A 64,178-nucleotide genomic window follows, 5' to 3' on the forward strand; every position below is an offset into this window, starting at 1 on the left:
TACCCTTCATGAAGATAATGCCCAGGAGCACCATGAGGAAACCAGACTTGGGAAGACCCCCCCTCATCACTCAGACCTTCATCGCCCCTGAGGTTGAGCTTGTTGATGAGGGTGTAGATGTTCCTGCTATGGTCAACTTCCGTCAGCTCAAGGCCAAATACCAGCTCCATGTGCTTAGAAGCTCTCGTGAGGATCTCAGGGATGTGCTGCCTATACTTGCTGCCAGTGACCTTCAGCAGGGCGTGCTGCGAGATGGGCTCCTTTCTTGGTGTACTTCTCCAGCAGGAACTCCAGCAGCATGCTGGCCTTCCTGGTCAGAGGATCTATGCAAGGGCTCTGAGTGGCAGGGGCTGCCTGGGAGGCACCTGCACTTTCCTCTTCTGGGCCCTGGGCACCTTCATCAGATCCTGCACAGGAAGGCCATGCATCAGGAGAGCTAGGGGCCATGGCTCCCTGAAGCTCCTGGTGATCTCCAGTAGCAGGGGAGCTCGGGGCAGAACCCTGAGGGACAGAAGAGGGGGAGGAGGGGCACTCCTCTTTGGGGGCTACAGCAGCACTGAACTGGGCCTCCTGGGGACAATGAGTGTCCCCCTGGACCGGTGGCATTTCACATGGGCATGGTACTTGTTCCTGTGCCTCTGAGGCATGGTGACACAGGTTATGGATCACAGACGCAGCAGGGTGGCAGGCAAGGAGGGCACCTAGAGGAAGGACAAGCAGATGTTGTGAGCAACTGCAGTGAGGAGATTCCTGGCCGGCTTGAACCAAAGCCACCTCTGAGGGGTCCTTGAAGCCAGTGCTCTAGGACCCACAAGTCTTGTGTTTTCCTGGTGAGCTCCTTTGAGACGACTGAGTAGGAAGTGAGAGTGATCGCTGGGGCACAGTCAGACAAACTGCCTGGGCTTTAGAGGGAGGCCTGTGGGGGCTGGCAGGGGAGGCAGATCCTTTCAGTTCACATTTCAGAGTCATGATGAAAACTGGGGAAAGACTCCCTCATATCCCCTGCCCCCAAACCCACCCAACCTGTTCCCTCTCTTGCTTTGAAGTTGACGCTGCCACCTTCCCTGTCACCCCAGACGATGAGGAGGGAATGTTCAGGACTCCAATGAAGGGAGCAGGACCCACCTTCTGCTGTCTCGAGGCTGCCCCTTCACAACCAAGCTGCAACCTCCCCTGACAGACCACCGCCCCATCCCGTGTTTGGCTGGGAGGAAGTGCTGGCCACAGGGGAGGGTCCTGAGTCGGCCATGTGATGGGAAGGATGGTCATTACCCTGACTCCTCCCGAGCCCTGACATCCTCCCTCTGCTGACCTGCTGCCAGCCCTTCGGAACGAGGTCCCCTCTTCCCCGAGTGTCCCGTGTCAGTGATGGCAGTCAGGGAGCCCCTCAGCCTTTAGAACTGCCCAGATGCTGACCAGTTGCTTTTCTGGCCAAGTCACGCTGGGTAAGGGGTTAGGCGTGGCCACCAATCTGGGGTGTGGAGACACTCAGTCCTCCCGCAGGTTCCTCCTTTACTCCACAGAATCCGGACTTCCCCTACTGAACAGAGCCAGGGTCCAGCAACCCCGCACCCAGATCCACCACCCCTGCACCCAGGTTATGTCCCGAGAATCCACGTGCGTAGCCGATGGACATGGGACCTAAGAGCCAGGTCTGAGCCTCTGGCGTAGAGTAGGTGCAGGGTTGCGGGGGGCTGTGAAGTCCCCTCTTTTCGAATGGAAAAGGTGTTGGGAGTGCCAGGGCATATCTTTGTACCTATCCAGTGCACTTGTAACTCATGTCACCTCCGACTTGGACCCCTGATGAGACCTCAGACTCTTCCCTCTGGTCACAGCTACAGCAGCTCTCAAAGATAGCAGCCCTCTCAAAGATGGCATGGCACCCCAGCATGGATAGGGGGCTGTCACTTCCTATCATGTGCATCTGGGCTCCAGGGACAGCAGGGGCGGGGCCTGGGGGCGGGGTTCTGGGGGAGTTTCCAGCAAGAGGGGGATGTGGTCCCTTTCGACTCATAGTGGGTCCTGGGATGTCCCTGCTGATCTCAGTCAACTGGCCTCACTCCTTGCCTCTCACTTCTCTCAGTAAACCAAGCAGGAAGAATTTGGGCCCGAGCCTGACAGCCTTCCTGGAGCTGCTGAGGCAGACAGTGAGGGCACTCTGGGGCTCCTTCTTGTGTGCTGAGTGATCCTCTCTGTCCTCTATCCTGCCTTCCTCTGACCGTAATGCTGCTTTATGTCCCGTCTGCTGACCTGAGGGCAAGACCTCACCTGGAAGATGTCAAATCCACAGACGCCTGGTGAGAAGTGCACCGGCATCTCATCTGGACGATTCTGCCTAAGGCTTCCTGGAAATGGCTGCTGCAGGTAAGATAAGCGAGAGGGAAGGATGGGTGAATGCTGTCTGTGGTGTGAAATCCCTCACATCTCACTCAGGATCTTCATATTGACTGCAGGCGGAGCCTGGAAACCTTCCCTTTCTGGTATAAAACGACCCCTGTCCCCAACCATGCCCCACACAATCCCAGCAGAGAAAGTGAAGGGGCTCCTTAGCCTGACGGTTCTCACTGCGGGCTCTTAGTCGACTGCAGGGGCATTGCTTGAAAGTTCTGAGATGAATTTCGGTCCTTTTGTACAATTACTGTGATACAGGCTTTTCTCTTTTAGTGCACGTGTGACAGTCTCTTAAGCTCATCATTTACAAGGGCCAGTTGTCGTCCACTAACAAAGTTTGTGCTGGTTATTGCATGACCTCTGGGCCATACTGCCATGTCCATCCCAAACGTTGGTGCCCCATGATCCTGGCATGGGGCTCTGAGATGCTGCCTCAGGTTCCTTCAGTGAAGCAGTGAAGGTTCATGGTCCCACGGCCCAGTGGAAGAATCAACCGCTCCAGTTTAAAGCCTTTTCCATCTGATCCTGTTGTCTGTTTCCTTTGTGGCCTGCACACCTGTGTCAGCTTCAGAGTACTCCCCGACCTGGGCACTCGTTGGGTCAAGTTCAAAGGAGACTTATTGTTCCTCAGGGATTATTTAGTTTTGTGTTCTTGCTTTTGTTAGTAGTTGTCTTTATTCCTTGTATAATTTTCCATGGTTTGTTCTGGGTACAGGAAACAGCTGCCCACGTGTGACTCAGCTACTCTGGATGTGGTACTAAATCTGTAAAGGATTTAAGGAAATCAACAGTCTTACAATATGTCCTCAGGAATACACAAAAGATACTCTTCTGTTTGAGACTTCTTTTTCCTGAGGCACTCAGGAAATTCTTCTTGTTGCCTTCGTGTAGACTGCATACATTTTTCTAAGGTTTCTTTGTAACTACATTTTTCGTATTGTTGCTTTCACTTATGGTGTGTTTTCTATTAATATGGTTTGAGTATTGTCGATTCTTCCAGACCATTCTCTTGATTTTGCTGTGTTGGTCATTTTATGCCAGATTTCTGAAGTTAGTTATATGTGTCAATGTTTTCTGTGCCTGTTTCCTAAGAATTTAATTTGAGGATCACATTCTTACTGTGATACTTTGTTTTTCATTATTGCTGACTTTTATTCATTTTGCATTGGTGCATGTAACTCCGTACTGGCTATGTGTTCTTATCCATATTTTTTCTAGTTTTAAATTAGTGGACTTTAAAAGTTGTTTTAATCGACAGATCCTTGCTTTATAATGTTGTGTTGTTTCTGCTATACAACAGGATGAATCAGCTCTCCTATACATATTCCTCCTGCCTGATGAGACTTCCTCCCACCCCCTCATCTCACCCCTCTAGGCTGTCACACAGCACCAGGCTGAGCTCCCTGTACTATATAGCAATTTCCCGCCAGCTATCTTTTGTACACATGGGACTCTATATTTGTCAGTGGCAGGCTCTCAATTCGTCCTACACACGCCTTCCCTTGCTGTGTCCACAGGTCCATTCTCCACATCTGTGTCACTATTCCTGCCTTCAAATAGGTTCGTGAGTACCATTCCTACTTTCCATGTATATGCGTTAATGTACGTTACTTTTCTGTTTCTAAATTACTTCGCTCTGTAAACAGGGTCTAGGTGCATCCAACTCACTACAAGTGACGTAAATTAGTTCCTTTTTATGGCTAATATTCCATTGTATGTGGCTACCACAACTTCGTTATCCAGTCATCGGTCAGTTGAAGTCTGCTTTGCTTCCACGTCCTGTCTATTGTAAGCAGTGCTGCAGTGAACACTGGATACAGGTGTCTTTTCAACTCTTCTTTTCTCAGTGTATATGCCCAGTATTTCTATTGCTGGGTCATATGGTAGTTTTAATTCTAGTTTTAAAGGAATCTCCCCAGTGTTCGCCACAGTGGCTATATCAATTTCCATTCCCACCTTTTCTCTAAACTCTCCCCAGCATTTACTGCTTGTACAATTTTTTGATGATGGCTATTCTGACCTGTATGAGGTGACACCTCATTGTAATTTTGATGTGCATTTCTCTCATGATGAGTGATGTAGCTCCTCTTTTCATGTGTTTATGAGTTTGTTGCCCCTCTGTATTTCTTTTTAAAATAACAGATTTAGGACTGGAGAAATTCACCAGATAGAACAGAGAGGTCCCATACAGCCACTCTCTTCCTCCACTTGGTATCTTCTATTATTAACATCTTGTATTGGTTCAATGGATACAAGTTCATTTTTTACAGTTGATCAACTAATGTCAATATGTTTATTAACTATTGTCCATTGTTTACAATACATTTTACTTTTTTTGTTTTACAGTTCTTTAGTGTTTGACAGATGCATGATAGTATCAACTCAGCTCTTTGTGAATGCCCTGTGGATCTCCCATGCTCCATCTGTTCATCCCTCAAAACCTCACTTGGAACCCCTGACAACTACTGAACGTTTTACTCTTTCTAAAGATTTGCATTTTCCAGACTGTAACACTGATGGACTCATACAGTATGTCGGCTTTTTGTACTGGCTCCTTCTACTAATCAATATACTTTGATTTTCTCTATAACTTGTTACGGTTTGAAATGTTTTCTTCCAGGACTGAATAGCATTCCATGTACCTTACGTTTTGTTTACCCACTCGTGTACTGAAGGTCATCTTTGGTGATTTCAGTTTTTGGCAGCTATGACTTATTCTGCTATTAAAATTTGGTTGAAGGTTTTGGATGGGCTTAAGGTTTTGGCTCTTTTGAGTAAATACCTTAACGCTCATTTGCTAGATCATATGATAAGACTATATTTAGCTTAAAGAACTTGTCAGACAGTTTTGAAAGTATCAGTATCACTGCATTCCCTTTAGCAATGAATTCATTTTCAGGTAGTTTGCCTGTTTCCTCTTCATTTATTTGGACTTCTGTGTTTCTGGTTTGTTCCTTCATTTGTGTAGTATTTCTTTTCCTTTTTCATTATTATTATTATTATTATTTTAATTATCATGATTGAGGTCTCCTTTTCCCAGGCTTCAAGGTTGAATTCTTTCTTCCTTTTGTTTTCTGCCCTCTAAGGTTGTTCCAGTGGTTTGTGTAAGCTTCTTATAGAATGAGATTTGCGCTGAGTTTTTTGTTTGTTTGTTTGCTTTTTCCTCTGATGGGCAAGGCTGAGTAAGGTGGTATTTCTGTCTGCCGATGATCGGGTTTGTATTTTTGTTGTCTTTGTGGTTTAGATGAGGCGTCCTGCACAGGGTGCTATCAGTGGTTTGGTGATGCCGGGTCTTGTATTCCTGTGGTTTCCTTTGTGTCAGTTCTCACTATTTGATATCCTAGGGTTAGTTCTCTGCTAGTCTAGGATCTTGGAGCCAGTGGATCCACTCTAAAGGCTCAGGGCTTGACCTTGAGTTTTGCGTGGGTCTATACATTCTTTTCTGCTGGTCATGTACTCCTGTCCACTCTCAGCTGGTACTCTGCATGCACTTCTGTGTCTGAAGGTGTATTCCTGATGTATCCGTGGAGAGAGATGTATTCCACATCCACCAACTCCTCTTGCCATTTTGTTCCTCCTGGGGAAGATTCGTGAGAGTCCTTGGACTTCAAGGAGATCTAACCAGTCAATTCTAAAGCATATCACTCCTGAATATTCATTGGAAGGACTGATGCTGAAGCTGAAACGCCAGTATTTTGGCGACCTGATTGAAGAACTGACTCATTGGAAAAGACACCGATGCTGGGAAAGATGAAGGCAGGAAGAGAAGGGGGTGACAGAGGATGAAATGGTTGGCATCACCTACTCAATGGACATGAGTTTGAGCAAGCTCTGGGAATAGGTGATGCACAGGGAAGCCTGGCGTGCTGCAGACCATGGGGTTGCAAAGAGTCAGACACGACCGAGAGACTGAACAGAACAGATGAATCATCAAAATATTCTTGTCATTCCTATATTTTCTGGATGAGTTGAAGCCTTCCCTTGCTGCAAGGCTGATTCCCTTATGGTGGCAAAGAAGTGTGAGAAAATGTGTTCTCTGCTTGGTTTATCAAGTGTGATCCAGGACACATTTCCCTGGGCAAATTATACAAGCTTTAACAAAACCTTGCAGGCTTCTTGAAATTATCATTGTCCCTATGAGCCACAAACTTCAGGGAGGATTGACAGAAACAATACAAAAACTGGACTCTGGCAATATAAGAATTAGGAACATAGGGCTTAATGAATTACAAATATGATGATTTTTCCTGATTTTTTTGAAAGATTACTGTCTTTTAAAAATCTTTCATTTTCTAGATATAAGGAAATTTTTTAACACAGCAATTTGATAAATTGTACCTTTGTCATTAGAATTGAAACATTAATTTTTCTCTCCTACCATATCACTCCAGAAATTAGAAATTCTCAGTGTTCTTCTTTTCTTAGGAAAATTGTTATTTTTCAAAAGTTCAGTGAGAATCTGTTCTTGTAGCGGGACACAAGTGGAAACATTGATTACACTGCCGAGACTTTGACTGGAATGTCATATTTGACAGACACAGGTAGACTTGGATATGACCAGATAACTTGAGGAAACTAAGGTTAACCATAGGGAGCCATAAAAACCCTTTGGAAAAACAGCCTGGGACCTTGCTGACAGAATTCCCATCAGCCTTACCAGGTGAGTAATGAAGATCACTTCTGGCAGGCACAGGAACTTTAGGATGTATTGGGGACTTCAGGAAGAGGAATTCATCCAGATCTCTAGGTTTGACAACAAGTCTTTGCTGTGGCTTCCTAGCCTCAAGAGGCTATTAAAATTTCTTCTGGAGACTCCTTATGAACTGTTCCAGCAAAGCAGATTTAAAAGCGCCTATTGGCAAATTGTTATTCTTACTGTACTTAGATAAATAATCAGGCCAAGTTTATTGAATTTAGACTTCCTTTGCAAACAAATTAGGTCTTAGTTTTCCTGTCTTCAGTAGAAATGAGGGAGATGATAGACAGAAAATTGGTTCGATAGAAAGTGTACTACACATGTGTGGGTATTAGGTTCTAGTGGTATTACATTTCCTTGAAGTTTTATTATTTACCTGCAAACTGGGTTGGATCCTGAATTTTTCTAGTGTCCACCCGTATCTAGCTGCAAGTTCTTACTAAAATTCCCAATTTCTCCCATCCTTTTGATGTGTCTGTGGGAAGACGGTAAGCTCAAGCGATACACCTCTGCCATCTTGATCCACTCACTCTCCATTCTTTTGACTTGAATCACTGAGAACTAACATTGCCATTTTCCTGAAGTCCTGCAACGTGAAGCTAGATGACTTGATGCAAAGATCAGAGAAATTGTCACAACACCTTATGTTCAAATAGACTTCATGCCTGTTGCTGTACGAGCCACTCAGAAAGTTAACCTGATCACCCAGAGATATTGCTAACTGTGATAGAGACATTTCAAACTGCAATAGTTGCTTTGATCCTGACACCTAGAAAACTTCTTGACGGACTACTCCCTGGGCTCAGAAACTGGTTTATAACCAGCTCCAATCATTACTGTCTGCTTTTCTTTTGTTTCCTTAGAAATGCCTCTTATTAATAACTACCTGATACCGCTTGCACCCTAGCCCTAGCTTTGGGAGCCACCTGCATCACCACCTATTGAAATGAGATACCACTCTTTAAATGAACTGACCTGTTCTCAGAATTATGCAACTGCTGCCATGAAATGGAGGACTCCACTAATCCATTCTCTCTCTCCACAGTGACCAGATCAGCTTTTACCATGTGAGACTTGCAGGCAAGTTTCAGAAGAGGGACCTGCCAAGGCTTAGGGCACTCTGCCCCCAAGTATACCACAGTGGCATATTGATTATTTTGAACTCAAGTTACTTAAGAAACATCCAAGGAGGGACATTCCACCGCCCCTGATATCTGCCTCCCTGAGAGCAGGAAATACATCTCATATGAAGGATGTACTGCCTGCATCTGGAGGCAGAGGGAAACCCTTCTAACAGAAATAGGCAGTTCAAGCAGAGAAGCCTGTATACACAAACCTTGTTAAGTCTTTCATTTACTACCCTGGTACAGATTTTAGATTCCTTTAGAACTAAAACCTAAGTTGATTTGTCCTGTCGATTCCTCACAAATTGTTTGTTTGTCCACAAAATAAAGAAAGCTGCCTGCTTTGCCCACTTCTTAGGTCCCGTTTCTATGACACTCTTGTGCACATGAATTGCAGTTTGTCTCTTTTCTCCTGTTACCCTGTCTTGTGTCAAGTTTACTAGTAGTCTAACCACAAGAATTCAAAAGGGGTAAAGGGAGAATGTCCTTCTTCCCTAAACACCTCAAGGGAGCCCCATCCCGTGTTTGGCTGGGAGGAAGTGCTGGCCACAGGGAGGGTCCTGAGTCGGCCATGTTGTGCAGGATGGTCATTACCCTGACTCCTCCGAGCCTGACATCCTCTGCTCTGCTGAGGGCCAAATTCGTGGTCCCCTCTTCCCCGAGTGTCCCGTGTCAGTGATGGCAGTCAGGGAGCCCTCAGCCTTTAGAACTGCCCAGATGCTGACCAGTTGCTTTCTGGCCAAGTCACGCTGGGTAAGGGGTTAGGCGTGGCCACCCATGTGTGGAGACACTCAGTCCCCGCAGGCCCTCCTTTACTCCACAGAATCCCGGACTTCCCTCTACTGAACAGAGGGGTCCAGCAACCCGGCACCCAGATCCACCACCCCTGCACCCAGGTTATGTCCCGAGCCCGTCATAGCCGATGGACATGGGACCTAAGAGCCAGGTCTGAGCCTCTGAGAAGATAGGTTTGCCGGGGGCTGTGAGTCACCCTCTTTCTGTGGAAAAGGTGTTGGGAGTGCCAGGGCTATCTTTGACCTATCAGTGCACTTTAACTCATGTACCTCCGACTTGGACCCCTGATAGACCTCAGACTTTCCCTGGTCACAGCTACAGGCTCTCAAAGATAGCAGCTCTCATGTGGCATGGCACCTCCATTAGGGGGCTGTCACTTCCTATCAGTGCATCTGGGCTCCAGGGGACAGCAGGGGCGGGGCCTGGGTGGGCGGGGATGGGGGAGTTTCCAGCAAGAGGGGGATGTGGTCCCTTCTTCGACTCATAGTGGGTCCTGGGATGTCCCTGCTGATCTCAGTCAACTGGCCTCACTCCTTGCCTCTCACTTCTCTCAGTAAACCAAGCAGGAAGAATTTGGGAGCCCGAGCCTGACAGCCTTCCTGGAGCTGCTGAGGCAGACAGTGAGGGCACTCTGGGGCTCCTTCTTGTGTGCTGAGTGATCCTCTCTGTCCTCTATCCCTGCCTTCCTCTGACCGTAATGCTGCTTTATGTCCCGTCTGCTGACCTGAGGGCAAGACCTCACCTGGAAGATGTCAAATCCACAGACGCCTGGTGAGAAGTGCACCGGCATCTCATCTGGACGATTCTGCCTAAGGCTTCCTGGAAATGGCTGCTGCAGGTAAGATAAGCGAGAGGGAAGGATGGGTGAATGCTGTCTGTGGTGTGAAATCCCTCACATCTCACTCAGGATCTTCATATTGACTGCAGGCGGAGCCTGGAAACCCTTCCCTTTCTGGTATAAAACGACCCCTGTCCCCAACCATGCCCCACACAATCCCAGCAGAGAAAGTGAAGGGGCTCCTTAGCCTGACGGTTCTCACTGCGGGCTCTTAGTCGACTGCAGGGGCATTGCTTGAAAGTTCTGAGATGAATTTCGGTCCTTTTGTACAATTACTGTGATACAGGCTTTTCTCTTTTAGTGCACGTGTGACAGTCTCTTAAGCTCATCATTTACAAGGGCCAGTTGTCGTCCACTAACAAAGTTTGTGCTGGTTATTGCATGACCTCTGGGCCATACTGCCATTGTCCAGTTACCCAACGTTGGTGACCCCTGAGCCTGGCATGGCGGCTCTGAGATGCTGCCTCAGGTTCCTTCAGTGAAGCAGTGAAGGTTCATGGTCCCACGGCCCAGTGGAAGAATCAACCGCTCCAGTTTAAAGCCTTTTCCATCTGATCTGTTGTCTGTTTCCTTTGTGGCCTGCACACCTGTGTCAGCTTCAGAGTACTCCCCGACCTGGGCACTCGTTGGTCAAGTTCAAAGGAGACTTATGTTCCTCAGGGATTATTTAGTTTGTGTTCTTGCTTTTGTTAGTAGTTGTCTTTATCCTTGTATAATTTTCCATGTTTGTTCTGGGTACAGGAAACAGCTGCCCACGTGTGACTCAGCTACTCTGGATGTGGTACTAATCTGTAAAGGATTTAAGGAAATCAATAGTCTTAAAATATGTCCCTCAGGAATACACAAAAGATACTCTTCTGTTTGAGACTTCTTTTTCCTGAGGCACTCAGGAAATTCTTCTGTTGCCTTCGTGTAGACTGCATACATTTTTCTAAGGTTTCTTGTAATACATTTTTCGTATTGTTGCTTTCACTTATGGTGTGTTTTCTATTATATGGTTTGAGTATTGTCGATTCTTCCAGACCATTCTCTTGATTTTGCTGTGTTGGTCATTTTATGCCAGATTTCTGAAGTTAGTTATATGTGTCAATGTTTTCTGTGCCTGTTTCCTAAGAATTTAATTTGAGGATCACATTCTTACTGTGATACTTTGTTTTCCATTATTGCTGACTTTTATTCATTTGCATTGGCGCATGTAACTCCGTACTGGCTAGTGTTTCTATCCATATTTTTCTAGTTTTTAAATTAGTGGACTTTAAAAGTGTTTTAATCGACAGATCCTTGCTTTATAATGTTGTTGTTTCTGCTATACAACAGGATGAATCAGCTCTCCTATACATATTCTCCGGCCTGATGAGACTTCCTCCCACCCCCTCATCTCACCCCTCTAGGCTGTCACACAGCACCAGGCTGAGCTCCCTGTACTATATAGCAATTTCCCGCCAGCTATCTTTGTACACATGGGACTCTATATTTGTCAGTGGCAGGCTCTCAATTCGTCCTACACACGCCTTCCCTTGCTGTGTCCACAGGTCCATTCTCCACATCTGTGTCACTATTCCTGCCCTTAAATAGGTTCGTGAGTACCATCCTACTTCCATGTATATGCGTTAATGTACGTTACTTTCTGTTTCTAAATTACTTCGCTCTGTAAACAGGGTCTAGGTGCATCAACTCACTACAAGTGACGTAAATTAGTTCCTTTTTATGGCTAATATTCCATTGTATGTGGCTACCACAACTTCGTTATCCAGTCATCGGTCAGTGAAGTCTGCTTGCTTCCACGCCTGTCTATTGTAAGCAGTGCTGCAGTGAACACTGGATACAGGTGTCTTTTCAACTCTTCTTTTCTCAGTGTATATGCCCAGTATTTCTATTGCTGGGTCATATGGTAGTTTTAATTCTAGTTTTAAAGGAATCTCCCCAGTGTTCGCCACAGTGGCCTATATCAATTTCCATTCCCACCTTTTCTCTAAACTCTCCCCAGCATTTACTGCTTGTACAATTTTGATGATGGCTATTCTGACCTGTATGAGGTGACACCTCATTGTAATTTTGATGTGCATTTCTCTCATGATGAGTGATGTAGCTCCTCTTTTCATGTGTTTATGAGTTTGTTGCCCCTCTGTATTTCTTTTTTAAAATAACAGATTTAGGACTGGAGGAAATTCACCAGATAGAACAGAGAGGTCCCATACAGCCACTCTCTTCCTCCACTTGGTATCTTCTATTATTAACATCTTGTATTGGTTCAATGGATACAAGTTCATTTTTTACAGTTGATCAACTAATGTCAATATGTTATTATTAACTATTGTCCATTGTTTACAATACATTTTACTTTTTTTGTTTTACAGTTCTTTAGTGTTTGACAGATGCATGATAGTATCAACTCAGCTCTTTGTGAATGCCCTGTGGATCTCCCATGCTCCATCTGTTCATCCCTCAAACCTCACTTGGAACCCCTGACAACTACTGAACGTTTTACTCTTTCTAAGATTTGCATTTTCCAGACTGTACACTGATGGACTCATACAGTATGTCGGCTTTTTGTACTGGCTCCTTCTACTAATCAATATACTTTGAATTTCTCTATAACTGTTACGGTTTGAAATGTTTCTTCCAGGACTGAATAGCATTCCATGTACCTTACCGTAGTTTGTTACCCACTCGTGTACTGAAGGTCATCTTTGGTGATTTCAGTTTTTGGCAGCTATGACTTATTCTGCTATTAAAATTTGGTTGAAGGTTTTTGGATGGGCTTAAGGTTTTTGGCTCTTTTGAGTAAATACCTTAACGCTCATTTGCTAGATCATATGATAAGACTATATTTAGCTTCAAAGAACTTGTCAGACAGTTTTGAAAGTATCAGTATCACTGCATTCCCTTTAGCAATGAATTCATTTTCAGGTAGTTTGCCTGTTTCCTCTTCATTTATTTGGACTTCTGTGTTTCTGGTTTGTTCCTTCATTTGTGTAGTATTTCTTTTCCTTTTCATTATTATTATTATTATTATTTTAATTATCATGATTGAGGTCTCCTTTTCCCAGGCTTCAAGGTTGAATTCTTTCTTCCTTTTTGTTTCTGCCCTCTAAGGTTGTTCCAGTGGTTTGTGTAAGCTTCTTATAGAATGAGATTTGCGCTGAGTTTTTGTTTGTTTGTTTGCTTTTTCCTCTGATGGGCAAGGCTGAGTAAGGTGGTATTTCTGTCTGCCGATGATCGGGTTTGTATTTTTGTTGTCTTTGTGGTTTAGATGAGGCGTCCTGCACAGGGTGCTATCAGTGGTTTGGTGATGCCGGGTCTTGTATTCCTGTGGTTTCCTTTGTGTCAGTTCTCACTATTTGATATCCTAGGGTTAGTTCTCTGCTAGTCTAGGATCTTGGAGCCAGTGGATCCACTCTAAAGGCTCAGGGCTTGACCTTGAGTTTTGCGTGGGTCTATACATTCTTTTCTGCTGGTCCATGTACTCCTGTCCACTCTCAGCTGGTACTCTGCATGCACTTCTGTGTCTGAAGGTGTATTCCTGATGTATCCGTGGAGAGAGATGTATTCCACATCCACCAACTCCTCTTGCCATTTTGTTCCTCCTGGGGAAGATTCGTGAGAGTCCCTTGGACTTCAAGGAGATCTAACCAGTCAATTCTAAAGCATATCACTCCTGAATATTCATTGGAAGGACTGATGCTGAAGCTGAAACGCCAGTATTTTGGCGACCTGATGTGATGAACTGACTCATTGGAAAAGACACCGATGCTGGGAAAGATGGAAGGCAGGAAGAGAAGGGGGTGACAGAGGATGAATGGTTGGCATCACCTACTCAATGGACATGAGTTTGAGCAAGCTCTGGGAATAGGTGATGCACAGGGAAGCCTGGCGTGCTGCAGACCATGGGGTTGCAAAGAGTCAGACACGACCGAGAGACTGAACAGAACAGATGAATCATCAAAATATTCTTGTCATTCCTATATTTTCTGGATGAGTTGAAGCCTTCCCTTGCTGCAAGGCTGATTCCCTTATGGTGGCAAAGAAGTGTGAGAAAATGTGTTCTCTGCTTGGTTTATCAAGTGTGATCCAGGAACACATTTCCCTGGGCAAATTATACAAGCTTTAACCAAAACCTTGCAGGCTTCTTGAAATTATCATTGTCCCTATGAGCCACAAACTTCAGGGAGGATTGACAGAAACAATACAAAAACTGGACTCTGGCAATATAAGAATTAGGAACATAGGGCTTAATGAATTACAAATATGATGATAATTTTCCTGATTTTTTTTAAAGATTACTGTCTTTTAAAAATCTTTCATTTTCTAGATATAAGGAAATTTTTTAACACAGCAATTTGATAAATTGTACCTTTGTCATTAGAATTGAAACATTAATTTTTCTCTCCCTACCATATCACTCCAGAAATTAGAAATTCTCAGTGTTCTTCTTTTCTTAGGAAAATTGTTATTTTCAAAAGTTCAGTGAGAATCTGTTCTTGTAGCGGGACACAAGTGGAAACATTGATTACACTGCCGAGACTTTGACTGGAATGTCATATTTGACAGACACAGGTAGACTTGGATATGACCAGATAACTTGAAACTAAGGTTAACCATAGGGAGCCATAAAAACCCTTTGGAAAAACAGCCTGGAACCTTGCTGACAGAATTCCCATCAGCCTTACCAGGTGAGTAATGAAGATCACTTCTGGCAGGCACAGGAACTTTAGGATGTATTGGGGACTTCAGGAAGAGAGGAATTCATCCAGATCTCTAGGTTTGACAACAAGTCTTTGCTGTGGCTTCCTAGCCTCAAGAGGCTATTAAAATTTCCTTCTGGAGACTCCTTATGAACTGTTCCAGCAAAGCAGATTTAAAAGCGCCTATTGGCAAATTGTTATTCTTACTGTACTTAGATAAATAATCAGGCCAAGTTTATTGAATTTAGACTTCCTTTGCAAACAAATTAGGTCTTAGTTTTCCTGTCTTCAGTAGAAATGAGGGAGATGATAGACAGAAAAAATTGGTTCGATAGAAAGTGTACTACACATGTGTGGGTATTAGGTTCTAGTGATATTACATTTCCTTGAAGTTTTATTATTTACCTGCAAACTGGGTTGGATCCTGAATTTTTCTAGTGTCCACCCGTATCTAGCTGCAAGTTTTCTTACTAAAATTCCCAATTTCTCCCATCCTTTTGATGTGTCTGTGGGAAGACGGTAAGCTCCAAGCGATACACCTCTGCCATCTTGATCCACTCACTCTCCCATTCTTTTGACTTGAATCACTGAGAACTAACATTGCCATTTTCCTGAAGTCCTGCAACGTGAAGCTAGATGACTTGATGCAAAGATCAGAGAAATTGTCACAACACCTTATGTTCAAATAGACTTCATGCCTGTTGCTGTATGAGCCACTCAGAAAGTTAACCTGATCACCCAGAGATATTGCTAACTGTGATAGAGACATTTCAAACTGCAATAGTTGCTTTGATCCTGACACCTAGAAAACTTCTTGACGGACTACCCCCTGGGCTCAGAAACTGGTTTATAACCAGCTCCAATCATTACTGTCTGCTTTTCTTTTGTTTCCTTAGAAATGCCTCTTATTAATAACTACCTGATACCGCTTGCACCCTAGCCCTAGCTTTGGGAGCCCACCTGCATCACCACCTATTGAAATGAGATACCACTCTTTAAATGAACTGACCTGTTCTCAGAATTATGCAACTGCTGCCATGAAATGGAGGACTCCACTAATCCATTCTCTCTCTCCACAGTGACCAGATCAGCTTTTACCATGTGAGACTTGCAGGCAAGTTTCAGAAGAGGGACCTGCCAAGGCTTAGGGCACTCTGCCCCCAAGTATACCACAGTAGCATATTGATTATTTTGAACTCAAGTTACTTAAGAAACATCCAAGGAGGGACATTCCACCGCCCCCTGATATCTGCCTCCCTGAGAGCAGGAAATACATCTCATATGAAGGATGTACTGCCTGCATCTGGAGACAGAGGGAAACCCTTCTAACCAGAAATAGGCAGTTCAAGCAGAGAAGCCTGTATACACAAACCTTGTTAAGTCTTTCATTTACTACCCTGGGTAAGATTCAGTTTAGAACTAAAACCTAAGTTGATTTGTCCTGTCGATTCCTCACAAATTGTTTTGTTGTCTATAAAACAAAGAAGCTGCCTGCTTTGCCCACTTCTTAGGTCCCGTTTCTATGACACTTCTTGTGCACATGAATTGCAGTTTGTCTCTTTTTCTCCTGTTACCCTGTCTTGTGTCAAGTTTACTAGTAGTCTAACCACAAGAATTCAAAAGGGGTAAAGGGAGGAATGTCCTTCTTCCCTAAACACCTCAAGGGAGTTCACCCTTACATCTCAGAAACTCCCTGGAGACAATGTGTGTAGAATACCAGTCTGTGCACTGGAATCTCCTACATTGAGATTTCTGTCTGTTAGGGGCCAAATTGTGTCCCCTCCACAAATGCATATTGAGGGCATAACTCAGAGTACTTCAGAATGCAACTGTAGTTAGAAATAAGGTCTTCAAAGCGACGGTTGAGTTAAAATGAAGTCATTAGGATGGGCCATAACCCAGTGTGACTATAAGAAGAAATTGAGACACAAAAGGAGGCACCAGGGATATATGCACTGAAAAGGAATGCCAAGTGAAGAGGGTGGCCACCCGGCAGCCAAGGGGAGAGGCCTCAGGGTAAACCAGCCCTCATCTTGGACTTGCAGCCTCTAGAACTCTGAGAAAATAAATTTCCGTTATTTCAGCCACCCATTCTGTGGGGTTTTGTTGTGGAAAGCCTAACGAATCAGTACGTTACCCCAGGTAGAGATTTCTTCCTGGATAGTCTTTTTACTTTCCTGTCATTCCTAAAGGCTATCTCAAGATCTTGCTTATGTGATTGCAGCTCCTTGTTTCTAAAGTTGATGGGCATAGGGGAGGTCCTGATCTTAGCCTCACCAGAACTAGCACAGAGCCTTTCAAAGAGCAGATGCTCAAACAATAAATGAAGACAGTAAGAGGTCTAACTTGTTAAGATTTAATACCTCCTGCATCTTTCAAGAAGCATATCGAGGTATAAATTATTTAATTTTACAAAACAGAAGACAGAAAAGATGGAGAACAATCAAGGTTGATCATGTTTTGAAATTTTTTTCATTTTATTTTTTCATTCCATTGTCCCAGCAGTATTATTGTGGATTGCTTCCCATTTCAGCAAAAGTCCCTATTTTGATGTCAAATTTTCTTATCTGGATGATTTTTTAAAAGTCTTGGTCTTCAGTAGGGTGGGAGAAGCTGCTGGACGTGGCCGTGGAACATGCCTGGTGGTGCCAGGCCTGGCTGGAACTGTGACTCGAGCTCTCTCCTCCTCATCTCGCAAAGCTTCTTCATATTGTGATGAGAAGGCGCTGGGGGACCGTATCATTGACTTTTGCCAAAAATTCCAAGACTTTCATTTTGCTGGTTTCAGCATGGGCTCGTGGGCCCCACAGGAACACGTAACGTGGAGGATCACTGTTGGCAACCTGGCGGTACTCCAGGTACTTCATCGTCACAAAGTCTTTGGTGATGAGCTTCCTGGGCTCTCCGTAGATGAAGTGTTTTCTCCCAGCATATACTTGCATCATATTCAAGAATTTCCAGATATCTTCCTCAGAGGCACAGTTGCCCTTCACGAAGATCACAGCCAGAACTGTCATCAAGAGACCGGTCTTAGGTAAGCCCCTACCATCCCACACTCTCCCATTGTTGGGCAGGTTCAGTTTGCTGATAAGGTCATAGGAGTGGATGGTTGAATCAACTTCCTTCAAGTCAACTGCAAAGACAGCCTCAATGTGTTCAGAGGCTCTCTTGAGAATCTCGGCAAATCGGTTATGGTATCTTGGGTGGATAATCTTCAGCATGTTTTCCTTAATTATGGGCTGTTTCATTTTATATTTATGCAGAAGGAACTGTTCCAACAAACTTGTCATGCTGTTCAGAGTATCACTGTAGGTGTTCTCGGTAGAAGATGAGACATCGGAGGAACCTGAATCTTCCTCATCTTGACTGGTATCTTCTTCATCAGATTTTGTGTCAGAAGTAGTTGAAAAAGTGCTGGTAGTAGATGGGGCTTCCGAAGACCCCTGGGAAGTGCTATTTGACCCAGTAGCTGATGAGCTCTGTGAATTATCTTCTAAAAGAGAAGAGGTAGAGAGAAGCTCTTCCATTACTGCAGCAGGCTGAACTCCCTTTTGACTCTGGGGCTCATATCGGGCCTGGTGGCGTTTCTCACAGATGCAGAGCTTATGATTCTGACCCCGAGGCATGATGACTGCGCTGGGGGACAATGATTAGAAGTGTGAGTAGGAGGGCAGGTGATAAGGGCACACAGGAAGACGAAGGTTGAGTGTGCAGCCGCAGCAGGGAAATACCACCTTGGTTATCAGGAAGGCTACATTTGTGGTTTTCTTGAGGGCACTGTTCTGAAAACCCCCAGGGTTCCTATTCTCCTAATCAGCTGTCCTTTGGGAAACATATTGAAGGAAATTAGAGTGATCTTTAGGCTTCATCCTGCTACCCCTGCCTCAGGCACGCTGGGGTGAGAGAAGGAGCTGGTAGCCTCCTACACAGAGGCATCTGTTATTTCACATTCAAGACCACCACCCAACTAGTGGCCAGTCATAGGACCCGTTCCCTCTGCTATTCTCTAGTTGGCATCACAAAGCTCCCTGGGATTTCTGAGAAATGAAGAGGTCCTCAGCTTATCACCCCAGTCAGTAGTTATCACCCAGTACTGAGTGCTCAGGGGGAAGTTTTCTATCCTGGCCTCTGGAGTCCTCAACATGAATTAAGAGTGCTTCCTTTGGTTCCCCATAGGGCCTGGTGTCCCCACCCCTTTCTTGGAATAGTATCTGCACCTTCATAATAAGGGTTTCATTTCCTACACATCTGATATAAATAAATGTTGGTGGAACTTCAGCTTGATAGCTCTGCCCTGGTTCTTCAAGGGCTACAAGGAACAGGGCTGGATTCATGATCACTTCTTTTATTGGTAGATGATCCCTCAGTCCTTGCTTTGACCTCTGTTGTGGCCTGAAAGTCTACCCTCCCTTCCCCTTGGGTCCACCCTGTCTACTACTATACTTTCTTATAGTAGGGCAAGCATCTCCGTGAGACCCCTAGGAAAAAGTAAGATTCTCCTCATCCGTCCATACCTGTCCTTGGTCTTCTGAGGCACAGAGGATGAGATGAATCATATGGTTATGGGGTGTGTGGTTCCCTTCGTCTTCAGGGTATTCAGTTGGTTTCTGGAAAACCTGGAAATAATCTCACTGCTGGCCCTAGGCTATACCCCTTGGACCATGTCCCAACCCCACTTGTGACTTCATAGAAGGAAATGGGCATGTCATGTCAACAATGAGCAGGTATCCCAGGGATGCCAGGAAGGGCAGGGTTCTGTGCAGTTTCCTCAGAGTTCTGAGGTCAGAGGGTTTTGTAAGTCAAAAGCTTGACTCCTGGCAAGGTGTGGGGCTCCTTTCTCTGTTTATGTAAGGGAGCTCTCTCAGACTAAGGTCCTCACTCCCTGTGGTGCCAGAGAGGGAAAGTCTGGGAATGCCACACGAGGCTACTCCTACCTGTGCCTTCAGGGACGACATCAGGATTCAGGCTTCTTGGGGCCCTCTGTGTTCAGTGTATGGGTATGCCCTCACTCAGGTGCCTCACCTTGACTACTCGGGGACTCTGGATTTCCTCTTTCTTTCAACCTAAGGTGACCCATGTAGACCAAAGACCATGTCCTTGCAAGCCCTGAAAAGAAGTGAGGGAATGCGCAGCCTGGCAGCCCTGTCTTGGCCTTCTGAGAGCAGACACAGGCCAGTCTCTCTGTGACTTCAGTTCCTCATTCATCTGTCTTTACCTTGACTCCTGTGTCTTCTATGAAAGACTTCTTGGGAAATGCCACGTCCTTGAAAAGTCTTAGTCTGCCTGCAACAAATCTCACAGAGAATGGGTAGAGTCCCAGGAGTGATGGGGAAGCTGCAGTCCGGGAGGGGCCCCAGCATAGGTGGTGTGCTATCAGAGAAAACACGCTGATCTCTTCCTTCTCTTCACTGGCCAGACACAGCCTCTTGTAGAACCTTCACTCTAACAGATTTACTCTCTGAAAGGAAGGGGCTGAATTAAATGATTTTCTGCATCCCTGATCTATTGCGGTTTACTGACATTTCCTTTGTAGATAAATTGTCACTGAATGTTGTCTCCTTCCTTATACATACTTCACTTTAATTTTCATTTTTTGTTACTTACTTCTGGGGCCTTTTATTCCAAAACCGTGTTTGGGGTATGAAATTCTACTATTTAACATGTGAGATACCTTTTGGACTAATGTTCAGAAAGAGGAAGTGACCCAAGATTGGCCTCATCCTGGAGGAGTGGCACAGTATGGGCTCTGGAGGAATTCAGTGCTGGGGTTCAGTCCAGCTCCTATCATTTATGAGCTTTGAATTTGAGCTTCTTTATTCTAGCTTCTTTATCTGCAAATTGTGTTTGAAAGAGTCTATAGTGTAGGACCACAGACATGTGTGATGTATGTAAATCACCTGGCACAGTATGAGACAAGCTTTGGTACTTTGAATGAATGGCAGTTATTACAAAGGTGATTTTGACCCTGAATGATAACAAACTTCCATCACATAATTTTATTTCCAGGCTAGAGAATATTCAACTCCAAACAATAATCAAATCCACATCAGCACTAATGCTCCCAAGCAAGTAAAACTAAGCAGTATTTCCCTATTTGAGCACCTGTTTTAATATGTGTTTGGGGTTATCTTCTCCACATGGATGTAAGGACAAGTTCATTTGTCTCAAGGACCAGCAACTTCCCTCTCAGGTGCTTGTTTTTGTCCAAACCATCCCTAATTTAATCCCACTCACAGTAAAAATTGAGCCCTCCCTTAAAGTTTGCCAAATTACACTAAACATAACCTAATTAAACTGCCCATTTAACAGAGCAAGTTCTGGTGCTCCCATTCCAGAAAAAGAGAGACAGTCCAGTGACGTCTTGGTTTTTGCTTCAGTGGGTATCACCCTTATTTCTCAGAAACTCTCTGGACAGCTTTTGATGAAAATGTGTATTTTGAGTGTTCACTTGCCCTGGCTCAAGTGCACAGGGCCCCTTCCATTCCCTATGGTTTTCGGATATCCCCAAATTATGGTGAACATGTGGTTTAGATATATTCCAGGTTTACAGACTCACCTCTGAGAACCATCATATGAGTGTCTGGCATCACTCCCACAGCTTCATCTAGCCCATCATGCATTTGGACTGAAAATGACCTCCCACCGAGGAACTAGACCTTTCCCAAGACCCAATGCCGCCTTAATCAGGTAACTTCGACTTGCTTGCTCTCATCTGGAACCTCCTCTTCCACACCTCCCCCATTTAAATTTATGATTTGTTTATTCCTTAGAGTTAGCTCACCACCTTCCTTATATGGTACCTGCTGCTAGACTCAAAATTCCATAGGCAGTGTCTTGGGCTTCATTTTCTTACCAACCCAGTACTATAAGACAGCCTTCTAAACAGAAGATGGTCAATTAATTTGGGAGAAAAGGAAATAATGAGTAAAGACTCTGTTTTATTATGATTTAAGTGTCATACAGTTTGAATAAACTAAACAAATCTAGGTCCATGTTATTAACTTTTATAAGGAAAGAGGACAGATAAGAAGACAAACAAAGAATAAACCAGTGCTTACTCTGAAAGCTTTGTGATCCCAAAAACTTATCTCTAGGATTCTTACACATTTCCAAGTAAAATTATATTTCAATGTTATGTTACCTTGTTCTGGACCATAAGGAAAATATTTAAGTCTTTTCAACTTGTTTACAAATAATGAACTCCTAGTCTTAAACCTAACAGCAATAAACATGACATCCATGACATTAATAAACCTAGATTCTGAAGCAAAATAAACCTTATGAAGGTTTATTTAAACATTTAAAAATACAAAACACCTCTACCTCCCTAACTAAATCATCTATTTTTGAGAGATATTATTCATATGAATAAAAGGAAATCATGCATATTTTGTTAAAACTGTACCTAAACTCCCATACTACTTAAAACTGTGACGAACATATGGGTTTTGTTCCCCCCACCCCTACTACCCCGCGCTATTTAAGAGCTGGACTGTTCTCTTCCAACACAAAGGGAACAAAGTGCGCCGACCCCTCCCTAGATGTGGGAGGAGCTGTAGGACTTGGCCCTGGAAGGGGCACTGGCCTCAGCCATAGCTGGAGAAATGGGAATGCCTCTCAGCCTTGCTCTCTCCAGCGGATCTCTCAGAGCCTCGTCATAGAGGTCTGGGGAGCAACTTGGGACCGTATCCTGGATCTTGGCCAGAACTTCCAACACCTTCATCTTATTGGTCTCAGCATAAGCTCTTGGGCCCCACAGGAACTCGTAGCCCGGAGGATCACTATTGGGCACCTGGCGGTAGTTGAGGTACCCCTTCTGCACCAGATCTTGGGTGATGAGCTTTCTGGGCTCCCCAAAGATGGAGTCCTCCAACACACTCTCGTGCCCGCACCCAGAGCACACAGCACACACACACACGCCTGTGGTTTCTTCACTGGAAACTCTGATTATTCTGCTACCAATGTCCTATACTCTGGGAAGAGTTCTGGATCCCCGAGGCACATTCACTGGATTTCTATCACTTTGTACAGCTTATTTTAGAGGTATTATCTTGCTATAATGGTGTTACTTCTATTCACATTTTCTCTTTCATTAGGTCCTGCCTTTTCTGGGGCAGGGAATATACGGTGGCACTTGGTACACAGACACTCCATTTTGCTGAAGGAATTAATATTCTTCCAGCTATGGATATTGCATGGCAAACCTACTACACAAACATTCAAAGCTTGCATTTTATGAAAGAATTATTTCGTTAGCAACCGCCTCCAAATCCTGTCATATTGTCCCAAATCATAGAAACACGGTTTTTAAAGAATGTACTGATACATGCATTGTGGGTCAAGTGGAATGAAGCCATGATGCAACTTAGGAGACAAGAGGCTTCCTTCCCTTGCTACCATGGAAAGTCACATCACAGAGGGGCTGACAGCTATGCTGACCAAACCATTAAGACTCAGACTTTGCCTTAACTCTCAGATGTCAAATCAAGTAAATTTGGAACCATCATTATTTTGAAACAGTGGTTAAACAAGAAATTTGGTGCTGGCTTATTGTTCTTTTTGCATTCTTGATATAATTAACAAGTAAGTGTTGGATTGACCAAAATTATTTTTCAGGGATCACTTTCATGTACATCAAGTTTCTCCTGCAATACAAATGGCACTCGACAAATCAAAGAGGTGGGTGAACACTTGGATTCATTTGGTCAAGAATTAGCCTTGACATAAATCTGATTTTACTGAAGAGCACTAAACCCTATGAATTGAATTAAATATTTGCATGCTCTCAAAGAGCAGAACCAAAATTTTAATTTATACAGACTTCTATTAAAGTGGTTAACTGATTTAGGATCTATTTGAGTGAGATTTCTAAATGTGGTTTATCAAGTTATGTATCAATACATTTATGGTAAATAAACACCAACCACCTCAACTGAAAAATATTTCTATTGTAGTTCAGAAGTTAGAATATCAAATCATAGTGCTATTTGCTTGCTTCCATCAAAAAAGATTAAGAACTCTTTCAACATTCTGTTTGGTTTGACATCCCATATGAATGCTATGTGTTAACTTGGTCATAATATTATCTATCTTTAGTGCAATATAGTTAAATACACTAAGAGTATATACAACTTGGTAGTTGAAGTAAAAAGTGCAGGGTAAATTTACAAAAATAAAATTACTTGTATCTTTTTCCATTATGGCATGAGGCAACCCAACAAATTATAGAAAAGTGTTTCCTCTAGCACAGCAAAGTGCATCTAGAACATTCATGCTATAAATGTTGTCATGGAAATGGACATAAATCTGTCATTTCAGGAACTTTTGATGTCTAGTCAACAAGTAGGTTGTGACGGATGAAAAAGCAGGAATGGAGTAAAGGGAGAATTCAGGGGAAGAGGTAGCCCAGATACTCTACTTAGACAAGCTCTTCCACTGGGGGCCAAGTGGAGGCCCGGAGATGGACACAGACAGCGTGGCCCCTCTTCCGTGTCTTTACAGCTGTACTGGCAGTTGGTCATGGCACACGTCCTAGAGTCTGTGAAAAGAGGCACAGGCGAGCCTTTTCCCCAGGAGATGATAAACAATGCTCACTAAAGAACGATCCCTGAGACATGAAATGTAACACGTGGAATGGTATCAGAGGATAAGCTTCATCATCTGAGTCCCAGACGGAGATCCAAATGGAATCTGTGCAGGGGTGGTGTCTTGTTGGCCCCCTGGTTGATTCTGTTGGCCAATGCATTGCACCTGATTGTCTAGGCAGAGCATGCACCCCTCAGTCACCAAAGACAGCATCTCTCTCTCTTCCTATATAAGATTCTTTACATCACCTGGCTGGTCTCTACTATTGGCTGAAATGCAACCTCTGATAGAGATGATTCATTTGAATAAATAGGGTAAAAAAATGCCAATTCTACCCATCTCTCCATTCATATCTAGCCTCCTTGAGAGTCACTCAAATCACTAAACCTTGTCTTTTAGGTGCATGTATTAAAACACGCAGCAGATAAGGCTGATCAGCTACCCAAAAGCCATTCCCATTACTGAGGCTGAAAAGCCAGTTACACATCTTTTTCCTAGCTTCCTGTGCAGCAACAAGGGAGTGGCCATATGATTCGGTTATAGCCAAAGAGATATTAAGATAAGTCTGCTGGAGTTTCTGGAAAAGATCCTGCTGCATGACAAAACAGATGGACACAAAAGAGGCGTTTGTTTCCTAGCATCTCTCCTTTTCCCTTTGTCTTGCCTACCTTTGATGTGTGTGTGATATCTGGAGCTAGGGCAGCCATATTGTGACCACAAGGCCACAAGCATGAGGATGAAATCAATACCCTGAAGATGGCAGAGGTGGAGTCCTTGCTGACCTGTTCTGGAACTGCTTGCCTCCAGCTTTTAAAAGTAAAGATAATTTAGTTCGATTTTTCTGTCACTCATTGCTAAATAGACCATATCTCACAAAACACATATCCCGAGTAGGGTTCCAGTATATATGGATCAAAAGTGCCTATAACAGGGGAGCACAGTGAATATCCTCTCTTTATACACCTGCATCTATAACATGCCAGTCAACCAGCTGGACGAAAGAGATTGCAAAGGGCTGGGTAAGTAAAATCAGCATCCGAGAGAGACATTCAGGGCCACCTGGCCACTGGAAGCTATAAACAGGGAGGCAGAGGCAACCCTCACATGTATAGTAATAGACAAAGAGGGCACCAGGACAGACACCCAGGCCACAGTAATGTAGCAAACACTGACCAATGGTTATATTTCTAGTTTATTCCTTTTCTCTTTAGTTGTCTCCTTTCAAAATTAATCTTCAAAATTTACCTCATTTCATTCTTCCATTTGGAGAAAGATATCTTTTTTGGCACTAAAAAGGCTTTCGTGGAACATTTCAGAAACATCCATTAGCATATATCTTTTTAAAAATGTTACGTGATGACTAGAAAACCCTGGACAGTTGTTCCCAAGGGGCTGGGGGGTGAAAGGGGTAGTTCTGGCAAAGTTCTATTTGGTACTGGTTACATGGATGCTGGCTTTATAAGAATTCATTAAGCTATGTATTTGTTTCTTGGGGGTTTCTGTTTAATGTATAATAAATATTTTTTTTAAATACTCAAAAAAATTTTTAAAAAAGGCTCTCTGAATTCCTGCTTTATCTCTTAAACATGCTTGCTAATGGAGACTCTAGTGGTGTTGGGGCATTTTGCCAAGTGGAGCCAGCAGCTCAAGGGTGAGGCAGGGGTGGGGGAAGTGAGCTATGCAGGAGCCTGGATTTTACAACCAGTGGAGGGAGAGCCCAGGATAGGCTGGGGAGTCAGAGGACCCTGCAACCATGGGAAGCTGGGAGATGGCACAAGCTGCAGGCTTGTTGGGGATGGCAGGGCAGATGGATTTGCTTTTCAGCTGTAACATAAATCCTGAAAAGCCTTCCTTCTCAATAAATGAACGGATATAGACATTTAGGCCCCACAGGACATGGGTTCTCTTTATCAGAGAAGGGCTTTTCTTTCCAGGAATGTGAACTGGAATGGACTTCCAACAAGAGTCACTAATCTTTGAGCATGGGGCAAGGGGCGTGAGAAAGATAGCTGGTGGGAAGAATTGATATCCTGAGATGGAACTGAGATTTATCACCTTCCTTAAACAATATGCTTATATTTTCAGTATGCTTATTTTTTCATGAAGAATTCTAATTCATCTGTGAATATATAAGAGACTCAATGTATCTTACCCCTCAGTTAGTCTTTTTATTTAAAAACAACGAGGCCAGAACAGGCAAATCCAGAGAGATAGAATGCAGGGCTGGGGTGGAGGAGAAGATGAGTGGAGAGTGACTGCTAATGTGGTCAGGGTTTCCTATTGGGGTGATGGAGATATTCTGGAGAGCAGTGACAGTTTGCACAACATTGTGAATGTATAAATGAAATTAAAAGACCTTTACTCCTTGGAAGGAAAGCTATGACCAACCTAGATAGCATATTCAAAAGCAGAGACATTACTTTGCCCAGCAAAGGTTCATCTAGTCAAGGCTATGGTTTTTCTCTTGGTCATGTATGGATGTGAGAGTTGGACTGTGAAGAAGGCTGAGTGCACCGAAGAATTGATGCTTTTGAACTGTGGTGTTGGAGAAGACTCTTGAGAGTCCCTTGGACTGCAAGGAGATCCAACCAGTCCATTCTGAAGGAGATCAGCCCTGGGATTTCTTTGGAAGGAATGATGCTAAAGCTGAAACTCCAGTACTTTGGCCACCTCATGCGAAGAGTTGACTCATTGCAAAAGACTCTGATGCTGGGAGGGATTGGGGGCAAGGAGGAGAAGGGGACGACAGAGGATGAGATGGCTGGATGGCATCACCGACTCGATGGACGTGAGTCTGGGTGAACTCTGGAGTTGGTTTGGACAGGGAGGCCTGGCATGGTGCGATTCATGGGGTCGCAAAGAGTCGGACATGACTGAGCGACTGATCTGATCTGATCTGTGAATGTATAAAATGCCTGAAGTACACTTAAAATTGTCAAAATGGTGAATTGCACAATATACGTATTTTACTACAATTAAAAATAAGTCCTAGAGGGAGGGAACATATATATATATATATATATATATATGGCTGATTCATGTTGATGTTTGGCAGAAATCAATACAATTCTGTAAAGCAATTATCCTTCAATTAAAAAATAAATAAATTGAAAAAAATAAGTGTGCAAAGATGTTTTAGTCTAGGGTGATGTGAGAGTCTTTGGGTGGATGTTTCCCCTCCAATAACTTAATTTAAGTTTGCCCCAAGCATTAAATGGCAAAGGTCAAGCCTCTGGATTGACTGAGAGCAGGCCAGCTGCTGAAACTTACTGGAACATGTTGCATTCAGCAGGAGCATGTGGCTGCTGAGGCAAAAGCACTTGTAGCTACCGTGTGTATTCACACATCTGTGTTGGCACGGCCAGGGTTTGAATCCACACTCATTCACATCTGCAGGGGGCAGTCAGGAAATGGAGAAAGGTGAACTGAAGGAGGAAACACCCAGATGTGGAATGGGATTGGCCTCCCTGGATGCCAGCTGTGGAGGTAGGTACAAAGGGTGTGACTCGCCTCTTCTCTGACCATCATTAAAGTGTTGGTGAGATGTGGACCAAACTGAATCATCTAACACTGCTGAAGGGAATGCAAATATAGGCACAACCACTCTGGAAAACTGTGTGGCAGCTAGATACAGACACTCGTGAGCCAGCCATTCCACTCCTGGGCAAATGTCCAACAGAAACATGGGTACATGCCCACCAGACTTCCCTGGTGGCTCAGTCAGTAAAGAATCCGCCTGCAATGCAGGAGACCCGGGTTCGATCCCTGGGTCAGGAAGATCTCCTGGAGAAGGAATGGCAGCCCACTCTAGTATTCTTGCCTGGAGAATCCCATGGACAGAGGAGCCTGGCAGGGCTATCGCAAAGAGTTGGACACGACTGAGCAACTAAACCACCATAAAGTCTCATGCTAAAATGATCACAGTAGCACTATTCTGAATTGCCTCAAACTGAGGAAGAATCCAAATCTCTCCTCTGAAAAGCATGGATAAATGACTTGTACACTCACGCAATAGAAAACTGTACAGCAGTGAGGCTGAGCAAACCACAAGTACAAATAACTGTGGATGAAACTCACAAACATGATCCTGACTGGGAGAAGCTGGACACAAATGCGCACACTGAAAACCAGGCATGAGTGAAAGAATCAAAACAATCCAGGCACAGTGACTCTGTGGTGTGAGAGACAAGGTACAGTCCCTTGTTGGGGGCTGGGGGCAAGTGATGGAGGGGAGCATGAGGGGTCTTCAGGGAGGCTAAGTTTCCATTTCTTGATCTGAATGCCAGCTCCATGGGTGTTCTTGAGCATTCATGCAGTTGTACATTGTTGACAGGTGTACAATTTTGTGTTTCCTACTTGAATAAAAAGTTAAAACATAATCTAGATACTGCTGCCTTTAAAGCTCTTCCAGGTAGTCTGTGACAGATGCCAACAGCACAGTCTCCTTTCAGTTATTATTTTGAGCGGCCTCATGATGGACAAATGGCCTTGTCTCACACCTTTCCTGAGGGAGCCCTGCTAGGCGGCTATTACTGGTGGTCAGGTCACAGGACACTATTTAATCCCATATCAAGGTGCTCAGAGGACGCTGATACACAAAAAGGTTACAAAAATATGTATATAGATACCACATTTTTAAAATAAGCATAGGAAAAATTGCCTAGGGAAATTCCCTGGCATTCCAGTGATTAAAACTCAGCATTTTCACAGCTGGGGTCTGCATTCTATCCCTGGTTGGGCAACTAAGATCCTGCAAGCAATGTGGCACAGGCAGGGAAAAAAAAAACCTTGGGAGACCAGGCTCTACACGTTTATAATGGTTACCTCCTGGGAAGATTGAGAGGGGCTTTCTTCTCTGAGCTTTTCAGGGTTTAAAACATGAAACATTAAGAATGAAGTAGCTTTTATTAAAATAAAAAATGATACATAAGGAAAAAAACTTGTAAAGCCATCATGGGTTTCGTCTTTGGGCACGTGGTGATGTGGGTGCCACATGTCATAACTCTCCCAAGGCAGATATAGAAAGGAGAAAAGAACCAAATTCCATGTAAGACCAAAATTCCGCACAGTAACAGGCAAAGGCCATTCTGGAAAATAAGTAAGTGGCTGCTTTCACCTCTGAAAAGAACCTTACATGGAGATTTTTCTAGCACATTAGATGGACACTTAAACCCCTTTCTCCACTGCCAGTCCCCTGTACACTACCATCTCCTGTATGGATCCTAACTGCTTCAAATGCATGAATCAAATAATGCTGGTTGGACATAACACGAAAGCCAGGGATAGTCCATCACTTGGCACTTAGTCAGAGGCGTCTCTTGCAAGAAGCATTTTGGGGAAAGACATCAGTTGGGTTGAGGCCTGTGGCCATCAGTGGATATACACGGACTTTGATCAGGCGGCCCTGGGGCAGGGAGGCTGTGGGGGAAAGCCAGACAGCCCCACATCTGAGCCACTGGACACTCCCTCAAAGTGAATACTTTGCCAGGACTTGAAAAGCAGCATGAAAAAACACCTTTTCCATTCCAACTCTCTTGAGAAGGTATCTTGGTACAGAATCCAAGACATATGGAAAACCAGGTCTTCTGGTGGGAAAAGCTCTGCTAAGGGACATGGTTGAATTATTACTTCTGAGAGCATGGCTCCTGCTGCACTTCCCTCAAGCCTTCTGGACACGGTTCTAAGGAGCCCCTTGGCGGTGCTGGCCCCCGTCCTGGGGTCGGGACAGGAGAGCTAGAGTCTCCTCCCTGAGCCTGCAGGTCTGCCAGCACAGAGAAAGGCTATGTGAGCATGTGGCCTTGGCAGTGAGCTGGGGGTGGGGTCACAGAGTGGGGCAGACCCCTGGTTTCCTCTGGAATTCCATTCTCCCTTCTAGAACCCTGGAAGGGCTCTTTCCTAAGGGCAGCTGAACTGGATTTTCTGCTCTTTGCTTAACTGTGTTATAGAACTGGGGACCCTTTCTTAATTAGCGCAGGTTTCTTGGTGCCTGGGCTCCTCCACACTGTGGACATCTGGGGCCACATCACCCTTAGCAGGGGGCTGCCCTGTACACTATAGATGTTCAGCTGGACTCTACCCACTAGATGCCAGTAGTAACCCCTCCGAATATCTCCAGGCACCGCCAGATGACCTCGGGGGTAAGACTTCCAGATTTATCAAATAAAAATACAAAATGCTTGGGTAAATGTGAATTTTGGAAAAATGACTAATATTTGTTCAGTGTACATATGTCCCATACAATATTTGCAACCTACATACACTATAAAATTATTTGTTTTTTATGTGAAATTGCATTTTAAAATAAAATTTAAATCTAACTAGGGATATGTATTGTATCTGGCAAGTCTTCCTAGGGGACAAACCTGGCCACCTTAAGAACCACTGTTCTTAATATTATAACTGGTTTAATATCTTCAGATAAACAGCCTATGACAAAAGTCATAAATTGCCTTTTAAAATATATAAATTACAATAAAAATATGAATGTCATTCAACCCAACAATTCCATTTTTAGATATTTACCCTATGTGAAGTGAGTGAAAGTCGCTCAGTCGTGTCTTACTCTGCAACTCCATGGACTGTAGCCTACCAGGCCCCTCCCTCCATGGGATTCTCCAGGCAAGAGTACTGGAGTGGGTTGCCGTTTCCTTCTCCAGGGGATCTTCCTGACCCAGGGATCGAACCTGGGTCTCCTGCATTACAGGCAGACACTAACCTCTGAGCCACCAGGGAAGCCCATTTACCCTATAAAAATACTCAAAGATGCAAGGATATGCATAGGATAATGACTGATATAGCGCTATTTGTAGTGGCAAAACGTTGGGGACAACTTCTATAATAGTGGTTAAAGTATTTTTACGTAAATGACACAAGCATTTGATCTAGAGACTAGGATACAGCCTTAAAAATTATGAGACAGCTCTCTGTGTGCTGACATGCAAAAATGCCAATGAGAAATATCCATATTTGTAAGTATAACAGAAAAGAAACTGCAGAGATGGAGGTCAAACTCTTAGCTATGGGTGGAGGATGGACTGTGGGTGTTCACATTCACTTTTTCATTTCTATCCTTTTGTTTTGTTGGATTTTCTTAAATAAAATATATGCATTGCTTCCTCAGCTTAAAAAAGACAATAAACATTATTGTTCAGAGGGAAAATAATGTTTTTCATCTGGCATCCTAACAAAAGCATCAGAATGACTTTGACGTTTTTCTAGAAGAGATTGATTGAAAAATCTCATTCTGAAACCACTTTCATTTGAAGATCGGTGTTACAAACTACAGAATCCTGAGTGCTATACTATGCTGTGTCCCAAACACCACTGCACTGCCTGAGTTGATTCTGAAAGCCCTGGGGTAGGTCTCTATTACCACCGTGGTCTATAGTACTGACCTTGACTGCAGGGTTTCCTGGTGTATCTTGGAAAGCATCTACATTTGTTTAGTCCCACACACTCACCAAACTTGCATCCAGGTTCACACATAGCTGTTGAAAGAAAAGGTATTTTGACAATTAAAGAATAGGAGCCAATAGGTATATGAGAAGATGTTCAACATGGCTAATAATCAGAGAAAGGCAAATCAAAACTACAATGAGGTATCATCTCACACCAGGCGGAATGGCCGTCATCAAAAGTCTACACATAATAAATGCTGGAAAGAGTATATAGGAAGGGGAACCCTCCTACACTGTGGGTGGGAATGTAAATTGGTGCAGCCACTAGAGAGAACAGTATGGAAGTTCCTCAAAAAAGCTAAAATAGAGTTGCAATCCCACTATTGGGCATTTATCTGAACAAAAGTTTAATTTGGAAGGATACATACAGGCACTATCAACAATGGCCAAGACATGGAAATAACCAAAATATCCACTGAAAGGTAAAAGGTGAAAAAGACATGATAGATATATACAATGGACTATTACTCAGCCATGAAAAAGAATACAATAATACCATTTGTAGCAACATGGATGGACCTAGAGAGATTATCATACTAATTAAAGTAAGTCAGGAAGAGAAAGACAAACACCTTATGATACCACTTACATGTGGAATCTGAGATATGAGACATATAAACTTATCTGCAAAACAGAAATGGACTCACACACATAGACAACAGACTTGTGGTTGCCAACAGGAAGGGAGGATGAGAGAGGGCAGGACTGGGCCTTTGGGAGTAGCAGCTGCAAGCTAGTATATATAGGATGAATAAACAATAAGGTCCTACAGTAGAGCACAGGGAACTATATTCAATATTCTGTGATAAACCATAATAGAAAAGAATATTAAAAAGGAATACAAATATATATATAACTGAATCACTTTGCTGTGGAGCAGAAATCAACACAACATTGTAAGTCAACTATATTTCAATAAACAAATTAAAAAGAACAGTCAGCCCAGTGAAATGCACACGTGTTGAACTTAGCCGCCTTCTGTGTGGCAGAGAAATCCCTGGTGACATACAATACAGAGGGTGATCTGCTTCCTCTCCAGTTTGTTTTCACCTTGAAAATACTGAGTAGTGCTTCGCTTCTGAATGACATCACCAGCCCCAATCTCCTCACCCCCTTCACCCCATAAGTACAAGTTGACCATAACTTTGCCTAGCACTGCCACACCTCCAGTGGCATTCAAAGAAAAAAAAAAAAAAAACCTCCTACATTGCAATTAGCCAGTTTTGTATGTAAACACAAAAGATTTAACAAAAGGACTATGATTTGTGAGCTGGAAGAAACTCCATAGTTATACTGGGCCAAGGTCCTTTGCCCTCTTTCTACTTTTTTTTTTTTCTCTTCTGTATTATTTCCCTGTTTCTCTTTTGAATGATCAAAATTTTTACATTCTGTGTGTTATCAGCCAAAATGAACAAAGCACAGGTTGGAGGCAGGGAGACACTGCCTCCGGTCCTGAGGATGGGAACCACAAGCATGATGGTGATGGCGATACTGGTGGTCATGGAGGCATGCCAAAGGCAGGATTTGGTTTTCTGTTTTATCCGCTTCTGTATCCAGATATCTGACACATACTAGGAACTCAATAAATATTTGTTGGATGACTGAAGTGGCAGGAGAAACAAGGATGGGATGGGTAACAGATTGCATTAGGCAAGAAAGCATAGTCAAAGATGGTGGAAAGTTTGAGTCTGGCTCATAAGGAGGAGACAGGGAGAAAACGCTGTGGATAGGAAGAAAGGAAAATGGGAGAGCCCAAAGACATGAATGGGAATGAGAGAAAAAGCAATGAATGAGAGAGAAACTAGGCAGGTAGGGAATCATGGACTCTCACATTTTCTGAATCTACTAGGAGTCCCAGAAACAGCCAGCATATGAAAGGATGACTCAGCAATTGCCAGAAATGCTTGCTTACTTCTCTGCACATTGATTCTCTGGCTCATAGAAGGTCCAGCCCTAGGCAAGCCTGTTCCTAAAGACTCCGGCATGTTCCCATTTGACACACCCCTACCTTTGCTAACATCACCATTCATCTCCCAGCTACCTGGACTCAAAATCTCAGCTGTCTCTATTTATTCTTGTTCCCAACAATCACCCAGAGTATCCTACCCCTCTATCCCTGTTTCTACCACCAATTTCCTTGAGTAAGTATTGGGTTGGCCCAAAAAGTCTCTTTGGGTTCTCTACAGTCACTTATAGAAAAACCCAAATGAACTTTTTGGCCAAGCCAATATTTATCCAGCTGCTGGGAACCACTTTGCCCATAAATGTCTGGGAGATTTGTAGCATGCCTCTCTCTCTTCGCTTTCCTCACCTCAGTCTGTGACCAGGGCTTGGCTGACGCACGGGTCTAACAGCCTAGCCCCTGGCTTCTGGGCAGGACAAATGCTGCAGTGCAGTTAACACTCCAGAGCTCACTGTGGGATCAGGATGAAGCCAAACTTCTCTTGAAGCCACATCTTTGCCTTGCTTCTTCCCCAGCTCCCTCACTCCCTTACAGATTTCTCCCAAGTGCCTCTCCACAGGATATTTGTGTAAGAATCACATTCACAGGTACTGCTCCTAGGATATCGATGTCCAGTGTGACATTAAAGGGATATTCCGGAAGTATAGCTCTGATCATGCCATGCGTTGCCTCAGTTCAGTTCAGTTCAGTTCAGTGGCTCAGTCATAGCCATATCTGCGACCCCATGGCCTGCAGCACACCAGGCTTCCCTGTCCATAACCAACTCCCAGGAGCTTACTCAAACTTATGTCCATCGAGTTGGTGATGCCATCCAACCATCTCATCCTCTGTCATCCCCTTCTCCTCCCGCCTTCAATCTTTCCCAGCATCAGGGTCTTTTCCAATGAGTCAGTTCTTTGCATCAGGTGGCCAAAGTATTGGAGTTTCAGCTTCAGCGTCAGTCCTTCCAATGAATATTCAGGACCGATTCCTTGCCTGGTGCTGCTAAGTCGCTTCAGTCATGTCCAACTCTGTGCGACCCCATAGAACGCAGCCCACCAGGCTTCCCCGTCCCTGGGATTCTCCAGGCAAGAACACTGGAGTGGGTTGCCATTTCCTTCTCCAATGCAGATTTCATTGCCTAGAAGTCATCAAATAATCTCTGTTGGATCCTGAATCCAGGACGGGGGTCATAACCGTGATCTGGCCTCTGCCTTTTTTTAGTCTTACTCTGTTCCCTGAACCCAGGCAACGATGAGGTCAAACCAGACTGCCTGCTCTTCTCTGACCTACTCTGTACTTTTTACCCCTTCTCTATTGTTACCCAACCCTGCCGCACCCCTCCCCACCACTCCAATGGTTAATATCCTAACAATCCTTCAAGGACTACCTTGTAGGACCCCTCTTTCCAGAAGCTTGTACAGATTTCTCCAGCCACATGTGAACTTCTGCTCATCTCTGAGAACTCCACAGAACTCTGGCAGGCTTCTCCCACGAAACTGATATCTGCATCTTATTCAGTAACTAGCCAGATATTTCGCTTCTATGTTTGACTTCTATCTACTATCTGATGCTAAGTGCTTCAGAACAGGGATATAAACGCTCACCTTTGTTTCTCCTCCTGCGTTTAATAGTGTGAACTGAAATAGTTTTGAATGACAAAGCAGTAAATGTAGAACTTTGAACAGGGAAACATTTCAAGGGTTGAAGTAGATCGTAAGTGAGAGAAGGTAGGGGAAAACACGCTTCCCACCAAAGTTCTTCTACTTTTGGAGGCAAATGAGATAGAATTGGATTTCCAGGGTCTATTTTGTTATGGTTATGTTCTTGGAGATGCAGCTTTAACTCTAAATGTTAGAAAAATAAACCTTTTTTTAAGCCCCCAAGACCTCTGATTGCTCCCTGGAAAGTTATTTTCAATGTAGTCCAGACAGGAAAGCCCAGGATAAATGCCAAAGAGTAGAGAGGAGAAGTGGTGAATGTTAATACCCTTGCTGTTTGGAGGACAGCACTCCAGAAAGACGTTTTTGATTTAGGGTAATATTGGATCTGTGATGGGAACAGCCAATCTATGGCATAGGGAAATTCCGTTTGTCTAAAATGGCCAGAGATTTAAGTGTGCTTTAGATAAAGGAAGCTCTCTTGTTTAATTTCCCTGCAAACTCCTCCATCTTTCTGGAGTGTTTATCCACTCTTTATCCACTCTTTCTGGCTCTTTCTCCCATATCTCACTAAGTGACCCATATCTGAAGGCTAACGGTAATGAGTGAAGCAGACCCTGCCCTGGGAACAGATTTAAGCAGGGCAGAGGCTGAGATCTAGAAAGCTCTGGCATAGAGACAGGGCCTCTGAAGGACTGAGGGCTGATCAGTCAATGGAGGTGAAGGCTGGGGCAGACTGCACCCTCACAGGCTGGAGCCTGGCTCTGCCTGTTCAGGCAAGTTGGCATGAGTTCCTGTCTCATCACCATGCACTCCACAGCTTAGAACTCAGAGGCCTGGTGATCAGGGACTAAGCAGCCTGTTACATGGTGCTTCGAGGAGCGTATGACTTTACCATCAAGAAGGACCATGCCGATTGGATGTAATATGATACAGATCATAGATACAAAAATCATTGCCATTTACTGGGTCAACATTTGACAGGGGCAGAGTGTGGGGTGACCATCTCTTCGGATTGCCAAACACGCAGTGGGAGCGGTGTGTTGAAATGCCCTTCAGCATCTGGCTTTCAATTCTTTTCAGGCCTCTGGTTTGAATATTGGCCACAAAAGTGGTGAGAATGTGATTGGCTGTGTGCACTATGGTCAGACTGCTCCAATCTAGTTATAGAATAGCCCCTCCAGGAAAGCAAAGCTCACCCTCATTTATACACCAGAGACACGCAAGTTTTATGGCCGGAGGTCCTGAGGTTCGTGTGACTGTAAGAGACATTCCAAATCAGATATCCCGTGTGGTTTTTGACCCTTTCCACCTGATGACTTCAAAGAAAAATGTATCATGTTGTGTTTAGAAGGAGAAAAAAGCAACATTGAACCCCCTTATCATCTGCTGCTTTGACAGACAGAAGTCTGCAAGGGAGGAAATGGAGCCTGAGCAAGCTTATCTACCTTGCCCAAGGTCACCCACGGCAGTCTGGTTCTCAAGACAATGCCCTTGATCATGACCCACCTGACCAGTGTGAGTACCACCCTTTTCAACCGACAAAGCCCCAGGGGAATGTTCTAACTTTCTTTTGCTAGGCAGGCAGTGATGACCTTCAAACATTTCTTCTACTATCTTCCCACTCTTGTCATCTCCTCATAAGGAAACTGCGACAGTGCAGGATTTTACATAATATCCAACATGTGGGGGGATTCCCTGGTGGCTCAGACGGTAAAGCGTCTGCCCGCAATGCGGGAGACCGGGGTTCGATTCCTGGGTCGGGAAGATCTGCTGGAGAAGGAAATGGCAACCCACTCCAGCACTCTTGCCTAGAAAATTCCATGGATGGAGGAACCTGGTGGGCTACAGTCCATGGGGTTGCAAAGAGTCAGAAACGACTGAGCGACTTCACTAAACATGTGAGAGCAAGATCAACGTCCTCCAATGTTTCATGGATTTTGGACATGATCAAGTTCTGCCCGCAGCTACAGTATGCCCACATTATTTTTTAAACCAGCTAAATCAAAGAAGAGGAGGTTGGGGCAGGGAAAAAGAAGAAAAAGAATGTAGACTTATTACTCTTTAAAATTGCTAACACTCTTGGGCTTTACAGTTTATAATCCAATATGATCCGTACCAGTGCCCAAAGTACTGCATGCACATGTCTGTTCATCCCACTTAACAGATTAAGGATTCAGGTTCTATGCCACCTACTAGATACACAAGGCACTGAGACCAGATTCCTGCCCTGAAAGTATGTACCCCTGGTTAGCCAGCTATGAAGAATACAGATTTGATTCTTTTACACTGCGACTGTTGATTATTATAGAAATGTACATGAAAAACAATGCAACACGAAACTCTGTGCTCATCCCTAGCCTCCCCAACTCTTTTCAAACTGTCAGAGGCCTCTCTCGGAGTTCCTAACACTGGTCTGAGAAATGATGTCAAAAGCAATTTATGGAAACTTAGTTTGAAATGTACACAGCAGAACCATGCATATCTTGCATATATATGCATGTATCCCTTGAAATCATCTAGAAATAGGCACGATGAACTTGGAAAATGTGAGTAACCAAACTACAAAGTAAATGGGTAACCTTCTTATTTGTGACCAAAGCCTACTGGTTGGGTGATTCATAATCAAAAAGTGGAATTCATTAGAAGTCGGTTGGAAAAATTATAATTAGAATGAGGTATTTCTTGACCTGTTTTTGCCTAACTCAGTTTCTCTAGGTTAACACAAAAACAGCCATACTGACTAAGAGAACAGCAGAAAGAATTGATGAAACAGGGCTCCTAAAACAAACACATCATATCCAGGGTGATGGTGTCAGCCATATTTTGAATGGGAAGAGATCTCACAAGCACTCAGACCTTGGGTGTCAGTTAGGACTATGTCCCTGCTCTGGGAAAGCCACTGGCAACCTGGTGACAGCTTATGGTGTCACAGAGAAAAACTGCAGGACCCAGGCCAACCACCTGAGCACTGGGTGGTCTGAGTTTTTACAAAAGTACCTTCACAGACTCCCTTGCTGCTCCTTCTCCAGCCATAGCAGCAGGCCAGTATGGTTCCATAGTGACAGACACCAGGCTGGAGCGACGATGCCGACAACTCGTGATCCCTTGGACTGTGGATAAAGAGCCACATGTTAGAACTGAGAAAACAGGAAGCACCACAGAGACTCTATGGACATGAGAGTTACCTGGTCAATTGCCACAAACCTGCTGGAAGTGCTAGATCGGACTTTGAAAACCTGAATTTCAGATTGCCAGCCTCTGCTATCATGCCTTGCAAGCCTTCACCAATAATTGTGCTAAGTCACCTCAGGCATGTCCGACTCTTTGCGACCCCATGGACTATAGCCCACCAGGCTCCTCTGTCCATGGGATTCTCCAGGGAAGAATACTGGAGTGGGTTGCCATGCCCTTCTCCAGGTCCCCAATATTTAGCATCAGCCATTTCCTTCTTCCCCAGGGTTAAAAGAATTGGATTATGTGGGACTTCCCTGGGGGTTCAGTGGATAAGAATCCACCTGCCAGGGCAGGCGACAGAGGTTTGATCCCTGGTCTGAGAGGGTCCTACATGCCGTGGGGCAATTAAGCCCATGCACCATAGTTAGTGAGCCCCTGCTCTGCAACAAGAGAAGCCAGTGCAATGAGAAGCCCGTGTACCGCCACTGTAGAGTAGCCCCCACTCTCTGCAACTAGGGAAAAGCCCGCACAGCAACGAAGACCCAGCGCAGCCATTAAATACAGAAATAAACAGAACTGGGTTACATATAATCTATGAAACTAGGACACATGAAAGTGGCCGAAATCATCTGCTTCTGAACCCTGGAGGGGGCCAGTTTTCAGATCTGCTCTGTCCAGACACACTGGCTCCCCAGTTCTGTGTCCAGCTAGGTGCCCTGTGTGCTCACGTAACTCCCTGGTCCCCGTGGCTTTGTTTCAGACAAGAGCGCTGCCCCTCTGCCCCACTGGCCGCCTGGGGGCCACTGAACACACTGGAATCTTGATACACTAGAGACAGTCAAAGCTGGAAAGACGCTATAGAGAGACTTCATGCAAGCCGTCTCCTGTTACAGATGAGGCAGCTCCAGCCCGAAGGAGCAGTCACAACCCAGCAGAGCCCTGTCAGTGGTTCCAGCCCAGGGCGCCCTCCTCACTCCTGGAAACACAATTCACTCAACTCTTCATCTGTAGAGCAGAGGTTGGCAGATGTTTTCCATAAAGGGGCAGATGGTAAATAGTTTAGGCTCTGTGGGCCACGGGGTCTTTGTCCCAGTGCAAAAGCAGCTGCAAGCAACAGTAGATAGATGGCCATGGCCGTGTTCAGTACATATTTATGGACACTGAAACATTTGAATTTCATAAGCTTTCCACATGTCATGCAATAATATTCTTTTTTTGGTTTAGTGTTAACTGTTTTTAAAGTAAAAGCCATTCTTAGCTCAAGAGCCACATAGAAAGAGGGCCACCTAGCCTTGGCCTGAGGGCTGCAGTTTGCTGACCTTGACCTAGAGGCCGGAAAGAGTGGGCCCCGACCCCAAGTGCCAAGGTGGTAGCTCGCTGTGCATTCCATGATTGGACAGGGTTACCAGCAGATTCTGGAAGAAAAGGCTTCAGTTGTATATTTGGTGGGTTGGCTGGGGTTGTTTCCTCTTGCATAGTAAATACCTGATAAAATGCATGCATATTAAACCCCTGGGCACGTCAACAGACAAGGAATGTACATTTGACCATGCGCTTGCTGCAGCTGTCACCACCAATTCCAGGACACACCTAACAGCACTTGGTCCCAATTCTCCCCTCCCTCCATTCCCTGCCAACCACAAATTTACATTCTGTCTCTAGATTTCCCTATTCTGGACATTTCACAGAAGTGTAATCATATCTTCTATGGTCTGTTTGTGTCTGACCTGTTTCATTTAGCAGGTTTTCAAGGTTCATTTATCTCGTGGCACATAAGAGTAGTTCTTATTTATTGATGAATAATATCCTATTGTATGAATAGACCACATTTATCCGTTTGTCAGTTGATGGACATTTGGGGTGTCTCTACCTTTTGGCTATTAAGAATAATGCTGCTATGAACACTGTGTGTTAGCTTTTGTATGAACACATGTTTTCGTTTTTCTTGGGTATATACCTAAGAGTGAAATTGCTGGATCATAGGCACTCTATGTTTAACTTTTTGAAGAACTGACGCACTGTTTTCCTTCCTTTTCTCCTTTGCCTTTTGCTTCTCTTCTTTTCTCAGCTATGTGTAAGTCCTCTTCTGTCAATCATTCTGCCTTTTTGCATTTCAGGAAATGAATGGAAGCCTGGCTGCAGTCCATGCAGTAACAAAGAGTCGGATATAACTGAGTGACTGAACAACAACAAAACACTGTTTTCAAGATAGCTGTATCATTTCACACCTCCACCAACAGTGTATGAGGACTGCAACTCGTCCACGTTCTCACCAGCACTTGTTAGTGTCCATTTTTTAATTACAGCTGTTCTAGTGGTTGAGAAGTAGTACTGTGCTTCGATTTGTATTTCCCAGATGGCTAATGATGTCGAGCAATTTTTATGTGTTTATTGGCTCTTTGTGTATCTTCTTTGGAGAAAGGTCTATTCAGGTCCTTTCCCCATTTTCCAATTGGGTTATTTGTCTTGATATCCCTAGGAATGAAACACAAAGATGAAAACTAATTGGTAAAAACAGCTGTCCCCATGCCCCAATGAATAAGGTAATGTAATTTTACCTCACCCTGAGAAAAAAATCTTCTATCTAGATCCTCAAAGAGTCAGTTTTTTTACCATGTTTGTACTGAACTTTGACAAAGTGCCCACATCTGGTTTCTCCTCCTTTAACAACATGGAGCTGAGTCTGGGGAGCAGAGTGGAGGGAGAAACTGACTCTGCCCAGAAAAGAAGATGTCCCATTTCAGGTGGAGTTACAAAGAACACATGACAAAGAAGAAACCTATAGAGGGGGATATTATGCCTGTGGGAATTTAATTCCATAGTTTTATAAGGAATGTGTAATTCATTTAGTGAGATTTCATTCTATCAACAAATCGTGGGGCTGACCTGTAAATTTATTTTTTTAATATTTTTATTTTGTATTGGAGTATAGCTGATTTACAATGTTGTATATTTTCAGGTGTACAGCAAAGTGATTCAGTTATACATATACATATATTGATTCTTTTAAAATTCTTTTCCCATTTAGGTTATTACAGACCATTGAGTAGAATTCCCTGTGCTATAGAGTAGGTCCTTGCTTATTATCTATTCTAAATATAGCAGTGTGCACAGGTCAATCCCAAACTCATAAAATATCCCTCTCTCCTACCTTTCCCCTTTTTCCACTTTTCCCCTTCTTGACCTCAGATTTGCAAGCAATAAGTGCCCCAGCTCCAATAGGAAGGGCCTTACCTATTCCCTGATGCCCAAAAACCCAGCTTCATCCTCAAAAGGAGCCATAAAGAACATGAGGAGTCAGTGGCCTGTAAATTGGAGCAGAGAAAGTGTGTGGATCAGGGGAGTGAGAAGGGAAGCAGACAGAACAGTGGGAGGGAGAAGGAGCAAGAGATAAAGGAGGGCCAGAAAGGAAGGGCCTGTGTCCACATGAAACATTTGGCCCATCCTAAAGGCGCCAGAGAGTTATACAGAAGTTTCCTGCAGTTGGAAATAGCAAGGATTTTGCAAGACACAAAGCAGCTTCCATAGAAGTGAGGTGAACTCAACAGGCGCCAGTAAGATTATTGAAACATTACACCAAAAGCAAAGGCAAGAAAAGCAAAAGCAAACAAGTAGGAACTACTTCAAACTAATAAGCTCTGCACAGCAAAGGAAACCAACAGAATGAAAAGGCAACCTACCAAATGGAAGACAATATTTGCAAGTCATGTATCTGAAAGGGACTAATACCCAAATATAAACTATAATATAAATGCAACTCAAACAACTCATTTCAAAAAAAAAAAAAAAAAACACTCTGATTTTAAAATGGGTAGAAAATGTGAAGTGACATTTTTTCAAAGGAAGACATTCAGATGGCCAACGCACATACGAAAAGGTGCTCAACATCAACTAGTCATCAGGAAAATGCAAATCAAAACCACAATGAGGCATCACCTTACACCTGCCAAATGGCTATCATCAAAAGACAACAAAAAACTAGTGTCAGTGAGGATATGAAGAACAGGAACCATCCTACACTGTTGTTGGGAATAAATATTGGTACAGCCACTCTGGAAAACAGCGTGGAGGCTCCTCAAAACTTTAAAACAAAACAAAACAACCATACAACCTAGCAGTTACATTTCTGGGTATTTATCCAAAGAAAATCTATATGCTCCCCTATGTTCACTGCAGCATTATTTACAATAGCCAATATATGGAAACAACCTAAGTGTCTATCAGTGAGTGAATGGATGGGGAAAAAAAAGTGGTATGTATATACAATGGAATATTATTCAGCCATGATAAAGAATGAAATCTTGCCATTTCAGCAACACTGATGGACCTTGAGGGCATTATGCTACCTGAAAGACAGATTCTGTATGACCTCACTTATATATACCTAAATGTGGAATCTAAAAAACAGACCAAAAAGCCACCCCAAGCTCAAAGATACAGAGAAGAGACCTGCGATTGCTGGCAGGGGCCACAAAACAGGTAAAGGGGATCAAAAGGCACAAACTTCCAGTTATACAACAAATGAGTCCTGGGGATGTAACATATAGCATGGCCATTATAGTTAATTGTGCGTGCTCATGCTCAATTGCTAAGTCGTGTCTGACCCTTTGTGACCCCACGGACTGTAGCCCGCCAGGCTCCTCTGTCCATGGGATTCCCAGGCAAGAATACTGGAGTGGGTTGCCATGCCCTCCTCCAGAAGATCTTCCCCACCCAGGGATTGAACTCGAGTCTCCTGCAGTGGCAGGCAGATCTTTACTACTGAGCCACCAGGAAAGCCCCATTGTTAATAATACTGTAATGCATATTTTAAAGTTGCTAAGATAGTAAATCTTAAAAGTTGCCATCACAAGGAAAAAAATGCTGTAACTATGTATGGTTTAGAGATGGTAACTAGACTTATTGTCATGATCATTTTGCAGTATATACAAGTATTGAATCACTGTCTTGTACATCTGAAATTAACATGTTTTATGATAATTATACAAAAAAAGATTACTGAAACTGTGAGATGTGAAATTAAAAAGAACCAAATTGAAATGTTGAAATATGATTTAAGAAAAAAAAAAAAAAAAGCTTACTTAGAAACTTTGGTGAAAAAGCCCAGGGTTCCTGGTACAGGTGGTCAAACCCATTTCATATGTATTTGTCAAAGTCAATTAGTTTTGATTGTGCAGAATACTGCCTGGTGTTAACTAAGAGAAGAAAGTTACCAGAAGGTAAAATTCATATACTGTTTGTACATTAACAGCACTTTACAGAGAAATCTGCTTTCTCGAGTTTTATTGCTTTCACATGTTTGCCTTTAGGTGAAAAGGTGAAACTGAGAAATCTGAGGTGTATTAATTCCTTCCAAGACATCATTTTTGACACTGTACCAAAAGTATCACTTGTAAAACTCTCCAAAATGTTAATGATGAATACTTAAGCCATCAAAAACTTGTTAAGGAAGTCAGATTTCTTATCCACTATCAGGGATTCCTTCCCGGGTCACAAATACATTTTAGTATTACAGCTCTGTTGGAAGACATCATAAATTCGACATTACATCTAGCCTTCTTACTTTTTTTAAAACATGAAAAGAACAACTAAGACTCAACTCATGACTGAGAAATAAACAATGGATTCTGGATGTTCAGGCAACTACACAAATCATAAAACATCACTTTGGTCTCCAGCTGCTCTATGGATGCAGAGACACGTTCTGTGTATATTTCCTATAGGAGAGCAAGCACCTTGAAAGAACTCTGTAGAAAAAGCCATCAGAGAACCATGGGAGTCCATAAATGAGCGACGTGCCTTGTAATTAATGAGTGTGCAGTCCATGTAGTCACCCAGTTTTGAGAAACAGCTTCAAAGGGATAGCCGCAAATGGGATTTTACTGGTTTAATCATCAGATTCACATCTGGTCAGGAAAGTGGGAAAACAGTTTAAAAGAGGGAAATCACTAGTGGATAGAATGGCTAATAATTACTTTCTGATTTGTAGATGCTGGAGGAAATTTATTTATTACACCAAGAATCAAGTTCTGCATTCTATGCTTGATACTTTTTTTAATTCACATATGGCAGCTATTTAAAATTATGGATAAAAAGAAAATTATTTAAAGTGTTTCTGATTAAGCTGAAACAATATTATTGAGGGGAAGAGAGAATCTACCACAGGCAAGCACAGTATTAATGATAACAGTGGGACACACTATCTTATAACATCTTTCTAAAAACTGCTTAAAAATAAAAAAGCTTTAACTTTTTGTTTCTTTAACTTCATAGTTCTCAAAGGACACCGCAAGTAAATGTTAGTAAGTAATTCAGATTACTTTCCCAGCATCGTCTCCTACCTGCCTTTTGCACTAATTCCAGGCCCAATCACTAACTTTCCCACCACTAATTTGACCACTCTTTAAATATCTAGTTGTGAGTACTCTGGATAAGAAATACAAACTATTAGGTGAAACCATATGAAACTATTATTTTAGAAGTTAAAAATGTCCAAATATCTGTATATCATATGTTACAGTTTAACGATCATGGAAGAGAAGGCTAGTTCAGTTCAGTTCAGTCGCTCAGTCGTGTCTGACTCTTCGAGACCCCATGAATCGCAGCACGCCAGGCCTCCCTGTCCATCACCAACTCCTGGAGTTCACACAGACTCACGTCCATCGAATCAGCGATACCATCCAGCCATCTCATTCTCTGTCGTCCCCTTCTCCTCCTGCCCCCAATCCCTCCCAGCATCAGAGTCTTTTCCAATGAGTTAACTCTTTGCATGAGGTGGCCAAAGTACTGGAGTTTCAGCTTCAGCATCATTCCCTCCAAAGAAATCCCAAGGCTGATCTTCCGAATGGACTGGCTGGATCTCCTTGCAGTCCAAGGGACTCTCAAGAGTCTTCTCCAACACCACAGTTCAAAAGCATCAATTCTTCAGTGCTCAGCCTTCTTCACAGTCCAACTCTCACATCCATACATGATCACAGGAAAAACCATAGCCTTGACTAGATGGACCTTTGTTGGCAAAGTAATGTCTCTGCTTTTGAATATGCTATCTAGGTTGGACATAACTTTCCTTCCAAGGAGTAAGCGTCTTTTAATTTCATGGCTGCAGTCACCATCTGCAGTGATTTTGGAGCCCCCAAAAAATAAAGTCTGACACTCTTTCCACTGTTTCCCCATCCATTTCCCATGAAGTGACGGGACCAGATGCCATGATCTTCGTTTTCTGAATGTTGAGCTTTAAGCCAACTTTTTCACTCTCCACTTTCACTTTCATCAAGAGGCTTTTTAGTTCCTCTTCACCTTCTGCCATCAGGGTGGTGTCATCTGCATATCTGAGGTTATAGATATTTCTCCCGGCAATCTTGATTCCAGCTTGTGTTTCTTCCAGTCCAGCGTTTCTCATGATGTACTCTGCATATAAGTTAAATAAGCAGGGTGACAATATACATCCTTGACGTACTCCTTTTCCTATTTGGAACCAGTCTGTTATTCCATGTCCAGTTCTAACTGTTGCTTCCTGACCTACATACAGATTTCTCAAGAGGCAGGTCAGGTGCTCTGGTATTCCCATCTCTTTCAGAATTTTCCACAGTTTCTTGTGATCCACACAGTCAAAGGCTTTGGCATAGTCAACAAAACAGAAATAGATGTTTTTCTGGAATTCTCTTGTCTTTTCTATGATCTAGCAGATGTTGGCAATTGGATCTCTGGTTCCTCTGCCTTTTCTAAAACCAGCTTGAACAGCAGGAAGTTCATGGTTCATGTATTGCTGAAGCCTGGCTTGGAGAATTTTGAGCATTACTTTACTAGCGTGTGAGATGAGTGCAATTGTGTGGTAGTTTGAGCATTCTTTGGCATTGCCTTTCTTTAGGATTGGAATGAAAACTGACCTTTTCCAGTCCTGTGGCCACTGCTGAGTTTTCTAAATTTGCTGGCACATTGAGTGCAGCACTTTCACAGCATCATCTTTCAGGATTTGAAATAGCTCCACTGGAATTCCATCACCTCCACTAGCTTTGTTCATAGTGATGCTTTCTAAGGCCCACTTGACTTCACATTCCAGGATGTCTGGCTCTAGGTGAGTGATCATACCATTGTGATTGTCTGGGTCGTGAAGATCTTTTTTGTACAGTTCTTCTGTGTATTCTTGCCACTTCTTCTTAATATCTTCTGCTTCTGTTAGGTCCATACCATTTTTGTCCTTTATCGAGCCCATCTTTGCATGAAATGTCCCCTTGCTATCTCTAATTTTCTTGAAGAGATCTCTAGTCTTTCCCATTCTGTTGCTTTCCTCTATTTCTTTGCATTGATCACTGAGGAAGGCTTTCTTATCTCTTCTTGCTCTTCTTTGGAACTCTGCATTTAGATGCTTATAGAAGGCTAAGTGCTCAGTAAATCCATTTCTGTGTCTTCTGGGCACAAAGCTACACTATACTTCCCAGCCAGCCTGCTGGTTAGGTGGGGCGACATGACTGGTTTTGGCCAACAGAATGGGGGTAGACCGTCTCCAAGCCTGTGCACAAAGCCTCCTGTGGGATCCTCGACTCCGTTTCCATCAGCCCATATAGAGGACACTGGGGCCCTGGCCAAAGATGGCACCTCAAGATGGATGGAACCTGGTCCCATGTGAAAGCACGTAGCAGACTCTCAAATGTGTGTTGGAAATGAAGGCAGGCAAAGAAATAAACTTCTACTGTGTTCAGCCACTCTGATTTTGGGATGGTTTGACACATAAAGTTAGCCCACCTTGATGAAGAGAGTAATATTCCAAGACCATTTCTTTTCCTAAAGTCTAGTACACATGATATTTTCCTCCTGTGTGAATCCACTGAAACAAGAAACAAAAACTTAGAAAGCTATCAGTGTGATTTGCATTTAGTTTCATATTTAGCAAAGCATTTTTTTTAATGTAGAAAATTGGCACAGTGCATGCTGGGAGATCAAGAATGCATGGTTAAGGCATTCTTAGTCCTGAATTTAAGAGACATCTGAGTATCATGAGCTCATATGCATTTGGCTGGATTAACCCAACTCTATGGAACCTGGTAAACGTGGGGTGATCAATAAAAAAGGAGTTCCTGAAAGAGAAAGACAAAGCTAGAAAGAGAATTCTTGGTCTTGGACTGAAAGGATCCCACCAACATTCGCTGCCACCCTGGGAAGTCTGACCAGGCTAGACAGCTGCTTGTGCATGTGTGCTGTGCGCTCTGCCTTTGATCTCTCTTCCTAAACAACACTGGACATATAGAAGGCTCAAGGCACCCAGTCCTGAGGGCAGGGAAGTGGCTCTGTAGGTGAACAGTCTCTGTGGGGAGGAGGCCCTGAGCTGTGGCTGTCTGAGCTACATGCTGAATTGCCCAGAGCTCCTTTCACGCATTACAGCTTGCTGTCTACATTGATCAGATTAATCACAAATCGCCATCTCCACAGCTGAAGTTAATGTTTTTTAAAACATTCCAGAGATTGTGTAAGTCATATAGTGTTTCTTCATGGGATTTCTCATTTTCTGTGCAAATACACTTTGCCAGAATTGTTAGTATGCCTGTTTATGGTCAGGTTCCAGGAAACTTTATGATATTCTCCAAGACAAATTGAGAAGTTAAAACTTTTTTGCTGATGTTTTTACATTTAAATATTGCCAAACGAAAGAAATGAAGTGTTTTCTAAATACGGACAACAAGGTCTAGCCAGAAGAGATTTGTTTTGCTTTCTCCTGTTTTTATCATACCTTCCAGCACGACAAGTCCATAGTACCCAACTAATTAAAATAAATTTTGGGCTCCCATCCATTTTTGACATACAGAGTCCAAGTCCTGCAGGCCCAGGGATGCCCCCCAAACATCTCTCTTTCCTGGACGTGTAGGCATCTGAGAACCCAATCCAAAATGCTCAAGCTATCAAGTGTATCCCAGTGTGTGTTGATGCATCTTCAAATTTCCCATGCCAGGAGTATACAAAACTTGGAACTCTTCACTGCTTCTTCTATTTCTCTCACTTATTCTTAATCCAATGGAGAGTTGCTGGGAGGTTTTAAGGAGAGAGCTGACCTGACCTAATTTATTCTCAAGGAGAAAACTCTAAGACATGGACTAGAGGGGACAAAAGAAGAAGCTAGGGGAAGCTCTTGGCAGGGGGGTGGTGGGGGTTCTGGTGAGAGAGGATGGTTATAGGGCTGGATGGTGGAAGGCAGGAGGGAGAGAAGGAGACGGACTTGACACACGGTCTGGAGTAGGACTTAGCACCTGACTGCACATAAGTGGGGAGGAAGAGCGAGTGGTCAGGAGCAACACCCAGGTTTTCAACACTAATCAGTCTGGACACTCCTGAAACAGGGGGAATGGATGATAAGCAGGAAATGAGTTTTGGAGAGCTGACCAAGAGTTCAGTTTTGGATGTCCTAAGCTCAGTGAGACATCCTGATGGATAGGGCAGGAATTGACAAGGGATTAATCTCTAAAATACATAAACAGCTCATGTAGCTCAATATCAAGAATACAAACACCCCAATCAAAAAGTGGGTGGAAGATCTAAGTAGACACTTCTTCAAAGAAGACATTCAGATGGCTACAAAGCACATGAAAAGATGGTCAGTATTACTAATTATGAGAGAAATGCAAATCAAAACTACAATGAAGTATCACCTCACACCAGTCAGAATGGCCATCATCAAAAAGTCTACAAACAATAAGAGAGGGTATGGAGAAAAGCGAACCCTACTACACTGTCAGTGGGAACATAAACTGGTACAGCCACTATGGAGAACAGTATCAGTTCAGTTCAGTTGCTCAGTCGTGTCCGACTCTTTGTGACCCCATGAATCACAGCACGCCAGGCCTCCCTATCTGTCACCAACTCTCAGAGTTCACTCAGACTCACGTCCATCGAGTCAGTGATGCCATCCAGCCATCTCATCCTCTGTCGACCCCTTCTCCTCCTGCCCCCAATCCCTCCCAGCATCAGAGTCTTTTCCAATGAGTCAACTCTTCACATGAGGTATGGAGGTTCCTTAAAAAACTAAAAATAGAGCTACCATATGATCCAGCAATCCCACTCCTGGGCATGTATCTGGAGAAAATTATAATTCAGAAAGATACATGCACCCCTGTGTTCATTGCAGCACTATTTACAATAGCCAAGACATGGAAACAACCTAAATGGCCACCAATGGAGAAATGGATAAAGCAGATGTGGTACATATACACAATGGAATATTATTCAGCTATAAAAATGAATGAAATAATGCCATCTGCCACAACATGGAGAGATTTGCAGATTGTTATACTGAGTGAAGTGTCAGAGACAGACAAACACCATATGGCATCACTTATATGTGGAGTCTAAAAAAGGGGGTGTGGTAAAAATAAACTTATATACAAAATAGCAATAGAGTCACAGATGTAGAAAATAAACCTGTGGCTACCAGGGGGTAAAGAGGGGGTAAGAGTTTTATAGTATCCAGCCTTACATTTAAGTCTTTAATCCATTTTGAGTTTATTTTTGTGTATGGTGTTAGGGGGTGTTCTTATTTCATTCATTTACATGTATCTGTCCAGTTTTCCCAACCGTGTGTACTTTCTTTTTATTAATCTGTCTTTTGTTTCTTAAGTTATTTTTATTAGAAAAATTAACATTGTCTGTTTTCAGGTGCACAATACTGATCTAGTACATCCCCAAGCCCCCAAGGAAGCCAGCTGTGCTTAACAACTCCCCCAGAGGAAACCCAGAAGACATGGCTGAGGAAGGCTTCTTATAGCACAAATTGTTTCCATGTCTTGGCTATTGTAAGTAGTGTTGCTATGAACTAGCATATATCTTTTAGAATTATATTTTTGTCCAGATACATGCCCAGGAGTGGGACTGCTGGATCATATGGCAACTTTATTTTTAGTTTTTTTGAGAAATCATTTGAAATTTCATGTGTGCGTTCCCAAGGCCTTTTGTGCCCTGTCTCAGAGGTCTGATGGCTTAGGAGAACTTGTGCACATGCTTGTTGGGGCCTGGAGCTTTCTCTGAAGATAAGCCCTAGACTCTGCCCATTTCCCTTCTGTGTCATGTCCTTGCCACCAACAGGCTGAAATGGGATTTCTGCTTTAAACCATGACCTTGGATCCCAATCTTGGCAGGACCTTTAAGAATATAAGGTGACTGAGGAATCTGAGCACATTGGGGGCTCCCCATTATTAATCAGAGTGTGTGGGGTAATTCTTTGGAGAAAAGTTAATAAGTACATACACGGGCTTCTCCAGTGGCTTAGTGGTAAAGAATTTGCTTGTAACACAGGAGAGGTAGGAAACCCAGATTTGATCCCTGGGTTGGGAAGATCCCCTAGAGGAGGGCATGGAAACCCACTCCAGGATTCTTGCCTGGAGCATCCCATGGGCAGAGGAGCCTCGTGGGCTACAGTCCATGGGGTCACAGAGTCAGACACAACTGAGCGAGCATGCAGGAGTTGATGGCGCTACACAAATGCACTGATGTGCTCAGGGCAACAGAACTTTCTGGTGCTTTTTACTCTTCCTGTAGCATCCTCAGCTCACACTGACTTTCTAGTTGCAAGTGCCTCCATTTGTCACCCGTTGCCCACTCCCCTTTCCACAGGCCCAAATTAAGAGGATCCAAGTTCCCAGGAGGACAATTGCTGGGGACCAGCCCCGGCTGATCCAGGGTATTCGAAGGAGAGACGGCATAGGCGAGGATCAGGATACAATAGCTTCAATTAGATATTAATTAAAGATATAAAGAGTAATAGAATAAGGATAGCTCAGTAGGAAAATTCAGTGGAGAAAAGAGGCTGAGTAGCTTGGTTTACGCGGGAGACCAATAAAACTTCAAGACAAGAAGTTTGCACCACTTACGTAGGCCACAGGCGTCCTTCCGTTCTCCCGAAGGAGAGGAGACACTGAGGCCTCCCCGGTCGGATCTTAGAAGCCCAGGCATAATTAGTAAGCATGGTGGGTTCCGCGCTCCAGATGGAGACTCAGCCAGAGTGAGAGAGAGAGCGACATGGGGAGACCAGTATTTCGAGAAACTGATCCCAATTCTTTATTTTCCAGAGTCTGTTTTTATACACTGAGATGTTATACAAAAGTCACGTGGGGACAGCAGTCCTGACTTATTAAAGTCAGGTGCTTCACACAAATGTATACAGAGGTCTTAGGGGTGTTACATCATCTTCTGGGCAGGGGGGCCTGCTGACAATTTACGACCCTCTCCTTGTGACAGCGGTCAGTCAATCAGGACACTTATTTCTCCAGGGCTGATTATTCTCAAAACAGACGCCACCCAAATAAAGTTACATTCCTACAGGGTGAGGGTGTAGTGGGTTTTAGTTAAGGAAAGAATTTACTTAGCCTAAGGTCTAACGTGATTAATATCAAAGGTTAATTCTATATATTCATTAATGTGTGTAAGGGCAGGGGATATGGAGACTTAGCAACAAACATTGGCTCAACAAATGAAAAACCCTTCACCAACACAATTTCTAATTAGCCCATTATACTTATAGTTTTCTAACTTTTCTAAGGAACCTGGTTTTAGAAGGTTTAAAGCATCTCGTGCCTCTCACGGTTGGGAGGCTGTGAGCAATCACATGTGGCCGGACAAGCCTGTCAGGCAGGCTAGAGAACCTTCAGAGGAGTTTGTAGGTTAAAACACTCTTATCACGCCCAGGAATTATTATTAACTGGAACTCTAGGTTAACTCCTTCTCTGAAAGAGGTGGTGGGGGACAGCCCCCGTAAAGTCAGAGATGTAGGTGAGAGCACAAAGTAGTAAAGTAGGCAGGCTCTGGTAATGGGGGTAGATGCTCGAGGAGTTCCAGGGGGACTCCTGAGGCTCGATCCCGCCTTTGCGTATGTCGAGCCTCCTTCCTCATGACCTTTGTCATGGGCGGAGTACCTCACTCTGGCCCCCAACAGACAATGAATAATCCTGCTGAATCCGATATTTCTCATAGCACATTCAGAGTGTGTGCTCTTCCAAGCACAGAGGCGAGGCTTTGTGAGAACCACGTTACATGTTCACGAGCTTTCTCTGAGGCTCTCAGGCAGCATCTAAGGGCTGATGTGCCCACCCTGAAAGCTGTGAAGGCTGGATGGATGATGATGTGTTTATGCACATAAACCTAAATAACAAAACTCATTTAAAAGGTAAATAGAGCATCGAACCATACTAAGTCTTTAAAGCCTATTTTACATGCATGGAGTCAATATCACACAAGAATGAACAATATCCATCTATTTTGTGATTACAGCAGTTGATGGCAAGTAAGTCAAATCCTCAGCTGACCTTGCCAATCTCAGGAGGTTGTGTGCTGCTACCATGCCCTCATCACAGTGGCAGAATCTCCTATACGCAGAAGTGCTAACTTACACAAAGTGACAAGTCTCAATGTGTCATATCTGAAAATTAAAAAGCTTATCTTTTAGGACATAAAGTAGGTATTTGTACTCATTGTGCTTTCAGATGCCCCATTATAACCAAGATGGTTTTGCACAATCAAAATAATGTTACAGTGCTAGAAGCTTCAATAGCACATATACTAATACTCGAATAATACAGAGATTAGCATGGCCCCTGCACAAGGATGACACACAAATTTGGAGAAGTGTTCCATATTTCTTATAGTTTTGAGCATTAAAAAATAATATTATGAATAGGATTCACAGAATATTTTTAAAGTTTACCAAAAAAAAAAAAAAAACCTTAAGATTACCTTCAACTTGCAATTTTTTATTTGCATTCTTGACTGCTTTAGGTATTAAAAAATAGGACTCTGCATGTGCTTCTATAGTGTGAGTTATTTGGTATGTTGCTCTTTCTGGTAGAATTTCCCACCATTTTAAAGTAAAGGTACACATATTTCAACCCTGAAATTAGGTGCATTCAATTTTAACAAATTATTTTTGAGTTTTAAAAAATATGTGGTAGAAATTTTGATATAGTTAATGCAATCAATTAGTTTCATTAGGAGAAGACAGACTATTTTCATGAATGATTAGTTCATGAAAGTATCCATCTATGTTGATAAGAAGAAAATAAAATGACAAAATGCATGTTACAGTGCCCCCAAAGATGCTTGGAAAACTAGTAAGTTATAGCAGATGATGTATATATTCATGAAGCTTTAATTTCATGCAGTTATGCATTTCTCACAAATCACTTTGGTTATGTGATCTTCACACTGAGGGATGTGTTTAGATAAACCCACTGATGATTTCAGTTGTTAAACTACAATATTTTATAGCATTTACTCAGTGCATCCTGATTTCTTTAAGGTTTAAATGTTACCGTTTTTCCTGAAAACTAAAATGTCTCTCCTGGTATAAAGGACCTGTCAGCTCCTATTGTTAGAACTGAAACTGCCCTGAGATAGTCTTGAGTTTTAAGAACACATTTTACTTTCACTGTCAGGTCAGTTCAGTTCAGTTCAGTCGCTCAGTCATGTCCTACTCTTTGCAACCTCATGAATCACAGCATGCCAGGCCTCCCTGTCCATCACCAACTCCCAGAGTTCACTCAGACTCATGTCCAGCGAGTCAGTGATGCCATCCAGCCATCTCATCCTCTGTTGTCCCCTTCTCCTCCTGCCCCCAATCCCTCCCAGCATCAGGGTCTTTTCCAGTGAGTCAACACTTCGCATGAGGTGGCCAAAGTACTGGAGTTTCACCTTCAGCATCAGTCCTTTCAATGAACACCCAGGACTTATCTCCTTTAGGATGGACTGGTTGGATCTCCTTGCAGTCCAAGGGACTCTCAAGAGTCTTCTCCAACATCACAGTTCAAAAGCATCAATTCTTCAGCGCTCAGCTTTCTTTATAGTCCAACTCTCACATCCATACATGACCACAGGAAAAACCACAGCCTTGACTAGACAGACCACTGTAGACTTCTCAAATTTAGTAACCTGTCCTTCATTATAAAAGATCACCATAACCAAGTCACATCTTTTTTTTGGTTGGGTTGGCTTCACTCAGCTTGTAGGATCTTAATTCCCCCAGAAGGGATTGAACCCGCTCTCTCGACACTGAAAGCACGGAATCCTAACCACCCAGAGAATTCGCTCCATACAGTCCTTTACTTTAAATGTGTTGTAGGGTTTTCACCTCCTCCAGTCGTGATGATAAATATTGATCCATCTTGTTCTTTTCTGATAACCATGATGAGCAATGACTATATTTTGCAGGCTAAAGCAAGACTAACCAGCCCCTCTAAGAATTAAGCCTGTTCTCAATAACGCTTTTCGGGGCAGGGCGGGGCGGGGGGTGGGGGTGGGTAGCTGATATAGTGTGTCCGGATGTAGCTAAGCGTGTCCACTCTTTGCAACCCCATATAGACATTGATTCAATTCACAATAATGGAGGATTTCGTGACTACGACTCAAGTATCCAAGTTATAATCAGCGATAATAATCATTCAGACCATAATATTCTCCACCATTACTGTACTCCAGCAATACAAAATCCAGATACAGCAAAATGGCCACATCACTGGACAGTTTTCACTCTGTCATGGCGACTTACTGCAGAGTATAAATGTGATGTGGACTGGGCTAAATCCTATGCCTCTGCCAAATGAGTGTGGCACGAAAATACTATGTTAATGCCGCTGTGTGCTTCATTACTCAGATTAACAGAAGACATACTTGTGAAATTAAAGCATGAAAATAGACACTATTCAGAATCTAGACAACACACAAAAGTAACTGCATAACAAGAACACGGGATGGATTACGGTCCAAATATTGCCATGCTGTTACAAACAAGCTAAAACCAGTGAGCTGCTTAGCAGAAAACAGTGACTCTGCACTCCAGAACCACTTAAGAGCTTTAAAAATGCTGATGCCCAATCCCCCACACACAGAGAGAAAAATTTAATTGGCCAGGGTGGAGTCCTGGGCATAGGATTTTTTAGAAACTCCCTGAAGCCTTTGGTGGACTGCCAGGATTGTGAAGCGCTGGGCCCCTGAACAAAAGAGGCCCGGGGGAAATGAGAGGCTCAGACTGCTTTGGGCAAGATATTCCAGTAGGGGGCGCTCAGCTGATTCCATGTTCTTAACAACCATCCGTGTCCCAAATGTTAACCTATTTTCGGAGAGGCCTTTCCAACATAGATGCTACTCTAATTATTTTCAAAGTTTTCAAAAAGTAACGGGAATTCCCTGATGGTCCAGTGGTTGTGACTCCACTGCAGGGGCAGAGGCTCAACCCTGATTGGGGAACTAAGGTCTCCCAAACCCTATGCTGCTGCTGCTAAGTCGCTTCAGTCGTGTCCGACTCTGTGGGACCCCATAGACGGCAGCCCACAGGCTTCCCCATCCCTGGGATTCTAGCGCAGCCAAATAATAATAACTACAATGATAATAAAATCTACAGTATCTTCAGCTTTCAGATTGAATATGGCAGATTAAATATATCCATTTATCTCTACTCTGTCCACAAACCCCACTAAATGACAGTAAAGGAATAAAAAGAAAAAGATATGTCCTTGTTGACAAAACAGGAGAGCAGGTAACAGCATCCAAGTGCGGACAAGGACATTTTAATGCTTCAGAACCCTGGAAAGCTCAGGAATTGTAAGCTATCTCTGAAGGTTGAGGAAAAATTGATATCAGAGTGGGCATCTACCCTGTCTGCTACAGTTTAAAACAAAATGAAGAAAGAGCTGTATAAGCATACTATGAGTTATAGAAGCAAACAGATTAAACTGCTAAGGATTGAAAATGGTTGTTTCTGGGAAGTGGGCACTGGGTTGGGAAAAAGCAATTCTTGGTTTTGCTTCTTCTGAGAGCCCTGTGTCATTTGGCCTTTAAAATTAAATCCTGAAAGCAATTATCCTTCAATTAAAAAATAAATGTAAAAAAAAAAAAAAAGAAAATATTAAGCATACACAAAACTTAGATTTTTTTTAAAAGCTGCTTTGAAATGCATTTGGGAGTAAACGGTATGCAAATACTGTAGATATGAATGTAAATTGTAAAATCTTTCCAGGTGACAGGTGGGTAATATGGATCAAACTTTCAATGTGTGGAACATTTAGTCCAGAATTTTCACTCTTGAATTTTGTCCAAGGAAGTAATTGGACAACCACTGCTTTGAGTTATAAAATAAAAAATTGGAAACTCTCTTACATGCCCTACACCAGAATTTTGATTTGAACAAGTGATGGCTCCTCCATACAGTGAAATTATATGTAAATACTTTAAATGATGGGTTGCATACCTCCCAGACAATCAAAAATTCTAAAAGCCTGAAAACAAAATTTTCTGGGCATGTGAAACCTCGAAATGTTTAATATAATGCTGTTGAGTGTGCACTGGTACACTGTCTTTGGAGGACAAGCAAAAATTGGCATTACTATAAATGAAAAGTTAGATATACACTTTGATCAGCAATCCTCATAGGGAGTCTAAACTGACTCCCATGAACTGTACGGTGCATGGAATTCTCCAGCCCAGAATATTGGAGTGGGGTAGCTGTTCTATTCTCCAGGGGATCTTCCCAACCCGGAATCGAACCTAGGTCTCCTGCATGGAAGAGGGATTCTTTACCAGCTGAGCTACCAGGGAAGCCTGAGACCTTCTATGGATTTTTACAAATATTACATCCTGGAGTGGGATGGGGAGAAGAGAACGAACACACCTACCACATAAGTTTACACCTACCTACATAAGTTTATGAACAAAGAAAACGAACCTATATGAATAATGCAGCTATGAAAGTTGACTACCACTAAATCCAGTAGTAATAACTGTGGATTAGAAAAGAAAATGGTGGACTCACATGGTAAACAATTCACCTGCAATGCAGGAGACCTGGGTTCCATCTCTGGGTCAGGAAGAGTCCCTGGAGAAGGGAATGGAAACTCACGCCAGTATTCTGACCTGGAGAATTCCATGGACAGAGGAGTCTGGCAGGTTACAGTCCATAGGGTGGCTAACAGTCCCACAGGACTGAGTGACTGACACTACAGAAAACAAAGCACAGCCCAAAAGACAATTACACCTGTGGCAGAAACGTGGGATCACCCAAAAAGAGTTCTCCTTTTCCCAGGTGGCTCTCTCTCTGAAGGTTGCTCAGTTGTGTCTGACCAGAAACTGTCTGGCTTCCTCTGTCCATGGGATTCACCAGGCAAGACTACTGCAGTGGGTAGCCATTCTCTTTTCAGGAGAACCTTCCCCAGGAACTGAGCCTGGGTCTACCACATTGAAAGCAGCTCTCTAAGCCACCAGGGAAACTCTAATCAGCAGAAGGAAAAAAGAAAAAAAGCCATTGCCAGTATTACAAGGCCTGGGTTCCGGTCGTGGGTAGTGAAAAATCTGTCTGGTTTCTTTGCTCAGTTGTGTCTGATCGGCCATCCTGTCTTCACTTGGAAAAGCCCATTGTGGCTTATGATATTGGGTTTCCCTTGTATCTCAGCTGGAAAAGAATTCGCCTACAGTGCAGGGAGACCTGCGTTCCATCCTGGGTTAGGATGATCCTGCAAAAGGGGGAGACTACTGGAAAATCCCATGGACGGAGGAGCCTGGTAGGCTGCACTCCATGGGGTCGCTAAGAGTCGGACACGACTGAGCAACGTCACTTTCACTTTTCACTTTCATGCATTGGAGGAGGAAATGGCAACCCACTCCAGTGTTCTTGCCTAGAGAATCCCAGGGATGGTGGGGCCTGGTGGGCTGCCGTCTATGGGGTCACACAGAGTTGGACACGACTGAAGCAACTTAGCAGCAGCAGCAGCAGCAACCCACTCCAGTATCATGGCCTGGAGCATTGCATGGACTGCATAGTGCACGCGGGTCACAAAAAAGTCAGACACGACTAAACGTCTTTCACCTTAAACTCACTGAAAATCAAACCCGCAAACTGAAATGATACACAAAGCAAGCTTCAAGGGTCTAAAAAAACTGCCCGAAATCGTTTATTTTTCAACCTCTTCTTTCCTACACAAGAATATTGGTCTTGTTTAGTCTCACAAGACCTCCAAAAATTGTCTGGTAATGGAAGTATTATTCCTTTTCTGGCCCTACTTGACCTAGTCTCCACCTCAACACAAGAGACTATGTTCAAGCAGGAGCAAGAAATGGAGTATGGGTACTGCACTGTGCCTGGGCCATATGCATTAGAGGGAGCTTACTCCTAATACACTGAGGATGAGAAGCAAAAAAAAGGGTAAACTTCTGTGAAGAGGTTGTAGCAGATCTTTCAACGTAAAGGGACAAAGGCTCATTCTTGAGAACTACATTTAAAAGAAATCTACGATAAACTGAAATATAAATTGGACCGTATTGTGCGCAGTGCATTCTGGTTATGCAAATAAATGCTGAGTCCCCCGCCCCCAAGATTCGCCCCTTTCCCCGCCCAGGTCCCGCGAAGCTGGCTTCCAATCTGTTGTTCCCAGGCCCCTGACTCCATGTGTTCTCTTCAATGCTCTGCGTCTGATTTCTTTCGAATAAAGGCTTTTGTTGACGGCTTAAGAAACTGATATAGGAGCGCTGCATTTGACACGAAGAAGGTTCACTATAATGTCACATGAAACAGAGTGCCCTGAGTGCACAGGCCTGCCAAACTATTTGCGACCCCATGGACTGTCCATGGAATTCTCCAGGCAAGAATAATGTAGTGGGTAGCCATTCCCTTATCCAGGAGATTCTTCCCCAGGAGCAAACCTCCATCTCCCACATTGAAAGCAGAGTCTTCACTTTCTAAGCCACCACGGTGACTCTAATCACTAATTAAAAAAAAAAAAAACAAAAAACTGTCTACCAATATAGGAGGAGCCAGTTCCATCCCTGGGTCATAAAAATTAGGATTATGAAAATCTTACTAAAAATCAAGAACATGATTTCACGTGATAAATACACATCAAACTCTAACTGCTGCAGGTGTAGAAAAACTGCCCAAAGCCCTCCACGTTTCAAATTCTATTCTTCCACACAACAATATTGGCCTTGTTTATCTCACAAAGCCTCCAAAAATTATCGGAAGCTTGCCTTATCCCTACTTGGGCCTACCTCACTGAATCCTCAGTGAGACAAAAGACTCAGTTAGAGTAGGACAAGAGTAAACATACCATAAAGAGCCTGTGAACATACTGATGAGGTGAAGCTCACTCCTAACACAGTGAGGCTGAGGAGCATCAAGGGTAAGTCCAGGTCAAGAGTTTGCAGCAGATCTTTGTGCCTAAGAGGATGAAGGCTCATTCTTCAAAATACTACATTAAAAAAATTATGATAAATTGAAATAATAAATAGAAACTATATTGCGTGCATTGCATTCTGGTTATGCAAATGAACGCTGATCCGTGCCGCTGAGATTTGCACCTTTCCCTGCCCCAGCTCCTGTGAAAGCCCGCTTCCAGCCCTTGTTCCCAGGCCCCTGACTCCATGTCTTCTCCTCGATGTTCTGAGTCTGATTTGTGTCAAATAAACGGATGTTGTTGACAGCTTTAAGAAAATGATGTAGGAGGTGCTGCATTTGACACACAGAAGGTTCACTATAATGTCAAATGAAATAGAGTACCGTGTGTGTTCAGTCCTGCCAGACAATTTGCGATCCCATGGACTGGTAGCCCTCTAAGGCTGCCTCGTCCATGTGGAATTCCTCCAGGCAAGCATACTGGCAGTGTGTAGCCATTACCCTTCCCCAGGAGAAGCTTCCCAAAGGGATCGAATCCTGGGTCTCCCGCTTTGTAAGCAGACTCTTTACTGTCCTCAAGCCATCAGAGTGACTCGTAGTCACTATTAACAAACAACAAAAAACAACCAACAACACAACAACAGACAACAAAAACGAAAAAAAAGTGCAAAATAGGAGGCCCCAGTTCCATCCCTGGGTCAAGAAATGTCCAGTTCATTTGGCTCAGTTCTGTCCGACCAGCTTTCCTATCCGTCACTAACTCCTGGGGCATGCTCAATACAGATGTCCACCAAATTGGTGATGCTATCTAATGGTTTCCCCCATGTCCCGTCCCTTTCTCTTCCCATCTCAATCTTCCCAGCACCAAGAAAATCTCCTGGAAAGCGCATTCATGATTATGAGAACCATACTGGCAAAGACCAAGCAATTTTACTGACCAATCAACCTGACCTGCCCCCTGAGAAACCTGTATGCAGGTCAAGAAGCAACAGTTAGAACCGGACATTGAAACCCAGACTGGTTCCAAATTCGGAAAGGAGTACCTCAAGGCTGCATATTGTCACCCTTCTTATCTAAGTTGAATGCAGAGTACATCATGCAAAATGCCATGCTGGATGAAGCACAAGCTTGGAATCAACAGTGAGGGGAGTAGCATCAATACCCTCAAATATGCAGATGACATATACCCTTATGGGCAAAGCAAAGAACTAAAGGACCCTGTGATGAAAGTGAAAGAGGAGAGTGAAAAAAGTTGGCTTAAAACTGAAATTCAGAAAAGGAAGATTATGGCATCAATTTGCTTCATGGCAAATAGATGGGGAAATGATGGAACAGTGACTGACCTTACTTTCTTGGCCACTAAAATGACTGAGAACGGTGACTTCAACCATGAAATTAAAAGACACTTATTTGCTCCTTGGAAGAAAAGCTATGACAACCAAGACAGTGTATTAAAAAGCAGAGACATGACCTGGCCAAGAAAGGTCCGCCACTCAAAGCTATGGTTTTTCCAGTACTCATGTATGGATGTGAGAGTTGCACTGTAAAGAAAGCTGAAAGGCCAAAGAAACTGAGGCTGTTGGACTGTGGTCTTGGAGTAGATGCTTGAGAGTCCCTCCGACTGCAAGAAGATTGGAAGGAACTATGCTGACACTGAATTCCAATACTTGGCCACCTGATGCAAAAAACTGACTTGATGGAAAAACCTTGATGCTAGGAAGGACTAAATGTCGGAGAAACAAAAAGACGACAGAAAATGAGATTTTCTAGATAGCACTATGGATTTGCAGGGCATGAGTAAGCTCAGAGAACGAATGACAGGGAAACCCAAAAGACTGCAGTCCATGGGGTTACAAATAAGAGAACACGACTGAGACAATCAACTGAGCAGAAAAAACCTAACACACTAAACAAACATAGAAACCTGTTACGTATAACAGCCCCAGAAAAAGATAACCCCTGTTCAAAACTTTCGTCTGTTTTTGTATACAACGTTATTGGCTTTGTTCATTTCACAAAGCCTCCAAAAATTATGAGCAGCACAGCCTATATTTCTTCCGAGGCTTAGCCAGAAGCCAACAAAAAGACCCACCTTGAGTAAGAGCACTCCTAACACACTTAGGGTGAGGAGTGTCAAGGGTAAGTCTGGGTCAAGAATTTGTGGCATATCTTTTCATTTAAGTGCGTGAAGGGTTCACTCATCAAAATATTATGTTTAAAAGAAATCTATGATGAATTAAAAGAGTAAATTCAATCTATATTGCGTGCAGTGCATGCTGGTTATGCAAATGAATGCTGAGTCTCCGCCCCCGAGATTCACGCCTTTCTCCGCCCCAGCTCCCAGGAAGCCAGCTTCCGGTCCCTTCGTTCCCAGGCCTCTGACTCCATGTTTTCTCCTCCTCAACCACTCTGAGTCTGATTTCTTCTCAATAAGGATTTTGTTGACAGCTTAAGATAATGATATATGGGTGCTGGATTTGAGACAGAGAAGGTTCACTATAATGTTGAATCAAAGAGAGTGCTGAACCTCCTCAGTCGTGCCCAGACTATTTGCGACCCATGTACTATAGCCCTCAGGGCTCCTCTGTCATGGAATTCTCCAGGCAAGTGGGTAGCCATTCCCTTCTCAGGGGAAGCTTCCCCAGTATCACATCTGGGTCTTCCCGCTTTGTAAGCAGACTCTTTACTATATAAGCCATCAGGATGACTCTAATCATTATTAAAAAAAAAAAAGTGACTGCCAAAATAGAAGAACTGAATCATCAGAAAAGACCCTGATGCTGGGAAAGATGGAAGGCTTGAGGAGGAAGGGACACTGAGAATGAGATGTTGGATGGCATCACCCACCTTGATGTACATGAGTTTGAGCAAGTTCCAGGAGTTGGTGATGACCATGGACCCCTGGCGTGCCTTCCAGTCATGGGGTCGCAAAGAGTCGGACACAACTCAGGGACTGAACTGAACTGAACAGGGCATGGCTCATAGTTTCATTGAGTTAGACAAGGCTGTAGTCCATGTGATCAGTTTGAGAAGTTTTCTTTGACACTGGTTTTCATTCTGTCTGCCCTCTGACAGATAAGGATAAGAGGCTTATGGAAGCTTCCTGCTGGGAGAGACTGACTGTGGGGAAACTGGGTCTTGTTCTGATGGGCAGGACCATGCTCAGTAAATGCTTAATCCAATTTTCTGTTGATAGGTGGGGCTGTCTTCCCTCCCTGTTGTTTGACCTGAGCCCAAACTAAGGTGGAGGTAATGAAGATAATGGCCACCTCCTTCCAAAGGTCCCAGGCAGGCACTGCTGCACTCAGTGCCCCCAACCCTGCAGCAGTACACCGCCGACCCATGCCTCCACCAGGGACTCCTGGACACCCATGGGCAAGTCTGGGTCAGTGCCTTGTGGGGTCCCTGCTCCTTTCTCCCGGGTCCTGGTGTGCACAAGGTTTTGTTTGTGCCCTCCAAGAGTCTGTTTCCCCAGTCCTGTGTAAGTTCTGTAATCAAATCCCACTGGCCTCCACAGTCAAATTCCTTGGGGGTTCTCAGTTCCCTTGCCAGATCCCCAGGTTGGTAAATCTGTTGTGAGTCCCAGAACTTCCTTAACAGTGCAAGAATTTCTTTGGTATGATTGTTCTGCAGTTTGTGGGTCATCTGTTCGGTGCTCTATGGTTGGGGTTAATGGTGACCTCCTTCAAGATGGCTTATGCCACAGGCTGGGTGACCAGGGTTCCTGAACCCAGAGCCCCTGCCCCTGAGGCAGGCCACTGCTGACCCACCGTCCCTCCACAGGAGACACTCAAACACATTTCTGGCTCAGTCTCTGTGGGGTTTCTGAGCTCTGCTGTGTGCAAGGTTTTCTTTGAGCCCTCCAAGTGTCACTGGCGGGTATGGGATTTGATTCTAGACGAAATTTCACCCCTCCTACTATCTTGATTGGGCTTCTCTTTTGCCCTTGGACGTGGGGTATCTTTCTTTGGTGGGATCCAACATTCTCTTGTTGATAGTTGTTCAGCACCGAGTTGTAATTTTGGACTTCTCCAGGAGAAGATGAGGGCATGACTTCTACTCCTCCATCTTGTAAGGGAATCTTTGCTCAGATTCCCATAATACTGAATGGGGATATCCAAGAGATTTTGTGGTGCCGGGAAAGATTGAAAGCAGGTGGGGAAAGCAACCACATTGCAAAAAGCAATTAGATGGCATCACCAACTGAATGGATATGAGTTTGAGCAAGCACGAGTGTTGGTGACAGACAGGAAGGCTGGTCAGATAAGACTCAGCAAATGATTGCACAATTTTCATGAACCAGGGATGGAACTGGGCCCTCCTATATTGGCAGTCACTTTTTTTTTTTTCTTTTTAATAGTGATTAGAATCACCCTGATGGCTGAGACAGTAAAGAGTCTGTTCACAAAGTCGGGTTCCCAGGATCGATCCTGGGGAGCTTCTCCTGGAGAAGGGAATGGCTACCCACTGCAGTATTGTTGACTGGCGGTCACGGACAGAGGAGCCTGGAGGGCTATATTCCATGGGGGTCGCATATAGTCTGGGCACGACTGAGGAGGTTCGGCACTCTATTTCATTTGACATTATAGTTAACCTTCTCTGTGTCAAATGCACTGCCCATATATCTTTATCTTAAGCTGTCAAAAAAATCCTTATTGAGAAGAAATCAGACTCAGAGTTTCAAGGAGAAGAAAACATGG

General features: G+C 43.6%; 1 protein-coding gene and 1 non-coding gene across 2 annotated transcripts; one reads left to right on the plus strand and one right to left on the minus strand.

The window, feature by feature from the left end:
• Positions 1 to 17,122: 17,122 nt before the first annotated feature.
• Positions 17,123 to 18,766, minus strand: LOC113889351 (melanoma-associated antigen B5-like; the record flags this gene model as incomplete). Its single annotated transcript, XM_027536031.1, is given in 2 exon segments — positions 17,123 to 17,260; positions 17,262 to 18,766. Coding segments are annotated over 2 exon segments (1,032 nt in total), but the record flags the coding sequence as incomplete, so codon positions are not given.
• A 34,093-nt stretch (positions 18,767 to 52,859) lies between these two features.
• Positions 52,860 to 52,967, plus strand: LOC113889352. The gene has a single exon (XR_003510233.1). It is a non-coding gene; the product is annotated as a U6 spliceosomal RNA (small nuclear RNA).
• The last annotated feature ends 11,211 nt before the right edge of the window (positions 52,968 to 64,178 follow it).

This window comes from Bos indicus x Bos taurus, unplaced genomic scaffold (assembly GCF_003369695.1).
Source record: "Bos indicus x Bos taurus breed Angus x Brahman F1 hybrid unplaced genomic scaffold, Bos_hybrid_MaternalHap_v2.0 tig00011814_arrow_arrow_obj, whole genome shotgun sequence".
In the NCBI taxonomy this organism is placed as follows: domain Eukaryota; kingdom Metazoa; phylum Chordata; class Mammalia; order Artiodactyla; family Bovidae; genus Bos; species Bos indicus x Bos taurus.